General features: G+C 39.8%; 1 protein-coding gene and 1 long non-coding RNA gene across 2 annotated transcripts; both read right to left on the bottom strand.

The window, feature by feature from the left end:
* Positions 1–23,979: 23,979 nt before the first annotated feature.
* Positions 23,980–33,120, bottom strand: LOC146739141 (uncharacterized). The gene is made up of 10 exons (XM_085504062.1): positions 33,097–33,120; positions 32,949–33,047; positions 32,744–32,842; positions 32,565–32,663; positions 32,360–32,458; positions 31,986–32,084; positions 31,203–31,301; positions 30,987–31,082; positions 25,372–25,673; positions 23,980–24,136 (listed from the first exon to the last, which is right to left on the bottom strand). The coding sequence occupies exons 1-10, from the start codon at positions 33,118–33,120 to the stop codon at positions 24,097–24,099; spliced, it is 1,056 nt and encodes a 351-aa protein (XP_085360188.1). The 3' UTR covers positions 23,980–24,096.
* A 1,286-nt stretch (positions 33,121–34,406) lies between these two features.
* On the bottom strand, positions 34,407–35,603 carry LOC146739140 (uncharacterized). The gene is made up of 2 exons (XR_014930621.1): positions 35,450–35,603; positions 34,407–34,492 (listed from the first exon to the last, which is right to left on the bottom strand). It is a non-coding gene; the product is annotated as an uncharacterized LOC146739140 (long non-coding RNA).
* Positions 35,604–72,089: the final 36,486 nt, after the last annotated feature.

The following is a 72,089-nucleotide window of genomic DNA, read 5'->3' as shown; positions in this document are numbered from 1 at the left end:
GCTATTAGACTGATATCACAAGTACTGATATTCCCATTTCAATGAATCCTGGTACATAGATGTTCTAGGACAATGCACAGATCTGATTAGTTTTGGGTTAAAATCAGTGCATATTAATTACCTAATTTACATAATTAGCCAATTTGCAACTACATATATACTCTAACATAATGTGATGATCTAATTAGCTTTAGGTTTATATACATCTATAATAATTACCTAATTTGCATAATAATTTACTTTTCAACTTTCCACTAATTTAGTTAGGATTGATCATCACATTATAGTGAAACTTTGTACATGTGCGCCCTGAAACAATATACAGACCTAAATCTATGCATAATAATTGCTTAATCTGTATAATGATTCATTTGGTTCATTGAGGTAGTCCACAAACGTGATTAGTTTAATGTTGATAAACATGCATATTGTTTATCTATTATTAGCCTATTCTTAAAAAATCAGATTTAAATTGAATTCATCATAGAGATACCCGGTACTCTAATTAATTAATTAGACAAAAAACCATGGATGAAAAATCAAATGTATTTTCTGTATGTATTATAAATTTTGATAATGTAATAAGTTCACATTGTTTTCATGTTGTGCATCGTAAATAGCAGACAAATATTAGTTGCTAAGCTTCTTGTTTGAAATGCAAATCTTGAATTTTGAATTAATTATAATGTGTCTCCAATACTCTCAGCACATGGAAGTTCTTTCTAAGATTTCTTTGATTTAAACATAGTTATGCATTTCTTTTGTGTTTCTATAGCTATTTTACACGATGTCATGACAATTCGACCCTGGTATGTAAAAGACTTTACGGCTCCAAAACAGGTTGGTCATTACATCCCTGCTGTAAATTTTATTCGATATGTGTTCATATCTTGTGTTGATATATTGAACGCACAATGAATATATGGCATTATTATCCATAACTTATTTGTCTTTTGCAGGGCATTTTTCAAGATTTAACACTATGTTTGACACAATGCGGCAGATGTTTATTCATTCACACACCGCCGCCTTTGTACTAAACACTGTAGTTCCCTGGTTGATTAACACCTGTGCACATGGACGATCTGTTCACACAATATTCACATCTAATGCACATCAGTCCCACTGATAATAAAATAGAAACCGTCTCAAGTTACGATGAATACATTTTTTAATGCTATATGTTACAGTTGCTTGACATTGATGTGGTGATGAAGAAATTACTTCACTGCACTTGTCACCATTTCAATGTTCGTGGTGCTTTGACACCTTGTCGCTGGAATTAAAGAACCGGTTCGCTATAGTCCTCAATTGTTGTGTGTGCTTTGACACCGTACCGCCAGAACGAAAAGCGTGCATAACTCTTGCATTATGCTAAATTGTAAGTGTTAATTTGCTGCATTTTTTCCATGAATAAGTTATGAATGATAAAGTCATACATTCGTTGTATATTTAGTATATTAACAATATCGAATAAAATTTATACCAGGGCCGTGACTACCAACATGCTTTGGGGTCGTAACGTCCAAACCAGGGCTGTAACGTGTTTTTTTACAAGGGTCGAAAATGACCAGGACTGAAACGTCTAGTAATCTAGAAGATTTATACTTGTTTGAGCCCACGTGACTTCCGATGTGAGCCATATGATTTTTGTTTATTACTTAGCAGCTGTGTACCCGTGGGTTTATTCTGTGTGTATTTGGATGTTCAAATTTGGTGTTTTTTCAGTGATTTCTCTAAGTGCAATCCAAATACATTAGGTGTGTCTTGTTTACCTGAGATTTGCAAGAGTTTGAGCTGGCCAACATGTTAGTTTTTTTTATGTGGTTGATTACTAGTACTGGCATGTGTTGTGTAGAGCAAATTCTATGTGTGGCCATGGTAAGTTAAACCACTGTTGTGTTTTGGTATATCCAAGGTTGCCCATCACAGGTCTCCGGCCTAAATGCAGATACCGTAGAATTGTTTTTTTTCATTAATTGGAGAAATGATGAGCTGATGAATTGAGACTTTTGATTCAATAGTTTTTTTTTTCATAATTGTAGTGATAAACTACCTTTAATAGTCATAATTCTATATATTATTTTTAAAAAGTAATATAAAATTACCAATCATGCAAAATGTTGGTCTGTACTTGTACGTGGTGAATGATGACATTATACTTTACAGTACTGCATCTATGAATCAAGCTTATATTCATTGCCTACCATTTAATTTGGTGTTTTTCTACCAATTCTACTAATTGTCTGGTTATAGGGCGCCACCAAGTGGTATATTTTGATAATTAACTCCCAGGGTTTAAATTTGGAGGATTTTTTTGCATGGAAAATTACTCGTCTAATGATATTGCATCATATACAAGATCAACAAGAACTTTATTAAACCTTAATTATTCACCTTAAGGTCTCATGCCACTAATCAACCAATGACCGTTCAAAGCCCTCAATATAAATGCCTTGCAAGAACCAATGACATTTTTTTAATATTTTTTTCTCAGATGCGTTCTCGGAGAAACGATGGTTGATTTACTCAATTTTGTTGGCCGGTAATGCGAGGTCGCTTACACTGATGGCAAGTCTGTTGGGATTTTGCGGTCATCCTTCGTAAATTTCAATGGGAGTATACATGTATTATTAAGTGCCCGGGAGTTATATATTCTTAATTGTACGTGAATCAGTAGGTATATTTACCTTTATTAATAACAGCATTAATGGTGCTTTGATCGATCAGTGGAAGGTGAAGAATTGCAGGAGGTATTGATACATCACCAGCAGCAGTTGAATTTGTGCGGTGTGGTAAACAAATCGGACCATTACTGACAGGAACTGTCGTCTGAAGCTAGTGGAGTAAAGCGGAAATGGTTAGGTTGTTTCCTTGCTGCGTGTGGTTGTTTGTTGTTTCTGCTTTTGTTTATGAGCGGCGATCTTGTGAAGTTGACAGTCGGGATTACTGGTGAATCGTGGCTTACAGTTGTAGATGGAGGGAATAGAGACAGTTCGGTCGATGACTATTTGCATTCCTGGACTGAACGTACTGTTGTCGTAATGCATGATTGCCGCTGCCACCCCTTGGATTTCTTTGTTCTTCGCATGTCTGGCCACAGGGAGCCAAGGAACTATGATCAATCAGAAGCTGTATCCCTGGATCAACTATACGCTTTCCCTTTGCTGCAGTTTAGCAGCTCTTATTGGCCGCTTAAGCTATTTTGATATTACGTTGCGGTCTGGTCGCCCCGCAACGTATACCACGACCAAGAGAGCTGCATAAACTGCAGCAAGGGTAAGAAATAGACAAGGGATGAAGGCTCCAGCCAGCTCACATTTTTTAAACTCGAAAAAACAGTCAAAAAGAATGAAAAATAAAATCTAAAAAAATACCAGGTTGAAGAATATTAGTTGCTCTTTCAAATTTCGCTAAAGCCTGCACCTACATTTTACCGATATCTGCAGAATAAATCAAGAAAACTACAAACATTTACTCCATTTATGAATAATTAACGGTTGGCCCGAACGCATGGCACAGTTGGAGGCGCTATTGCGGACTGCGTACCTCCTGCGTACCTGCGTACAGGCATACCTAGAACAAACACAACACAATACTATACAATACAAATGGCTAAATACATACAATATTGAAAGACAATTCACTAAACTTCATAAAAGAAAAAAACACTCACTATCAAACAAAAAAATCAAATTAATAACATTTTAAAAACTTCCCTTGAAAATAAATATTCCAGTTTCTGGAAAGAAATGATTTCCAAAGAAAATAGCAAACTGGGAACATATGCTAAATTTAAAACAGAATACATCTTTGAGCCATATTTAAATAAACTTGACACTCATAAGAGAAAAATGTTGACAAAATTTAGAATTAGTAACCATAACTTGGCAATAGAGAAAGGCAGATATTCATTTCCTAAGAAACCTATAAACAAAAGAATATGCAATAACTGTGACACAAATTCAATTGAAGATGAAGAACATTTTCTATTGATCATAAATTACCTAAAATATAACACACACAGGGAAAACTTCATCCAAAAAATTATGACACTACTTTCATCCAACAATAAAAATATACAGTTCACATATATACTCTCAAGCAAAGATCCTGGCATAATTATAGAACTTGCCAATTATATTTACACACAAAAAAATATTTAAAATTTAAATACTAGTAATAAGTTCTTTTGTTTTGTTTTTTGGACAGTTCTTACATATATCTTGTTATTATTTTAAAACTCTTTTTTTCTGTACTTATCCTATGTAAATCTTTTTACACGGAGGCAATAAAGTTATTATTATTATGACGAGAGTAATGGCAGACTGTGACCATGCCCATGTATATCCCAGTGTAAATGTCTGTTGTGTAGAGTGGCTTAGCGACTGGAATAACATGTACACAGGGCTAGCCCAAGTACTGCTCCTAGTGCATGCCACATAGCCCAGACGTTTTCTTGAAAAAAAAGTAAAAAAAAAATCTGCAGGCTGATTTGATCAGTTCTGATTTGTGTACAATTTTCCATAATTTCTTTGAATTTTTCTAGTTCATTTAATTTGCTAAAATTGTGCATAGTTCCTTACAGTACTTAATTGAATAATTCATTTCGTGTGTATTGTACAGACTGCAGTATCTCATCTTCAATCTGCTTTTTTTCCACACCATTTACATACTCTTTCCTTCCTTGGAGTTTTGCAATGCTTGCCAGTTTCAATATAGAGTTTATGATCAGAGATTCTAAACTGGCATAAGGCTTGTCTCCTACTCGGCTCATGTCAAAATTTACGCCTTCATCCGTCTATTTGTTATTTGACTGAAACGTGGAAAACGATATGCATATGATGATAATAATAATTGCTATATTGAAATTATATCCATTTGTTGTTATGACATTTACTACAAGTCATGTAGAATTGCAAGAAAATACCGGTTGTAGCAGCACATAAATATGAGTCGATGGCGACAATTTTTGTACTGAAAATCATCAATATCAAGCATTTCTCGGCTGTTTAGAGATGGATTTTATTCAAACTTCATATATACATTATACCTTGATGCACGTCATTTTATCTTTTAAGTCTGATTTAAATTTTCATATGTTCAAATTGTATATATTGATTATACATCATGTAATAGATATACAGATATATTGGTTTGACCATCCGATTCAAAATGGACAAATGTTGGCCATTTTTGTGCTAAAAAATCATCAAAAATCAAGCATTTCTTGCATTCTGGAACCGGATTTTGGTCGTTTATGGATGGATTTCGTTCATACTTGGTCCATACATGTACATTAGGCATTTTCTTCTAGTATCATTGTAGTTTTCACCACAGCACTTGAACGATCTCGGCCGATATTTAAATGCCGGATGCGTCGGATTTAACACAAACACCAGATTCAAGTCATGCAGCCATCTTTATTTATCGACTCACGTAGTCTTACAATATGCAAATGAGATGTGACCCAGAGGTCAAGATACGTTTAGTCAATACACTACAATCCCTCTTTTTCCCGGAACACTATATCACTCATTTAAACGAAAGTGTCCTGGAGGACGATATAGTTCCTAGCACCTAATGTCTCTTGATATAATTGCATGTTAACTCGTATAACAACAGTTTACAAACTCAAAATCTGGCATTGTTTCCAAATAACTACTAACTCTAATATAACAATAAACTTAAACTATTCTTGTGGGGCAGGGTGGACTACCAAAACCTACGTACAGCTGGGAGGATTATTCTGCCTCGTTTTCCATGCTGTTACCCTATCTATGTATCTCATTTAACAATTCAATAGTTCAATAACACAAATAGTCCTTTAAATACTTGGGTGCCTGAACTGTACGTTTTGCTCTATCTGGTGGTTCAGGTAAGGTTGCATTACTTTGACATCCAGAAGTTACATTACATGAATTATCAGTCTCTTTATCGTTTTGTTGAGTTTCAGCTTTTTCACTATCAGTCGGCTCAACATACTTTTTCACATGTGACGTGTTACGTTTGTATTTTACACCTGTTGAAGACTGGATAGTCACTTGGCTACCAATTTTGTCTATCACTTTGTATGGCATTTCCTCATACGGTGTCGATAATTTGTTTCTTTGCCTCTGATGTAGTAATACTTTGTCTCCTGGCTGGATTCTACTTTTCTTACATTTCTATGCGCATCCAGATAATCTTTTGATTTCTGTTTTAGTTCAGTGTCTCTATCTCTTATCATTCTGTCATCTTCTCTCAACCTGTTTTCTTCTGTTTCTGGAAGCTTTGTTCTTAACTTTCTTTTGAACATTGCTTCGGCTCGGGACATTCCTGTTGTCATGTGCGGTGTAGACCGATATGCTAGAAGGAACTTGTTTAACTCCTTGTGCAGATTGCGTTTCTGAAGCTGTGCTACCTTCAACACTTTCAAAAGAGATCTATTCTGTCTTTCTACCTCTCCATTTGCCTGAGACCATAAGGGGGTTGTATGTTTATGGCTTATGCCACACTCTTCTAGGTAGTTTTCAAACTCCTCTGAAATGAACTGAGGACCGTTGTCCGATTTCAAACCAATTGGATACCCATGTGAAGAAAAGGGAGAATCGATACATTCTATTATCTTCTCTGATGTTACAGTCTTCATGAAATCCACCTCAAAATATCTACTGTAATAATCAACGACAACAAGTATGTATTCACCATTTGGTAGTGGCCCCAATAAATCTAATGCCACTTCTTGCCAAGGACCTGTAGGTAGTTGGGTAGGTATAATCGGTTCACTAACAGATGACTGTGTCACCAACTGACATTCATGGCAAGACTTGCATCTTAGCTCTGCATCTTGATCAATGCGTGGCCACCAAACTTTTGTGCGCAAGCGTTGCTTCATCTTTACGATTCCTTGGTGCCCCTCATGTCCCAAGTCTATAACTCGCTTTCTCAGACTCTTAGGAATGACTAATCGAGTGTCTCTGAGTACCAGTTTTCCTAACACAGTAAGCTCATTTCTAACTGACTTGTAAGCAGCAGGGCAATTATTCCAATTTCCCAATGCTATGCATTCTCTAAGCTCAGTAATTTCCTCATCCTGTTCAGACGCTCGTTCTATTAATCTTATTGGTATCGCATGTGGTGCCGCATTTTCTGCTACATAACGAATGTATTCCTCCGTGTCATCACTATGTTCGCTCTTATTATTGTCAACTAGTCTAGACAGTGCATCTGCGATGTTCTTCGACCCAGGTATGTATTCCACAGTACAGTTGTAGGGCTGTAAACGTAGAACCCAACGTTCAATTCGCGCAGATGGCTTTGACTTGTGTGAATATATCACCTTTAACGGCTGGTGGTCTGTTAACAGTTTAAATTCAATACCACATAAGTATAAATTGAATCTCTCACAAGCCCAAACTATGGCAAGGGCCTCCCTTTCTGTTTGAGAGTACCTCCTTTCTACATCTGACAGACTTCTACTGGCATAACACACAACTCTATTTTCACCGTTCTGTTTCTGTATCAAGATTGCGCCTAGTCCTACTGGACTAGCATCTGTAATCACTGTGGTTTCAGCATTCTGATCAAAGTAGGCTAAAGTCTGTGCATTAGCTAACTCATCTTTCAAGCGGTCAAATGATTGTTGTTGTTCAGTTTGCCATTCAAATTTGTTTCCTTTGCGTGTTAATTTTCGGAGTGGCTCGGCTACTGTGGCTAAGTTTGGTATATTTCGGGCAGAGAAATTTACTAATCCCAGAAAACTTCTCACTTCTGTTGAATTCTCTGGTGCTCGAGCATTTAAGACTTCTTCTACTTTTTCTGTAGTTGGACGGATATCATGTCTAGTCAGCATACTTCCCATGAATTCTAACTGAGACATTCAAAATACGCATTTCTCTGCATTCAGTGTCAGACCCTTTTCTTCAAAGCATTTCAGAACTTCAATTAATCTTTGGTCATGGGTTTCATTATCAGGAGCATGTATCACCACATCGTCAGATATATTTACGGCTCCATCACATCCAGTCAATACTTGTTGTATGATGTGTTGGTACAGTTCTGGGGCAGAACTAATGCCAAACATCAGCCGTTTATATCGGAACAAACCGTTATGTGTAGCAAATGTTGTGATACTTCTAGACGATTCCTCCAACTCGATCTGATGAAACCCCCACTTGAGGTCTAACTTTGTAAAGACCGTGCTTTGGTTCATGCTTTCTAATATTTCATCTACGGTAGGTATCGGATGTCTCTCCCTGACTACTGCCTGATTTGCCTGACGCATATCTACACATAGTCTGACATCTCCAGATGGTTTTGGTACTACTACAACTGGGCTGACCCATGGTGTGGGCCCATTTACTTTCTCTATCACACCTAATTTAATCAATTCAGTCAGCTTGTCCTCTATTTTGCTTCTGAGGCTGAATGGTGTTCTCCGTGGTTTCTGTGCCACCGGTGGTATGTCTGAATCAATGTGGATCTTCGCCTGGTAATCTTTCAATTTTCCTAACCCATTAAAGCACTTAGGAAATTTATCACGCACATTTTGTGTGTCAATCATGTTTGCCTGCAGTCCAAGCTTCAACACTCCGAGCTCTTGTGCTGTTTTTTGTCCCAACAGTGAACGACCTTTGCCTTTAAACACGATAAATTCAGCATTTGTCATATTATTGGCAACTTGAGCAGTAGCTTGGAATTTCCCAAGGACTTCCAATGGCTTATCTGCTCCATAAGAATACAGCGACTGTGTTGACCTCTCAGCTTTACAGACAATTCCTTTTTGTTTCAAGGTAGACCATGTTGTTTCACAAATCACATTACATGTTGCTCCAGAATCAATGAGCATGTCTGAAATAACTACTCCACCCACCGTGACACTAATCACACCGGTGTCGTTTGAGTTATTTTCTGGATGAACAGCAAACACATAGTCACCATTTGTCTGTACACAATACAGTTTCTCTTTGTCTGAGTTTCCCTGTGTAACAACTTTCTCTGCGTTACCTTTGGTATGTTTCTTAGTCTTGCATACTACTGCAAAATGTCCTGTTAGATGACATTTGTTACAGCTCGCAGATCTTGCTGGGCATTCCCTATCCCTGGCGAAATGTCCACAATGATAACATTTCTTTTCTCTCTCCCTGGCTTCTTTTGTGACCTTTGACCTTTATGGACTTGGTTGACTTCACGTTTAAATTTACCTTCCATAGTCTTTAATTGAACATCAACTACTTCTAAGGCCCGTGCTGTGTCTTGCACCACTTTTAGGGTTAGGGATTTTCCCTTTTCTAGGAGCTTACGGCGCAACAATGACGACTTGCATTTATCTATAACTTGATCTCTGATTTGTTCATCAGTATCTGTGAACTCACAATTTTGTGCTTGGCGTTGCAGTCTTGAAATAAACTGATCTATATTTTCACCCTCCTCTTGTTTCATTTGACGAAACACATGTCTCTCATATATTGCATTTAGCTGAGGTATGAAATACGCGTTCAATGTTCGTAACGCTTTCTCGTAATTACCTGCATCGTCTTGTTGTCCTTCAGGCAAGTTTCCAGGTCCGGGATCAACAAGTGTCTCAAATAAGTCCTGTACGTCCATGCCAGCACAGTGTAACAGCAAGGCTCTCTGTTGGTTGTCATCTTTGACACCCTTTCCGATGATATAGAACTCGAATGCTTTCTTCCACCTTTTCCATCTAGTCGATACGCTAGTGGGGTCACTTTTGCAATCAAACGGTGGAATGCTACCAATATCAATATTTGAAGCCATCTCAAATTAAACTTGTGACTTCAATCCCGTCCTAGTCGCCAATTGAACGATCACGGCCGATATTTAAATGCCGGATGTGTCGGATTTAACACAAACGACAGATTCAACTAAGTCATGCAGCCATCTTTATTTATCGACTCACGTCGTCTTACAATATGCAAATGAGATGTGACCCAGAGGTCAAGATACGTTTAGTCAATACACGACAGCACTTACGGTATTTTAATATTCTTGTCTGGTTTGGTCGCTGGTTTCTCCCCTGCTGTCTACTTTGGTATGTGCTACCACCTGTAGTGCTTATTGGACTGTGCTTATGCATGGTTTTCTTAATATCAGCAACAAATAGGCATTGGTTTAAACATTGGGTGATCATACTATCTCTGTAGAACAAATGCCTTGATGAGGAAAGCTTATGATGGCTATTGAAGTTGCATTTGTCACTGATGTCACACATATCTGATACTTTTACATTCAATGATTGTATCTCCTTGTTAGCTAGAGTATAAGATACGCTCTTGAGTAATATGCTTGACATTGCACTTTCAAATCGTGTGGTGGTTGTCTTGAAGAGGTCATCCATTTGGTTTATGTAGCTCTCTTCGTTGGTACAGTATTAGCAAAGTCATTAGTTCCTACGTGGAAAATAACTTCCTTCACTGTTTGGCTGTGATGATTTTCAATGTATTCTAAGGCAGCATAAATAGTGGCTGCACTAACTTTGGTAATTTTTCTACTTGGATACATTAAATTGGGGATAAGGTTCTAAGGTTCTTGATGACCGAGTCACCAATAATGAGTACATCACAGTAAGTTTTGGGTTCCCTGTATAGCTTCGATGGACGGACCTGTGAAGAAATTAAATATCGAGTGTTATTAAACCTTCACTTCAGAGGTACCAAATTCGGGGAATTCTCCACCTTTCTATCGAACAAAGACACACAGAGAATCGAATCGTGTCACATTTGGTCTCAGCTGCATTGTAACTCTCCTACGGCCGCCTCAAGACTCTCTCAAGACTGCGCCTCATCGAGAGCTTGCCACAACTAACTGAGATCGGTTTATTCACATTCCAACTGTTAACCAATTATAGAGAAGTTTTAGAGCTCGAGGCGTGGCCTCCATACATTCTATTCGCATATAACCAATCACACAAAGTACTCAGCACGCCATAATGTCAGATTAATTGCCCCCCGATGCCAAACATAACTCTCATACTTATCAGTGCCTCGTTGACTTAACCAACTTCCATAGTCGACCATTATATCAGCCAGTTGTTCCAATCACTAATTCCCTAACATACGAATGAACCTTATCATGACAAGTTACGAGCAGGTGTGGATCATCTAGGGGTCACCAGTGAATATTGCTATAACTGCGAAAAGCCGCCTCATCGAAATACATTGAAAATATAAATCATGACAGAACATTTCGACTATGGACGTTTCGGCCACAGACGTTAGGACCTATTAGAGTTCAATGCTAAAATGATCTTAGCCACAGAGTGAAAATATTCTAAATGAAAGTATAACTGTATATCGACATCACGTAATAGACTACATGCATGTATTAAATTCGTCAATCATTTCTGACGATCTCTATACATATATTTTCTTCTGTTTATTCATTTATTTATTAATTTTATATGGACTCTCAAATAATAATAATAATACAGACGTAAAAAAACAGGGCATAAATATTTTGTATTTTTACTTAAATTAAAACAAAGTGAATATATACAATTAAAAAAACCAATGCATATCTAAATGCTCATGTAAAATAGCACGTCACTCGATGTGGTTTGTCCACTGGCCAAAAAATCACTATTTCCCACTCCAGAATAAACCGAATATCTTTAAGCCATAGCTCCGGGTGTCTAAAAGGAAAGATGGCTGCAAGTTTTCAGTATGCAAATCAAACGTGAAACATCTCTTAGAAGTGCTACGCAAAATCATTCTTTTTGACAATCTTGATATCTGTGGTGTGTTATTTTCACGTCGCACACAATCATGAATATATCAATGATACAGTTTCCATGTTAATTGACAAGTTTGGAGCGATGTTCTCTTGTTCAATCTCTCTCTCTCTCTTTCTTGTATGTATGTATGTAAAGAAAGACATTCGGTTTGTAAACTTCATCAATCCATATTTTTCCAGAGTCAACAAAGGTGAACTAGGTCTGAGAGGCGAGACCGTGAATTCAGTTACGAGAAGGGAAAACGAGATGGCTTTCACCACAAAAAATACTCCTCCCAACAATAAGTTTAAGGTTCTCGAATTTGATATATGACGTATCCAACAATTTAAAAGTACATTTTTAATGTATCTTGAAATAACTAAATTTCCAAGACCCCAGAAAAAATATTATGTTCCCTGAAATATATCCGCTCAGTGATATAATTGGTATCCAACAGCATTATGTACATTGTGAAAAAAGGTATGAGTGCCCATGTTTTGTACAAGCAAATACAAATAAGAAACTCCATGATGCAAGGAATTGATATACATGTATGGTAGTTCTGTTTCGGATATTTACGTAATGCATGATGCTCCAGTTGAAATGATAACAGCTGTTGGCTAAGTAAACACCTAAGTGGACCATGCACATTACATTTCCCATGACACACTGGTGCAATCCCTGAAAACACTTATTGTGAGGAAATAACTGAGACATTTTGCATCAACACGTGTAACGATAGGTGTGAATTTCACAATGATAGAAAATCATTATGTCTTCTTATGCCCAGCACATGTATTAACAATAAAAGTGGTAAAATGTTACCTTTTTATATCGGTATGTTACCACTACTGTCTGCTTGATCTGATTGGGAGATATTCCTGTATGGCTTCACTAATGTAAATGGCAACGCTAAATTTAAATTTTACAGAAGAAAGCCACTGGCCGAAAGGTTTGCCCTGGTCGAAACTCTTGGCCATCTCAAGGCGGCTGTAGGGCTCTGATAAAATGTTGTCGTTTGAACTTCGCAAATATCACCTTTACATTTTACCAGCTCTTCTGAAGCAGTAATATATTTGTCAGTAATAATTAATATATTTCACTTGTAATGCATCTAAAGTGTCCTCATACTGAGTGAGCATCTTTCCAGTATGTTGGAAATAGCATTCTATAACTTCCATGGTGATGCTCTTGTTTTTCAAAGGAGTTGCATGACATTTGAGCTTTCCGGTATTATGGCATTCTGTGAGTCAGTTTCACCATGATCTAGTATATCAGAATTGCTTGTTGTTTCGCTTATTACTGCACTTCCCGTCATTGTTTACATTAGCGACTACAACGGGCGTCTTGACTTGTCATGTTTTGTTCTGTTATGGTTATACGTGCAAAGTTCAGGACACTGAAAACTTTCTTCTTCTGTTGGAATACCATCAAAATAGTCATTCATTGTCACGTCAGTGTCAAAGTTCGTCCTGTTGTTTTGATTTTCACACTCCATTTTATCACATGTGAACATGACATTTAAATAACAATAGAACTTATTTTTCCTGATATGTTCATGGACTTAAAACCCAGTGAAACATTCAAATAGTGAAATAAAATGCTAGTGAAAATAAATGGTTTTACAGTACTTTAAATTATGGTTCACTACATCTTCATTGATTTACATTTTCATGATATTGTTCTCACCAAATTATGTGTAAATACAGTATCCTTATTCTATGACATTTGAGTCTATACATTGATGGAATTATTGAATGTTGCATATTATTTTATGAATATTAAATTTGTCTTTGTTTCTAACAGTAATGTGGTACCAGGAAATGATGAGCAACCATTCAGGAGCAAACTAGCAGAGAGAAAAGTGAAATCTGCGCCACCACCACCCACTGTAACAGAGATTATTCCACTATGCTGGTCAGATGAAGTGAATAAACCATTTATAAAAGTAGTTGAGCCAACTATACCAGCACCCAAACCAGTACAGTAAGTCACCATTATTAATAAGCTGACAATATATGTGTCAGTTACAAATATGTTTTGTGGTTTTCCCCAAAAATGTTGCTAGAAAATCTACCAGGAACAAGATTAATTCAAGATTAATATATGCTTATTTTTTCGGAATAAATGTATGCTAGACTAGATGTGTTCTAAGATCGTAAGCAATTGGTCTAAGGTATTGTGGTGGGCCTAACCTACAGATTGTCTGCATATGTATATTCGCATTGCAAGGTACCAAAGTCATGGAGACAGCAAATCAGTGATAACTCAGAATTCTGTGCTGACGACATAGTTACATAGCAGTTCACCAGGCCAGTTTTGTGGGTACTCAGAAAAGCTGAATCCAGACCAAATGTATGCCTGTTAAAGATGTTGACTATTAAAGCAATTAACCTATCACAATCACTGTTTCATTGATGGTGAAATTTATACCTGCAGCTAAGAGCTAACTAACCTATCACAATCACTGATTCCTTCATGTCAAAATTTATAACTGCAGCTGAGAGCTATCCCTTGATTGGCTGTTAAACAGTGCTGCTGTCTTATCAAATCAGATTATTTTTGTTTATAGGATTTATGTAAAAGGCATCTGGTGATATTTGAGAAGTTGATTAAAGATGACGATGTGAAACCGAGAACAGACGTTCGCCCTGTTACATATCGTGTAAGACAACGTGTTAAAACTAAACTAAACATTGATGGTACATCTAGTCTTAGTAATCGAATAACAGTTGTAACTGTTGACCAGTTTGATGATGATCAAGAATCGTCTCGAGACTGCAACAAGATTCTAAATGAAAAGCTACATGCTGAGAGTATACCTGTGCCGGAAACAGAAAAGGAAGTTGAATTATCGGACGTCAAATCGTCCAGCACGAGTGGATCTGTTAAAGAGGATAAGAAAGGGATTGAGAATCTGAGAAGTGCAAGTCGAGAGAGTTTTACATCATCTGTTGGTTTGGACACCCCAGGCAAGCATTGTGTCCATTGTTGTGTCAAATAACACCTTCATGACAACCAGTGTAAACCCTTTAAAATCTCAGTCAAGTGAAAGAAGTAAATTATCAACACCCAGATCAGCTGTTGGGAGTATTACGAAAGTACATTCGCTGTCAAATAAAGCAGGGTTGGCTAAACCAGGGCAGTTACATCGTAGTGGGGTGACGAGTGTGAGTAACAGACATAAAGATGGCAAGACTAGTTTCATTAGAATAGCGCAGGGCATTGGAATCCCAGATGTCAACCCATCCACTGATTTAAACAATGATATGATTTCAGCGTCATCACATCACAATGCAAAAATCATCACAAAGGTCAGCGAAACTAATAAAGTGAATGAAAAGCGGTCACGATATATTGACAATGGAGAAGGTATAAATTTAAAGGGGAAACAAATACAAGTTTTGGGATCAGAAGGAAGCGGAGAGAATGGAAGTAGACGTTCTCCCCCGGGATCATCTGTTGTGTCTAGTAATGGAAATCTTACAGTCCCTCCACATCAGCATAAATCGGCTAATGGCGAGATTCATGTTTGTACGTGTACACCTGAGGCCAAGCGGGTCATGGCACTGTCATGAATTTGTTTTCGCGTATCGTTGGTCGACTTAATTAACTGATTATTAGCGAATTGCTGTGTTATGTCTGTCATCGTTCAGGCCTATTTGAAGTTTTGGACGGAACTTGGCTCAGTGATTTGGAACTAATTACCAGATAACCGCCGCTTTTTAGACTACTCATTTTGACAGTTTATATCCGTAGTTATTAATGTAGTGAACGATTAATCAAAAGATATGACGTATTCAGTACTTAGTGTGATTGGCTTTATGATTGAAGGTTACGCCTTAGAGTCTTTTTACTGCTTTGTAATTGGTTAGAGTTTTGAAAATGAATAAAGAGAGTTTGAGTTGGTCTTGGGGAGCACAGCACGATAGACGCAGTCGAGAGAGAGTGCAGTCCTGGAGAGTCGAGTCGAGTCCAGGGGCGAGCCTTGAGGCAGTCCAGTCTTGGGCGAGTCTTGGTTCAGCCTTGGATAGTCTTGGGGACTTTTCCCCGGGGCGCTGTGTCTGGTAGAGTGCTCGATTGACCGACTAAGACGAGAGCTGAAACGTATTTCGTTGTGTGTGTCTTATTTGACTGTAAAGCTTAAGTGACTTTCCCGATCCCGTACCTCAAGGGGACGAGATAGAGAGACGAGACGAGACGAGTTTCCCCCCTGGCAAGTGTGGAGAACCCCCGAGGAAAAGATTTACCCCTGATAGCACGATTGATTACTCACCCTCCACCCCTTCACCAAATCCTCCTCCAGGAAGTGTACAAGATGATCAAACTGAAGATGATACACGTCAGTATATCCATATTTCTATAACCGAAATGTTAATCGCTGAATCCGATCTACAATCAATGTCAGACCTTGAAATGTACTCGTCGGCAGTTTCTTTTGATGATCAGAATCCCCACATGCCATCCAGATCTCATCTGAAAGACGATGATAATGAAGAGAGTGTTACTTTAGAGAACCTTGCCAAAGCTAATATAAAAATAAAAGACTACTTACAATTGGTTGCTGAGGACACAAAACATGTTGCATCTGAGATTCTTGGCAGTGAAAGTGACCATGCCATCAGTCATGTTGAAGCCGTCAATCAAAATGGCATTGAAACGACAAACCCGGACGACGTTGATTTAACTGAGAATGAAAAATGTCCTGAAGAAATTGTTTTGCAGAAAAGTGTCAGGTTTGCAGATGAAACTAAAAGTGACATAACAGTTTCAAAAGGCACGGCAGCTTTGATAAGTTCTGTCACGTATGTCGATGATGATGTCTCCTTAACATCCAGTAAAAATCCTACAGAAGAGTTAAATGAGTTGGGAAGCCAAATAAAGACAGATTTGCAGCAAACACAGGACACAGTGCAACAAGACATACAAGACTTGTATTTAAAACAACATGGACCAAGAGATTTAATTTTGGAGAGATGCATTTACAGACAAAATAGTAAATGCATTAAATTTATAAAAACAAATTATGTGTTTAGCATAGTGAATAAGAGGACAAGTTATGGCCTTGAGATGCATTTATCATTTTTAATACATCCATTTGTTTGAATGACATGAAAAACAATACTTGATTTGAAAATTATGCAAATACTAGGAAGTTTTCTCATGCAAAATCAAATACGAATAATTCTGCGAGTAACATAATCATTTTTGTTTATGTATTTAACTTTTTTGCTTAATTTGGGAACAAATTGACATAATTTTGTATTGCCTACAGCTCTTAGGAAAATCCTTTTACAAAAGTAATTATGTAAATAATGCTTTTGTATTTTTGTATATAAGATTGTTTCTAAGTAGTGAAGCTTGTAAATAACAATAATTTTCTGTGATTCAGCTATTTGAAAATTAGTGGTTGCATACATGTATAATTTATGAGAATTACAGGTGCAGACTGTGTGAGTGACCTTTAACCTATGCAAATTTTAAATAAAAACCTAATGATTTATTAAATGTTGACTCGTGTAAAGTTTCTTGATGTACAAGTTTTTTTTGTTTAAACAGATATGCATTTACTTCATTTCATGATTTGTGTTTCATTTTGGTTGTATAGCAGTCATTTTTAGTTGAATTTCCAGACTAGATCTTTGTCGTGTTCGGTTGGATTTTGTTTTTCAGTTTTGATTTAAATTACCCATTTGGGTCTCCTGTGTGCATTACACAAGGGAAGATTGTCTGTGGATGGGTTCGTTTTTGTGTGCCAAATATTATGCCACCAATATCTCAAGTACCACCTTATGGATTAGAATGCAGTCGGTACACTTACTATGTGATGAACTTCAGACCTGACTAGATTTCATTTTTAATTAGGCAATTTGCATAATTACTGCTTTCAGCATATTTTGTTCTATAATAAGCTAAAATTTCATTCCTATTATTTGTGTAGTCGAATTTCTAACACTAATTTGAAATTAATCCGCATATGCATACCAATCAAGCATATTCAGTGTGTTGGTATAACAAAAGTTATCTATTTTCATAGTATATATTAATATTTAAGTCAAGTTTGTGGAGCTCAGGGTTAACAAAGAGGGATTTCTAACACTACCTTTGAAATTAATCTGCATATGCATACTAATCAAGCATATTCAGTGTGTTGGTATCCTAACAAAAGTTCTCAAATGAGTTAAAACTTGGTACTTGCATACTGTAATTCTTTAGCTTCAATCTGTGCCTCATTTTCAATTGGCTGCAGTGTTAATTCAGTATGTTCTTTGTGTAACTGTTTGGTCTAATGCATTGAAACGTTGTACATGCTTGCTGTTAATGTAAATGAATTTTGGAAAATATGGTAAAAAATCCATTTTTGGGTTGTGTATAAATCTGCAATGACAAACCAATTGACCAGGAAATTTATTGTAAGATGGTTGTGGATTATAGTGCCACCACAGTTAGTTTACTTATTCTGCTTTTCCTCTTGTTTGGGGTCAACATGGCACATTATGGGATATTTTACCATTTTCTGTAGATGAAGGCATGGTGTATGATGGAGAAAATGTCAGTTTTTGTTGAGCACTTCATCGTAAATTTTTTTTTTCAAACTTTGATATAATATTAACCAGTTTTGGATCTCAGCCAAGATTCTGATATATTTCGCTTAAAATTGACTTCTGGGTACAATAACAATTTTTATTAGGTCATTTTCAAGTCGAGAATCTTTGATGTCTTGAAATGTATTGGAATTGGCAAGTTACCTCAGATTTATTTATCTAGAATGCCCAAAATCCTGACATGCAACACTGTTTTGAATATAAATTGGAAATTTAGGAAGGGACAGGACAATTTGAGAAATGGGTGTTCAAACAACCTCCCTCCCCCCAGAATCTACATAAATATTTGTCTGTACAACACATATATGCCAAATGCTAAACAAAATATATCAGATATTACGGCTTTAATTATACCACAAAAAAAACAATAGATTCAGCAATGCCATTGCACATCACTGAAAATTTGTTTACATACATACAAAACATTTGTACGCTTTGTCATTTGCTCATGAATAATTCAAGACCATTTAATCCCAGTTTTAATTCCCAGAGCCTCCATCGGAAATCATATTAGCTCAGTCAATATGGGTTTGAACCCTTTCCTTGGCCAACCTTGGCTTTTTTTTTCAATAGTTGAGTAAGAACTTGACTGAAGCTGCAGTCTTAGCATTTACAAAATATTTTAGTTATGTAGCCAAGACAATGCTGGTATAAAGCGGTAGAGTTGTCACCTGCTCAGGTGTCAGATGGCCATAGCGTGTCATTGTTTACAAACAAGCATCTACCCATGAGCCTTTGCATTTTTAGCAGGTGTTATCGTCGCCTGGGACTCAATTCCTGCACGTGTGCAGGTGACGACCCTCCCGCTTTAAACATGCCGTTATCTGTAACAATTACTCTTCCACAAATGAACAAGTCATTGAAAATGACACAGTCCCCGTTAAATTATTGAAAGTTCTCTTTGTGCTCGTCATATTAAAGCGGTTGTCGGGAGCGTGTCCTTGAAACTTGAGTTCCAATTGGCGTATACAACAGATTGTTTATTTACATCAAAAACACGTGTTCCGTGTAGTAGTAATATGGCCAAAAATAAAAAAGGTCGTTATTCCGCCATCTTTGATCTGATTATGAAACACACTGATATGTATGATGTATGTACCAAATACGAATGAAAATGGTACATAAATTGTGGAAATATAGTAAGTAAGGCCAAAACGTCAGATGGCTGTCAATCCTTGACCAGATTTTGAAACAAATTGTCATGGACATGCATCCTAACATGTATAAAGTACATGTATGTGCCAAATTGGAATAAAAACTGACAGAGCACATCTATGATACCGCATAAAAACAACAAGATGGCTGCCAGTCGGCCATCTTTGATCCAATTGTGAAATAAATCGTCATGGACATGTATTCTACCATGTATAATCTATGTACTAAGTTTGAATGAAAACTGACAAAGCATGTCCAAAATACAACATTTTCAAAAAACAAGATGGCTGCCAGTCGGCCATCTTTGATCCAATTGAGAAATAAATCGTCATGGACATGTATCCTACCATGTATAATCTATGTACTCAGTTTGAATGAAAACTGACAAAGCATGTCCAAAATACAACATTTTCAAAAAAACAAGATGGCTGCCAGTAAGCCATCTTTGATCCAACTGTGAAATAAATCGTCATGAACATGTATCCTACCATGTATAATCTATGTACTAAGTTTGAATGAAAACTGACAAAGCATGTCCAAAATACAACATTTTCAAAAAAACAAGATGGCTGCCAGTAAGCCATCTTTGATCCAACTGTGAAATAAATCGTCATGAACATGTATCCTAGCATGTATAATCTATGTACTAAGTTTGAATGAAAACTGACAAAGCATGTCCAAAATACAACATTTTCAAAAAACTAAATGGCTGCCAGTCGGCCATCTTTGATCCAATTGTGAAATAAATCGTCATGAACATGTATCCTAACATGTATAATCTATGTACTAAGTTTGAATGAAAACTGACAAAGCATGTCCAAAATACAACATTTTCAAAAAACTAAATGGCTGCCAGTCGGCCATCTTTGATCCAATTGTGAAATAAATCGTCATGGACATGTTTCCTACAATGTATAATCTATGTACTAAGTTTGAATGAAAACTGACAAAGCATGTCCAAAATACAACATTTTCAAAAAACTAAATGGCTGCCAGTCGGCCATCTTTGATCCAATTGTGAAATAAATCGTCATGAACATGTATCCTAACATGTATAATCTATGTACTAAGTTTGAATGAAAACCGACAAAGCATGTCCAAAATACATTTTCAAAAAAACAAGATGGCTGCCAGTCAGCCATCTTTCATCCAACTGTGAAATAAATCGTCATGAACATGTATCCTACCATGTATAATCTATGTACTAAGTTTGAAAACTGACAAAGCATGTCCAAAATACAACATTTTCAAAAAACTAAATGGCTGCCAGTCGGCCATCTTTGATCCAATTGTGAAATAAATCGTCATGGACATGTTTCCTACAATGTATAATCTATGTACCAAGTTTGAATGAAAACTGACAAAGCATGTCCAAAATACAACATTTTCAAAAAACAAGATGGCTGTCAGTCTGCCATTTTGAATCGAATCACTGCATGTGCATATGTCCCACATAAGGTACTATGCACATGCAAAGAATGAACGGAATCGGTCCACAGGATTCTGAATAATGACTCTGGACAGACTGACACATGGACGGACGGACGGTCAGACAGACAGACTCGGGAACTCACGGACGGTCGGAGACATGTATCCTAACATGTATGATCTATATACTAAATTTGAATGTAAACTGACAAAGCATGTCCAAAATACAACATTTTCAAAAAACAAGATGGCTGCCAGTCGGCCATTTTAAATAGAATCGCTAAACCACTGCATGTCCCACATAAAGTACTAGGCACATGCAAAGAATGAACAGAATCGGTCGAAGGGATTCTGAGATACCACTCCGGACGGACGGACGGACGGACGGACGGAGACATAATTATAAGCCCCCGTTTTCGGACTTCGTTCGAACGGGGACTAATAAAACTGACTGTTTACACAAGGACAAAATATTTACAGAACCAAGTGTGGTTTTTCTGCAATTCCAAATGTAGTTTTCTCCGTCTTTGGTGTTTATCCAAATAAATCCTAACAGCAATAGAGTTACGTTTATTTCGCTTTTAACTATACAAATCGAGCAACAAATACCACAGAAAATGGCCAACTGGTTTGAAATTAAATGTTGATATTGCATATTCAAAGACCTGCATGCAACTTCCTAACAATTCCAGCAACTATCAACCAAATGAATACACCACAACTCTATATAGCCCAACACCAATGCTTTATTTCATGAATGTAATGTCACAACTTCTATAAAGATAAGACACTCAAACACAAGTATACATCTGAATATAAATGCTAAAAACTAATCCAAACGCACATTTTGCTTTGTTATTGCTATTTGATTAAACATCTGATGTAGAGGTTTCAGTGGCAATTAATTAGTTGCTGGGTACATCCCCCTCCAATTATATCTGACCAAAAGTGATTATTTCTTCATGGTCCAATTAATGATAGGATTACAGTAGTACAGAAAAGTATTTCAACACAACTTATGTGTGATATGGGAGACTTTAATTGCTAGTCTATTGAGCAAAACTGAAATGTATAATGAAAGATTAATGCACTGTATCAAAGCAATTTGTTGTTATTTTTACGGAATAGTGAGACAATAGTTTCAAAACACCAGTGATTTTGTAATGGTGGTAGATCTTCCAACTCGCCAGTACAAAAAACACTAACACTGGAATCTTGGGGCACATTTTGAACCAATGTAATATGTCAGCATTCCAAATTTAGTTCAGTGCTTTCCCAATACCTATTCCACTCAAACTAATGGTTTAATTACGACACACAACAGGTAATTATTTTCACCAATTCAACAGATTAAGGTTTGAATATCCATAAATTGCAAACCTTAGACCAACATTGTAACATTGCTTATTTGCAACATAACATCAACATTTTAAGAGTAATAATCGCACTAAAATGGCTGTTCCTAACAATATTAACAAAAATAACATACCAAATGTCATTGAAATATAATTAGTGATTCTTAAATATATCTGGATTATATCAAGAAATGTAAGCTAATTAACAAAAGAGATGGATATCACAAATAATATTTGCATAACTGCAATTGTCATAATGCTAAGATGCGACCGTTTAATTGAGTTTGAAATTAAGCAAATGTTTGATCCTTGGCAAGAATTTATGATTTAATGTTTACTAAAATGGAATTAAAATTCATGAAACTAAAGCTATTATCATGGGTTACCGATACACCAATCATCACATCACAGGAATTAATTGGCAGCCAGATCTACACTGACCAAGCTAATACATATACAAACAGTTGTCAAAAAAAAAATACAATGAAAGACAATTACATTTGAAATTCTTGGAAATACAGCTAATAAAAAATATATTTGATATAATTAGTTCTTGGATATAAAAGATTAAATATTGAACAGTGTCAAGAGAATTTTAAAAGCAATTTGTAAAGTTAAATGACAATTTCAAAAACTCGATAAATAACTACATATATTCTATCGCCATACTTTTTGACGAGAATCAATGATTCAGATTCCATCCCTGTACAAGATAAATTAAGTGAATCACAGAAAGTAAGTGTACCTAGTATTGATACGACAATCAGCAAATAAGAGAGAAAATAGATAGTGCAGTGAAGTACAGAAAATACATTTACATTCAAGTCTGTTTAAATTCAAATTCAGTGAAAGCCATCAATAAAACTGAACTGTGAAATAAACTGGGTATATGAAAATAAGGACAAGTATTCCTGCTAGACTATGAGTAGATTGATCAATTAAGTGATGTTATCCACACTTCATAAAAAAAATGAATATTTTTTATTAGGATCAATATTAAAGTCTCAGATTATGACGACACTTGTTCTCCAAAATTATATTAGTCATTAATGTGCACATTTTCCTGATAGTACCCTGGTCTACCCAAATGTGCAGGGACTATCACAAAACATCAGTTGAATACATATTCCAATATACAAAAATACCAGAAGAGGGGGGGGGGGGGTCATATTTTGCCTAAAAAATACTACTGGTACCTACTATTTGTATATTTATTAATTTTAAACTAAACTGCTCAATGCATTTCCATTTACCAGAGAAGAAAGGGAAAAAATTACACCTCTCCCCAGCAAAACCCCTCAACGTGGATTAATCAAGATAAAATCTTCAAATGCACTCGTTGATTACATTGTTTATGCAATAAATTTCATTGAACTGAAGTTGATAGAGTTCACAGACCCTAAATTACATGCTCTTTCGGACTGGGCTAAAAATCCTGGTAAACCAATTGATCCATGCAAACTAATTGAACATAACATCATACTGACTCTTGCAATGTTTCCTAAATTATTAGAAATTATTATGATTTGAATATTTTCAGATTGCATGGGAGTGAAAAAAAAACATGGTTTAAGGATTATGCTACCTATGCAACTCTGATGCCGTAAATATAATGAAGGTTTCAAAACTAAAAAAGAATAAACTAATCAGTTCGAAGAAAGGTAATCTTATAAGAACACACACTTTTAGAAGCTGCAAAAAAGCTCAGAACAAAAAAAACAAATATTAATCGTTACAATCTGTAGAGTTTAACACTATACTCAAAGAACAACAACATATTAGTGGAAATAACAGGAATTTCTTCATCAATAATGTAAAAGTGTTCGTTGTGTATCGCATATCAGGGATAGTTGTCATCTCTTTTGTCGTCAGTTTCTCCTCTGCAAGTAGAACAAATCTTTAGTATACATGTGAACATTATTGCAAATAACTGTTAAATTGATCCAACAAAACATTTACAGCAAATCGCAAAGAAAGTGTGTGAAAGTTTGAGGAATATTTAAAGTAAATTTAAGATTAGCATTTCAAACAATAAGCTGGGCCACTAACATTGGTCTGCTATTTGAGATGCACAACATGAAAACAATAAATTGGATTGTACATCTGGTTTTCAGTCCAATTTATTCCAGAGTACCTACCACAAATTCAAATCGGATTTTTTGAGATTGGATCAATGTGAATGATTTTCAACATTAAAATAATCGCACCATTATTACCCAAGAACATATTTGTAGTAAATTTCAATGAAATGTAACAAGTAGGCAATTAGTATGCTCAAATTTCAAACCAATCAAATCATTAGCACTGTTCCCAGGCACTTGTACACAAAGTCTAATTGAAATGCAATAATTGTGCCCCTCGGTATATTATTTAATTATTAGTATGCAAATTAGGTTGTTAATGTGCATGGTTTCAACCAAAAACTAGTCACGTCTGTGCCTTGTCCTGGGGCACCCATGTAACAAGTTTCATTACAATGTGATGAATTCCGAAATTTGTGGGAAAGCCAAACATTTTTAATTATTATGCACATTAGTTTTTGATAAAATATAAATAGCCTAATCAGGTCTGCACATTATCTCAGTATCTATATATACCAAGTTTCATTGAAATTCGACCAGTGGTTCTTGAGATACTAGTGGAACAGACATGGTAACAGCAAAGACCCCCATTGTGTACCTCGCACACTGGAATCAAAAACTATTTGAGCAGCATGTTAGCTCAGTAATTCGCTGACCTTTTTTAGGTTTTAACTCAGCAGATGAACACCCAGCATATTTATTTGTCCCGTAAATTCTTAAAAACTTGTTTAAAATATCGTTTAGTAACACAGTCACTCTACTAGGACTGTTTCGCTTTAAACAAATCTGAACTGGTCCTAAATGGTATCAGTGTCTTTGGTAAGGTGCAGAAATTAAGGTAAAGTGAAATCCCAGCCCTAGTAGAGTGACTGTGTTGGAAGTAACAAAGATATTCAAATTGGAGGTCACTCGCTTAAGTGAAACTGAAAGTTGTTGGCAAATAGCGAGCTCATTTGATAAATTCTTTCCCATTACAATCAAAATTTGATTTAATTATTGAGGTGTAGATATCAGCAATTATGTAAAAATCTTACATATCAGGCACCAATTTAACTGGTCCACTTGTTGATTCATCCAGATCAGCTAATCCTAGAAATCCCAGCTCTAGTAGACGACCATGTTGATCAAAACTTGGCATGTCATCAAACCCAGGAAATTCTCGCATTGGTAGACGACCAAGTCTATCGAACCTTGGACGATGTGCTGAAGAGAGACTCAATGATTGGAACAGTCGATCTATTTTACTGTTGCCAAATAGTAGAGGACGTGATGGGAGCTGAATGCCCTTACCACCCACAGCCCCGGCAGCTTCCAACTTTGTATACAGAGTATCGTCCTAGGAATAAAAATAGATATTTACCCTTAACAAATTTCAAGTAGCAAACCAGGTACTCGTCAAGCAAAGGCAGACTTATTAAAATAAAAATGAAAGAAAGAATAATATACACAAAAAGAAACAAGTCTTATGGTAAAAATGATTGAAGAGTAAAGGCTCCAGCAAATTTTAATTTGAAGAAAATCCAGTTTGACAAAGACTACAAAGAGCATGATTTGGCCATATTGAATCAGAACGAATTATTCACTGGCAAAGAACGAACCCGACTCAAGCGAATTGGCGGCAAAAGAAAATAAAAAGTTAGTTTAATTCTGTTGAATCTAAAATTACATTTCTGGCATACAGTGAAATACAGCATTAAAAGGCCAAAAATGAAAGCCACCAAAAGCAAATGTTCAAAGTGTCAGATCGACTTGGCCAGACTTGATAGCAGCGCGAATGCATGATGCCGTCCTGAGGCGACGACCAAATGAAGATTCCATGTAGAGCAGGTAAGCTTGTGAGCACCAGTCGCCTTGCGCTTTAATTGCTTCAGGGTCGGCACCTGGCTGAAATGCGAAGGAGGCACCGCCGCAACGAAAGCAGTGAACGGAGTAGCTGTTTGGGTCCAGCCCTGTGGAGCTGAGCAATAATCGCAGATGTCGAACAAGAGACTGGTAGGTCAAAGGATGCAGTCTGCTGGTAGATGACGGCGCGAGGAACAGGGGAGCTTCTGAAGGTGCTGGCAACATGTCCACCATCTGCTTGTAGGCTGATACTGGGCAGAGGGCGGAGCCAGGGATAGCCAGGATGGGAATGTGCAGAACCCGTTCGCCGAACTGTATGGTCTTGGACCATGTGATACGAATGATCAAACCTGTGGTGTTGTATCCGCCGCTGCCCCGCGAGAGATGAATGCGGGCGACATAAGCTGTATCTGAAGGGGGCACCAGGTTGGACTTACACAGGAACGAAAAAAATGCGATGAGGAAAGCGGACCACAGCGTAGCGTGCAGCGCGCGTGTAAAGTCCAAGAGACGATGAATTCGAAGAAGGATATCCGGTGTGATAGACAACTTGCGGCGAGGCTGGTGCGCTGTTATACGTTGTATTCCCCGGAGGACAAGGCGCAGTTCGAATGAGTCGAGTGAAGGTGGGGTCTCGGTGACGAAAAGATGCAGCGGCCGAACACCGTTGAGGTAGTTGCGGATAGATGCCGTGCTTGAAAACGAGCGGGCGAGGAACTGTGTGTAGCGAATAATCGATCGTGTTGTGGCCGGAACTGGCTGGATGCAAAAGAAACGGCAGAAGGGGAAAAATGCACGCCATTGAGTTGTAATGTTGAGCGATGAACCAGAAGCAAAAGCTATATAATCGTCGATATAATTGATCACCTCGTGCCCTTGGTTGTGTAGGATGTGACGCACTGCGTTGGTTGACTGTTCACACATTAAGGCCACTGTGCATAACCCAAAAGGTGGTGAAACGTCAAAGTAGTATTTCCCTTTCCAAGAATAGCCGAGAAGGTGGTAGTCTCTCGGATCCACACGAAGTTGACGGTATGCCCTGCTGAGGTCTCGTTTGTAAAGGAGGCAACCGGAACCAAGTGTACGGATGCGATCTAACGTGGAGTCAATTGTAGGATATCTGAGCTTGTAATCATCCCTGATGTAACTGTCCCCTGGGATGCAGTCGTTGACCGAGTAGCCTTCTGGAAAACTTAAGTCCACGACCACGCAACGGGAAGATGAGCCCTTCTTGGCCACGGTCGTTAATGGTGAGGTAATGAGCGGGTGTGACAATGGCGGAGTGTCGAACGGTCCAACAGATGCGCCAAGAGGTAGCTCTGATTCCAGAAAACTGTCCGCGTGCTCAGCAAACTGTAAAGCCGAGGTGTGATTCGTTGCGTGCGAAGTAGGAAGAAAGTCGCGCGAGTAGTAGATGGGCCAACTAAATTCTAAGAAGTCGCAGATGTCATCGTCGTAATTGCGTAGAAGATGGCGCCAAGACTGAATGTTCAGACCGGAAGAGACCGGGATGCGACAACCTTGAAAGTTATAAAGGCCTGAAGCGGAGATTCTGCGATGTAAATCAATGTAATGTTGTGCAATACTGCCATCAATGTTAGAAATAATGTGATCTGGCGGCACAGAGTTTCTGGGCGACGGTGACGAATGATCAGCGGATGCTGGAGAAGTTGTTGTTGTAGTTGATGATGATGATGATGTCAATGACGAGTGTGTAGCCCTCGACCTGCTTGTGTTGTGATGAGGTGTGGGGTCGAAGTTATGTCGCTGAGGACCGCCTGCATGTTGGCGCTTTGATCATGCTTGATGTCAGTGTGGTTGTTGACTGACCGGCGAGAGCGAGGGATTCGAACTTGTTATTATCGATGAAGACTGTGGTGCTGAGCTTGGGTAATGCCGTGTGCGTAAGTGACAACGGTGATGTAGCTGCTGGTGGCGTAGGTGTGGAGCCCCCTGACACAATTGTGATGACTGAAAGTGTTGGGTCAGACCCGGTGATGTTGTTGCTAACCAAATCGAGCGAGATAACACTCGTCCGGAGATACGTGCAAAGGCGTTGATCTAACGGGGAGGTCACAGGTCGTTGACGTGCTGTCTGAGGGCTGCGTGTGGAGTCACGAGGAAATTGGTTTGTCGCGATGCAGAGGTGACATGGACGTGCCCGACTTCTGTTTGCAGTCCTTTTCGCTGTGATTATTAAAACGATTGCGGGTGACATAGCAATAATTGCAAATGTGTTTAAATTTGCATGGATGAAATGAGCAAGAACCTTTCTCGTTGAAAGCTGTGCACACTAATACGGGCGAATCATCCGGGTTGGGGGTATTTCTGTTGCCGTTGTTTGTCGTCCGTTTCTGGGTGACTGATTTCAACTTGTCGGCTGAGAAATCGAAAAACAGATCTTTCACGTCTGAGTAATCGCTGTCCCATGTACGTCTGTTATCATCGATTAAACGAGCCACTGCCGCGTGATAGCTCCGGACAATGGGCCATTTGTACAATGGTAGTTTAACAAACAAATCGTGCAGGAGACGTAACCAGCCCTTTTGTTCTGCTTTGGGCATGGACGAGTCCTGCAGTAAGAGCGTGTAGCCCTGTAGAAATTGTGATAATTGTGATAATTCGTCGTATTTCAGTTCATGTGAAGAAAAGAATGATGGAACAAACTGTTCTGGAGATTTCAAACCAGGCAACTTTTTCCCGGCGTGACGCCCGTGGGAATTAACGAGACTGTCGCGAATAATGTACTCACCGGCTGGTCCTTTGTTCTCAGCCTCGTGTCCTTTGTTCGCTCCAATGGCGTCTGAGTATGGTGACGAATCGTGATCAACCTGCGATCGGAGATTAGTCATTTTGCGAAGTTCCGCTAGTGAAATGTCAGAGATTTGGTGATCAGAAGACGATGTGCCCTGTTGGCGCGTGGATGATAGGCCTGTGGTTGGTGGATGTGCGTTCAAGGAACAACTTTTGAATTCCGTTTCTAGCTGGGAGATTTCCACCTGTAATTTTTGCTTCGCGATTCTCGCCAACAAGGATTGTTTCCGGCGCTGCAAAATAGCTAACTCTGCTTGGTAGTCTTCATCCCCGTCTGAAAACTCGTCAAAATATCCATGTGGTTCCGCGGGTGAGACTGTGGGCGAGTGACGTTGGTGCGTCGAGGTGGAAGGAGACGGCTTAGGGACGGCAGTTGAGCTGTTCGGTGAACGGCAATTCTCTTCCTCCGGTGGTGGACCGATGCAGAATTTTCCGTGCTTGCCCCAGGTAAGAGCTTCCACATCGAGCTTGCAGCCAGAGCATGTTGAGCGCCGCTTACTTCTTGGCATAGCGAGAAAGTAAATTGAAAATAACCCGAACAGAAATGACTGGGCACGAACAGCGTGCGATGTAAACAGTGCATGTAAACAGAACGAAGCGAATTGGCTACAAGAAACATGCGCAGTGGAGAAATTAAACAAACAAAGTTATGCAAATGAAAAGAATGCAAATGAATAATTAACAATTTTGAACTGCGTACAAAATACAACGATGCATGCCCATATGATGTACAACTTGTAGTGACATTATGCGAACAAGCACATCAGAGGTACAACACAAGCTCAGCAGAATTCATTAAGAAAACTTCTCATCTGTAAACAAAATGACATGCATCAGATTCATTATGTCGTGTACCGATATATGCACCAAGTATTAATATGGTTTGGTTCTGGATGGGTAGAACGTCTTGTGTTTGATCATGCAACAAATGCATTGTGTGACATGATATATGTGAAGGGTGAATGCGATCAGTCCATGCAGGCAAGTCAAAGATTGAATTGAGGAAATTGAACAGCGAGGAAATAGGAAAGACAACATTATACACATCTTAGAATGACAAAACTAATCAAATGGTTCAATCACAAGATTTTTGAAACAAGTGGGGATTTGCGGAGACATTTACATGTAAAATCTATTTTTTTTTAGTTTCAATCATCGTTGTCATTAGCCAACTGGACTTTATCCTGTGGTCAATACCATTCAGTTTTCTTTTTGCCAACAGCATGTAGCATCACGTCAGGGCTCATACCACAAATTGAAACTCCATAGACAATACTGTTAACATACGACAAGATTGCTATATGAAAATGATAAACAAAGTTGAAAACATGGCTCAAAAATGGGAAATCAACCTGCCAGTAATCAACAGTACAAAACATAACTAACATGTTGGCCAGCTCAAAACTCTTACAAATCTCAGGTAAACAAGACACACCTACTGTATTTGGATTGCACCTAGAGAAATCACTTGGAAAACATTAAAATGTCCAAAATACAAACAGAATATACCCACATGTACACAGCTGCTAAGTAATAAACAAAGGACCACATGTTAGTCTCTCCTTTGATTCAGGTGATGCACGCCCTCAAACAGAATTCACCAAAGATAAAAATATTTTAAAAAAACATTGGTTCTTGCTAGACATTTAAATTGGTCATGGGTTGATTAGTGGCACTCAGAATTCACTAAAAGTTCTGCAACACTTGGCTGTTGCCATCTCCATCCTCTCTTTGACACCTCTTGTTGTGTGGCTGAGCCAGCACGACATGGAATTGCAATCCCAATATTTCAGCTCATGTAGGGAATTCTTGATCTCTGCATCTACTGACTGCAGAGCTCCTTTCTCAGCATTCATAGTTTATTATTTTGTAGTTATTGAAAGAAGAACAATCGAATTAAAACAATTGCACTAACGTGTTTTTTTTCTTTGTTACTCATGTTGTGTGTATACATACATGCAAATTAAATATCAATATAGTTAATGATTCTTACTTTTTTATTTGCATCATCTTTTGAGGTTTCTTCTAGAAGTTTCACAATATTGTCATGACCAGCCTCCCTTGCCATATCTTGTGGAATCTTTTTATCCTGTTATTTTCAGTACAAAAATAGTTTAGGCATGCAGGAACAATACATGCATAGTTTTGCTATCACAATTGAATCTCAGCAAGTGCACATTGATATTATACAGTGAAATCTAGTACATACCTCATTCACTGCATACCTTTGTAAACCAGCATCAAGGAGAAGTTTAACAACTTCAGGATGTCCTTTTTCTGCAGCAATATGAAGAGCTGTGTTGCCACCCTAAGAATATAAAATATGTTACTGACCTACGATTAACAGGTACATGCAAAGGGTTTTAGCATAGCAGAATTAGTATCCAGCACTAACTACTATTAGATGATATAGGGTTCTGACGGAGAGGTTTGCCAAAATAATTTGCATTGTCTTACCCATAGCACACATTCCCGTTCTTGTTCAATTGAAAAGTTCAAATGTAAAAATACATTGTGGCTGTGATTGGGCTCGAAGTATAGCCACTGTATTCTATGAGACAGAACATTGACGAAGTCAGAAAGTTTCATATCAGGATTGACATTTATTGAACTATGAAACATCAACATCGGCTTGAAACAACAAAATAATAACGCAAGACACTCAAGTGTCACACGACACGAAACTCAAGTAGTGATAGATTGGTTTAGAACCTATCACTGATCGTGGTAATAACGTCACAAGTCAAATACAATGTTAGATATAATAGAAATATGAATAATTCAAACTAAACATCAAGATATTGCTGCACAGAAATAATACAGCAAATGGAATAATAATTATAGAAAACATTTTGATGTCTAACTAGACAATTCAACTATTCAACTTAATTAACAAACACGCCTATGATTTGCATCTCGCCCCGACATACATATAACTAGGATGTGATATAATTGAGTATGAAGCTCAATACATTATATTACATTAATTTACCTTGGTGCGGGTATCTTTGACAACAGAGGCATCTAATAACAATTTTACTATGTCGACTTGTCCATTGTAACTTGCTACATGTAGTGCATTAATTCCATCCTACAACAAACAGTGAACAAGACTAAATTACTTACTATATAATACTGGTATAAAATATCACCCCCTTCCCCTGTACTACCACGGTAATCAACTCTCGGATTGCAACCCTGTAGGAAAATTTTCTAAAGGACTTTTATTTGAGAGAATCTTCTACATGTCCCTCACCACCCTACAATGTAATCACACATGCATCAGTTATACACATTTATATCATGTACATGTCATACAAATAGGAATACCATCCCAATACAAATACAGCAATATATTTAAATTACCTTGTCTTGGGCATCCGTGTCAACTGATGCATCTAGTAAGATTCTTACTGTATCTACATGTCCCTGATTACTTGCCCAGTGTAGAGCTGTCCAACCATCCTACAATGTAATCACACATGCATCAGTTATATACATTTATATCATGTACATGTCATACAAATAGGAATACCATCCCAATACAAACACAGCAATATATTTAAATTACCTGGTCTTGGGCATCCTTGTCAACTGATGCATCTAGTAAGATTCTTACTGTATCTACATGTCCCTGATTACTTGCATGGTGTAGAGCTGTCCAACCATCCTACAATGTAATTACACATGCATCAGTTATACAAATAGGAATACCATCTCAATACAAATACAGCAATATATTTAAATTACCTGGTCTTGGGCATCCTTGTCAACTGATGCATCCAGTAGGATTCTTACTATATCTACATGTCCCTGATTACTTGCATGGTGTAGAGCTGTCACACCGTCCTACAATGTAATTACACATGCATCAGTTATACACATTTATATCATGTACCTGTCCTACAAATAGGAATACCATCTCAATACAAATACAGCAATATATTTAAATTACCTGGTCTTGGGCATCGTTGTCAACTGATGCATCCAGTAGGATTCTTACTATATCTACATGTCCCTGATTACTTGCATGGTGTAGAGCTGTCACACCATCCTACAATGTAATTACACATGCATCAGTTATACACATTTATATCATGTACCTGTCCTACAAATAGGAATACCATCTCAATACAAATACAGCAATATATTTAAATTACCTGGTCTTGGGCATCCTTGTCAATTGATGCATCTAGTAAGATTCTTACTGTATCTACATGTCCCTGATTACTTGCCCAGTGTAGAGCTGTCCAACCATCCTACAATGTAATTACACATGCATCAGTTACACACATTTATATCATGCATCTGTCATACAAATAGGAATACCATCTCAATACAAATACAGCAATATATTTAAATTACCTGGTCTCGGGCATCCTTGTCAACTGATGCATCTAGTAAGATTCTTACTGTATCTACATGCCCATTATTACTTGCATGGTGTAGAGCTGTCCAACCATCCTACATTGTAATTACACATGCATCAGTTATACACATTTATATCATGTACATGTCATACAAATAGGAATACCATCTCAATACAAATACAGCAATATATTTAAATTACCTGGTCTTGGGCATCCTTGTCAACTGATGCATCTAGTAAGATTCTTACTGTATCTACATGCCCATTATTACTTGCATGGTGTAGAGCTGTCCAACCATCCTACAATGTAATTACACATGCATCAGTTATACACATTTATATCATGTACCTGTCAAACAAATAGGAATACAGCAATATATTTAAATTACCTTGTCTTGGGCATCCTTGTCAACTGATGCATCTAGTAAGATTCTTACTATATCTACATGTACCTGATTACTTGCATGGTGTAGAGCTGTCCAACCATTCTACAATGTAATTACACATGCATCAGTTATACACATTTATATCATGTACATTTGATTGGTGTAGAAAGTCCAGGCAGATAAAAAAAATGTTACCCACATAGTTGTATTATGTGGAGGCCAGAAATAAGCACATTACATAATCCCACAAAAGCAGACTTTTTAACAAGGATTGTAAAAAGAAATACAGAGAATTATTTTCAGAGGGAACTAAAATAGATTTATCAAATAATAAACTGGTAGTACTGGTACTCTTGTAGTGAAACAGTGTTATTGAGGTCATTAATTATATTTGAGGTTTTGTATTTCAAAAGAATGAAGAAGCAAATAACGACCACCACCATTCATGCATTACATATAAAGTAACACTGCGAGATTTAATGTGCATTCTTGAAAAGTTTATACATTTGTTCAGCAAATAGATTGCAACATATCTTGAAATAAATTCTACAAATCACCATATAAACAACCCCTTGAAATGGTCAGAAATGACTACTTTCAGTGTTCAGCAATGTTTGCGAATGGAATGCTAAAAATAATGAGTACCTGGTCAATTAAGCTTTTGTTTATTCCTTGACTAAGTAGCAAATTTATAACATTGACAGATCCAGCTTCAACAGCAACATGCAGTGCAGACCTACCATCCTAAAAACATAATGTGTGGGTTCCAATAATACTATTGTTAAAAGCAATTTATTATTATTGGTATCAATTTGGAAATTCAGTTGATGGAAAGAAATATTACAATATGCTAATAACTATAGGCAACGTAACTTGGTTGAATTGGTTGTTGGTGAATAATATGTCAAATTATTGCAATGACTAGTTTTCAGAAACTTTCTAAAACACACTCCAATCATACTGATGTTCAGACATGTACAATACAACTGGAGACAATATAAAGTGTTCATTTCATGTACAAAAAAGAAAAAAAAAATCACATTTATTGTGGGTTTTATTTAGGCAAAATATATGGAAAGAAGGGAATCTACAATATAGATATATCTTCACCAAATTCTAAATCAATTAATATAAAACTATAAATTTCTGGAGACAAAATATAAAAAGAAAATTCAAAGTTTGAACCTTAACTGCCATCAAAAACCAAACAAAGAATTACACTTTTTACTATTTTGCCTGACAAAATATCCTTTCAGATATTGCATTCCCTGCTAAAAATCATCAATTCATTCAAGAAAAACCATTGGAAATTTTGTAAACAGATGCATCACAACACAAAATGAAATTGTACAATTTCACTTTTGATGCACTTGCATTACTTTTTTTAGTTTGAATTACCTAGTAAACAAAACATTATTGCTAACAACTAATAGAAATGTTCTTTTCCTACTAAATATGTAAAAACATTTTAAATTATTACTTGTATGCGAGGACTTGCAGGAATATGCTGCATGGCCTTTCTTGTACATTGTAGACTAGAAAATGCTCACTCATGATCACCAATGCAGAAGTACTAGACTGTTTGTGCCAGCATAAACGGTGATTGACTCTGCCTTGTCGTTCTTTGAAATGCATGAAATAAGCAAGTAATGGCCAGAGAGCAGACAGACCAGGAAAAGAAACAGTCATAAAGAAACTCACAAATCCATATAATGGCAAATACACCTTTGTCTGTCAGTCAGACCACACCATCATTTCATGCCAGGACAAATTCATCAAAATCCAAAAAAACTATAACTGCCTGCTCTTCAAACTGCATGTTCCACTACACACAGCAGTGGAACTTTGAACTTTGTACTTCGTACTTCAGTCTCAGTCTCATGGCTATTAAATACAGTCAAGACAAAATCCAAACATTTTCATCCACCAATCACAGGTACAAATAGCCAGGTGGGACAGGCATCCACCAATCACATGCATGAACCCTGAAGTGAGTGTAGACAAAACACTGCATATCCAGATGTCATTGCTCTGAGTTGCAAGCACAAATATGTGAATAACACATAACTTTGAATAATTTGAGGGATGGTGAATAAAGTAGCCCATCTGAAGTTCCAATTTTTCCTGTTTATAATAATATGCACAAATCTAATCCTTTGACCTAGATTTGACTGGGACTGAATATTTTATTGTCTGCAATATTATGACTTAATGTAGTGTCTCAAAAGTACAGTATGATTGTCTGGTTTGTAGAGTACATCAGTGCAATTTATTTCCAGCAACTTAGGGATGGACCATTACAAACTTTACAATCGAAAGGTATGGCATGGTCACTGTGCAGGATATTTAGTCCTAGCAACTTAGGGATGGACCATTAAAAAGTCTAAGGGAGCTATGGCATGGTCACTGTGCAGGATATTTAGTTCTAGCAACTTAGGAATGAACCATTACAAAGTCTAGGGGAGCTATGGTATAGTCACTGTGCAGGATATTTAGTCCTAGCAACTTAGGAATAAACCATTACAAAGACTAAGGGACCTATGGTATAGTCACTGTGCAGGATATTTAGTTCTAGCAACTTAGGGATGGACCATTACAAAGTCTAAGGGAGCCATGGTATAGCCACTGTGCAGGATGTTTAGTCCTAGCAACTTAGGGATGGACCATTACAAAGTCTAAGGGAGCTATGGTATAGTCACTGTGCAGGATATTTAGTTCTGGCAACTTAGGGATGGACCATTACATAGTCTAAGGCAACTATGGTATAGTCACTGTGCAGGATATTTAGTTCTAGCAACTTAGGGATGGACCATTACAAAGTCTAGGGGAGCTATGGTATGGTCACTGTGCAGGATATTTAGTCTTAGAAACTTAGGGATGGACCATTACAAAGTCTAAGGCAGCTATGGTATAGTCACTGTACAGGATATTTAGTTCTAGCAACTTAGGGATGGACCATTACAAAGTCTAGGGAAGCTATGGTATGGTCACTGTGCAGGATATTTAGTTCTAGCAACCTAGGAAAGACCATTACAAAATCTAAGGGAGCTATGGTATAGCCACTGTGCAGGATATTTAGTCCTAGCAACTTAGGGATGAACCATTACAAAGTCTAGGGAAGCTATGGTATGGTCACTGTGCATGATATTTAGTTCTAGCAACTTAGGGATGGACCATTACAAAGTCTAAGGGAGCTATGGTATGGTCACTGTGCAGGATATGTAGTCCTAGCAACTTAGGGATGGACCATTACAAAGTCTAGGGAAGCTATTGTATGGTCACTGTGCATGATATTTAGTTCTAGCAACTTAGGGATGGACCATTACAAAGTCTAAGGGAGCTATGGTATGGTCACTGTGCAGGATATTTAGTCCTAGCAACTTAGGGATGGACCATTACAAAGTCTAGGGGAGCTATGGTATAGTCGCTGTGCAGAATATTTTGTCCTAGCAACTTAGGAATGGACCATTACAAAGTCTAGGGGAGCTATGGTATAGTCGCTGTGCAGGATATTTAGTCCTAGCAACTTAGGAATAAACCATTACAAAGTCTAAGGGACCTATGGTATAGTCACTGTGCAGGATATTTAGTTCTAGCAATTTAGGGATGGACCATTACAAAGTCTAGGGAAGCTATGTTATGGTCACTGTGCAGGATATTTAGTCCTAGCAACTTAGGGATGGACCATTACAAAGTCTAAGGGAGCTATGGTATGGTCACTGTGCAGGATATTTAGTCCTAGCAACTTAGGGATGGACCATTACAAAGTCTAGGGAAGCTATTGTATGGTCACTGTGCATGATATTTAGTTCTAGCAACTTAGGGATGGACCATTACAAAGTCTAAGGGAGCCATGGTATAGCCACTGTGCAGGATGTTTAGTCCTAGCCACTTAGGGATGGACAATTACAAAGTCTAAGGGAGCTATGTTATGGTCACTGTGCAGGATATTTAGTCCTAGCAACTTAGGGATGGACCATTACAAAGTCTAAGGCAGCTATGGTATAGTCACTGTGCAGGATATTTAGTTCTAGCAACTTAGGGATGGACCATTACAAAGTCTAAGAGAGCTATGGTATAGTCACTGTGCAGGATATTTAGTTCTAGCAACTTAGGGATGGACCATTACAAAGTCTAAGAGAGCTATGGTATGGTCACTGTGCAGGATATTTAGTTCCAGCAACTTAGGGATGGACCATTACAAAGTCTAGGGAAGCTATGCTATGGTCACTGTGCAGGATATTTAGTCCTAGCAACTTAGGGATGGACCATAACAAAGTCTAAGGGAGCTATGGTATGGTCACTGTGCAGGATATTTAGTCCTAGCAACTTAGGAATAAACCATTACAAAGACTAAGGGACCTATGGTATAGTCACTGTGCAGGATATTTAGCTCTAGCAACTTAGGGATGGACCATTACAAAGTCTAAGGGAGCCATGGTATAGCCACTGTGCAGGATGTTTAGTCCTAGCAACTTAGGGATGGACCATTACAAAGTCTAAGGGAGCTATGGCATAGTCACTGTGCAGGATATTTAGTTCTGGCAACTTAGGGATGGACCATTACATAGTCTAAGGCAACTATGGTATAGTCACTGTGCAGGATATTTAGTTCTAGCAACTTAGGGATGGACCATTACAAAGTCTAGGGGAGCTATGGTATGGTCACTGTGCAGGATATTTAGTCTTAGAAACTTAGGGATGGACCATTACAAAGTCTATGGAAGCTATGGTATGGTCACTGTGCAGGATATTTAGTTCTAGCAACCTAGGAAAGACCATTACAAAATCTAAGGGAGCTATGGTATAGCCACTGTGCAGGATATTTAGTCCTAGCTACTTAGGGATGGACCATTACAAAGTCTAGGGGAGCTATGGTATAGTCACTGTGCAGGATATTTAGTTCTAGCAACTTAGGGATGGACCATTACAAAGTCTAAGGGAGCTATGGTATGGTCACTGTGCAGGATATGTAGTCCTAGCAACTTAGGGATGGACCATTACAAAGTCTAGGGAAGCTATTGTATGGTCACTGTGCATGATATTTAGTTCTAGCAACTTAGGGATGGACCATTACAAAGTCTAAGGGAGCTATGGTATGGTCACTGTGCAGGATATTTAGTTCTAGCAACTTAGGGATGGACCATTACAAAGTCTAGGGAAGCTATTGTATGGTCACTGTGCATGATATTTAGTTCCAGCAACTTAGGGATGGACCATTACAAAGTCTAAGGGAGCCATGGTATAGCCACTGTGCAGGATGTTTAGTTCTAGCCACTTAGGGATGGACCATTACAAAGTCTAAGGGAGCTATGGTATGGTCACTGTGCAGGATATTTAGTCCTAGCAACTTAGGGATGGACCATTACAAAGTCTAAGGCAGCTATGGTATAGTCACTGTGCAGGATATTTAGTTCTAGCAACTTAGGGATGGACCATTACAAAGTCTAAGAGAGTTATGGTATAGTCACTGTGCAGGATATTTAGTTCTAGCAACTTAGGGATGGACCATTACAAAGTCTAAGAGAGCTATGGTATAGTCACTGTGCAGGATATTTAGTTCTAGCAACTTAGGGATGGACCATAACAAAGTCTAGGGAAGCTATGGTATGGTCACTGTGCAGGATATTTAGTTCTAGCAACCTAGGGAGGACCATTACAAAATCTAAGGGAGCTATGGTACAGCCACTGTGCAGGATATTTAGTCCTAGCAACTTAGGGATGGACCATTACAAAGTCTAGGGGAGCTATGGTATAGTCACTGTGCAGGATATTTATAGTTTATAGTGACTATAGTTCTAGCAACTTAGGGATGGACCATTACAAAGTCTAGGGAAGCTATGGTATGGTCACTGTGCAGGATATTTAGTCCTAGCAACTTAGGGATGGACCATTACAAAGTCTAAGGGAGCTATGGTATGGTCACTGTGAAGGATATTTAGTCCTAGCAACTTAGGGATGGACCATTACAAAGTCTAGGGAAGATATGGTATGGTCACTGTGCATGATATTTAGTTCTAGCAACTTAGGGATGGACAATTACAAAATCTAAGGGAGCTATGGTATAGCCACTGTCCAGGATATTTAGCCCTAGCAACTTAGGGATAGACCATTACAAAGTCTAAGGGAGCTATGGTATGGTCACTGTGCAGGATATTTAGTCCTAGCAACTTAGGGATGGACCATTACAAAGTCTAGGGAAGCTATGGTATAGTCGCTGTGCAGAATATTTAGTTCTAGCAACTTAGGGATGGACCATTGCAAAGTCTAGGGGAGCTATGGTATAGTCGGTGTGCAGGATATTTAGTCCTAGCAACTTAGGGATGGACCATTACAAAGTCTAGGGGAGCTATGGTATAGTCGCTGTGCAGGATATCTAGTCCTAGCAACTTAGGGATGGAGCATTACAAAGTCTAGGGAAGCTATGGTATGGTCACTGTGCAGAATATTTAGTCCTAACAACTTAGGAATGGATCATTACAAAGTCTATGGGAGCTATGGTATAGTCGCTGTGCAGAATATTTAGTTCTAGCAACTTAGGGATGGACCATTACAAAGTCTAGAGGAGCTATGGTATAGTCGCTGTGCAGGATATTTAGTCCTAGTAACTTAAGGATGGACCATTACAAAGTCTAGGGAAGCTATGGTATGGTCACTGTGCAGAATATTCAGTTCTAGCAACTTAGGAATGAACCATTACAAAGTCTAGGGGAGCTATGGTATAGTCGCTGTGCAGAATATTTAGTTCTAGCAACTTAGGGAGGACCATTACAAAGTCTAGGGGAGTTATGGTATAGTCACTGTGCAGGATATTTAGTTCTAGCAACTTAGTAATGGACCATTACAAAGTCTAGGGAAGCTATGGTATGGTCACTGTGCAGGATATTTAGTTCTAGCAACCTAGGGAGGACCATTACAAACTCTAGGGGAGCTATGGTATAGTCACTGTGCAGGATATTTAGTTCTGGCAACTTAGGGATGGACCATTACATAGTCTAAGGCAGCTATGGTATAGTCACTGTGCAGGGTATTTAGTTCTAGCAACTTAGGGATGGACCATTACAAAGTCTAAGGCAGCTATGGTATAGTCACTGTGCAGGATATTTAGTTCTAGCAACTTAGGGATGGACCATTACAAAGTCTAGGGGAGCTATGGTATGGTCACTGTGCAGGATATTTAGTCCTAGAAACTTAGGGTTGGACCATTACAAAGTCTAAGGCAGCTATGGTATAGTCACTGTGCAGGATATTTAGTTCTAGCAACTTAGGGATGGACCATTACAAAGTCTAAGAGAGCTATGGTATAGTCACTGTGCAGGATATTTAGTTCTAGCAACTTAGGGATGGACCATTACAAAGTCTAGGGAAGCTATGGTATGGTCACTGTGCAGGATATTTAGTTCTAGCAACCTAGGAAAGACCATTACAAAATCTAAGGGAGCTATGGTATAGCCACTGTGCAGGATATTTAGTCCTAGCAACTTAGGGATGGACCATTACAAAGTCTAAGGGAGCTATGGTATGGTCACTGTGCAGGATATGTAGTCCTAGCAACTCAAGGATGGACCATTACAAAGTCTAGGGAAGCTATTGTATGGTCACTGTGCATGATATTTAGTTCTAGCAACTTAGGGATGGACCATTACAAAGTCTAAGGGAGCTATGGTATGGTCACTGTGCAGGATATTTAGTTCTAGCAACTTAGGGAGGACCATTACAAAATCTGAGGGAGCTATGGTTTAGCCACTGTCCAGGATATTTAGTCCTAGCAACTTAGGGATAGACCATTACAAAGTCTAAGGGCGCTATGGTATGGTCACAGTGCAGGATATTTAGTCCTAGCAACTTAGGGATGGACCATTACAAAGTCTAGGGGAGCTATGGTATAGTCGCTGTGCAGAATATTTAGTTCTAGCAACTTAGAGATGGACCATTACAAAGTCTCGGGGAGCTATGGTATAGTCACTGTGCAGGATATTTAGTTCTAGCAACTTAGGGATGGACCATTACAAAGTCTAAGAGAGCTATGGTATGGTCACTGTGCAGGATATTTAGTTCCAGCAACTTAGGGATGGACCATTACAAAGTCTAGGGAAGCTATGCTATGGTCACTGTGCAGGATATTTAGTCCTAGCAACTTAGGGATGGACCATTACAAAGTCTAAGGGAGCTATGGTATGGTCACTGTGCAGGATATTTAGTCCTAGCAACTTAGGAATAAACCATTACAAAAACTAAGGGACCTATGGTATAGTCACTGTGCAGGATATTTAGCTCTAGCAACTTAGGGATGGACCATTACAAAGTCTAAGGGAGCCATGGTATAGCCACTGTGCAGGATGTTTAGTCCTAGCAACTTAGGGATGGACCATTACAAAGTCTAAGGGAGCTATGGCATAGTCACTGTGCAGGATATTTAGTTCTGGCAACTTAGGGATGGACCATTACATAGTCTAAGGCAACTATGGTATAGTCACTGTGCAGGATATTTAGTTCTAGCAACTTAGGGATGGACCATTACAAAGTCTAGGGGAGCTATGGTATGGTCACTGTGCAGGATATTTAGTCTTAGAAACTTAGGGATGGACCATTACAAAGTCTATGGAAGCTATGGTATGGTCACTGTGCAGGATATTTAGTTCTAGCAACCTAGGAAAGACCATTACAAAATCTAAGGGAGCTATGGTATAGCCACTGTGCAGGATATTTAGTCCTAGCAACTTAGGGATGGACCATTACAAAGTCTAGGGGAGCTATGGTATAGTCACTGTGCAGGATATTTAGTTCTAGCAACATAGGGATGGACCATTACAAAGTCTAAGGGAGCTATGGTATGGTCACTGTGCAGGATATGTAGTCCTAGCAACTTAGGGATGGACCATTACAAAGTCTAGGGAAGCTATTGTATGGTCACTGTGCAGGATATTTAGTTCTAGCAACTTAGGGAGGACCATTACAAAATCTGAGGGAGCTATGGTTTAGCCACTGTCCAGGATATTTAGTCCTAGCAACTTAGGGATAGACCATTACAAAGTCTAAGGGCGCTATGGTATGGTCACAGTGCAGGATATTTAGTCCTAGCAACTTAGGGATGGACCATTACAAAGTCTAGGGGAGCTATGGTATAGTCGCTGTGCAGAATATTTAGTTCTAGCAACTTAGAGATGGACCATTACAAAGTCTCGGGGAGCTATGGTATAGTCACTGTGCAGGATATTTAGTTCTAGCAACTTAGGGATGGACCATTACAAAGTCTAAGAGAGCTATGGTATGGTCACTGTGCAGGATATTTAGTTCCAGCAACTTAGGGATGGACCATTACAAAGTCTAGGGAAGCTATGCTATGGTCACTGTGCAGGATATTTAGTCCTAGCAACTTAGGGATGGACCATTACAAAGTCTAAGGGAGCTATGGTATGGTCACTGTGCAGGATATTTAGTCCTAGCAACTTAGGAATAAACCATTACAAAAACTAAGGGACCTATGGTATAGTCACTGTGCAGGATATTTAGCTCTAGCAACTTAGGGATGGACCATTACAAAGTCTAAGGGAGCCATGGTATAGCCACTGTGCAGGATGTTTAGTCCTAGCAACTTAGGGATGGACCATTACAAAGTCTAAGGGAGCTATGGCATAGTCACTGTGCAGGATATTTAGTTCTGGCAACTTAGGGATGGACCATTACATAGTCTAAGGCAACTATGGTATAGTCACTGTGCAGGATATTTAGTTCTAGCAACTTAGGGATGGACCATTACAAAGTCTAGGGGAGCTATGGTATGGTCACTGTGCAGGATATTTAGTCTTAGAAACTTAGGGATGGACCATTACAAAGTCTATGGAAGCTATGGTATGGTCACTGTGCAGGATATTTAGTTCTAGCAACCTAGGAAAGACCATTACAAAATCTAAGGGAGCTATGGTATAGCCACTGTGCAGGATATTTAGTCCTAGCAACTTAGGGATGGACCATTACAAAGTCTAGGGGAGCTATGGTATAGTCACTGTGCAGGATATTTAGTTCTAGCAACTTAGGGATGGACCATTACAAAGTCTAAGGGAGCTATGGTATGGTCACTGTGCAGGATATGTAGTCCTAGCAACTTAGGGATGGACCATTACAAAGTCTAGGGAAGCTATTGTATGGTCACTGTGCATGATATTTAGTTCTAGCAACTTAGGGATGGACCATTACAAAGTCTAAGGGAGCTATGGTATGGTCACTGTGCAGGATATTTAGTTCTAGCAACTTAGGGATGGACCATTACAAAGTCTAGGGAAGCTATTGTATGGTCACTGTGCATGATATTTAGTTCCAGCAACTTAGGGATGGACCATTACAAAGTCTAAGGGAGCCATGGTATAGCCACTGTGCAGGATGTTTAGTTCTAGCCACTTAGGGCTGGACCATTACAAAGTCTAAGGGAGCTATGGTATGGTCACTGTGCAGGATATTTAGTCCTAGCAACTTAGGGATGGACCATTACAAAGTCTAAGGCAGCTATGGTATAGTCACTGTGCAGGATATTTAGTTCTAGCAACTTAGGGATGGACCATTACAAAGTCTAAGAGAGCTATGGTATAGTCACTGTGCAGGATATTTAGTTCTAGCAACTTAGGGATGGACCATTACAAAGTCTAAGAGAGCTATGGTATGGTCACTGTGCAGGATATTTAGTTCCAGCAACTTAGGGATGGACCATTACAAAGTCTAGGGAAGCTATGCTATGGTCACTGTGCATGATATTTAGTTCTAGCAACCTAGGGAGGACCATTACAAAATCTAAGGGAGCTATGGTATAGCCACTGTGCAGGATATTTAGTCCTAGCAACTTAGGGATGGACCATTACAAAGTCTAAGGGAGCTATGGTATGGTCACTGTGCAGGATATTTAGTTCTAGCAACTTAGGGACGGACCATTACAAAGTCTAAGAGAGCTATGGTATAGTCACTGTGCAGGATATTTAGTTATAGCAACTTAGGGATGGACCATAACAAAGTCTAGGGAAGCTATGGTATGGTCACTGTGCAGGATATTTAGTTCTAGCAACCTAGGGAGGACCATTACAAAATCTAAGGGAGCTATGGTACAGCCACTGTGCAGGATATTTAGTCCTAGCAACATAGGGATGGACCATTACAAAGTCTAGGGGAGCTATGGTATAGTCACTGTGCAGGATATTTATAGTTTATAGTGACTATAGTTCTAGCAACTTAGGGATGGACCATTACAAAGTCTAGGGAAGCTATGGTATGGTCACTGTGCAGGATATTTAGTCCTAGCAACTTAGGGATGGACCATTACAAAGTCTAAGGGAGCTATGGTATGGTCACTGTGAAGGATATTTAGTCCTAGCAACTTAGGGATGGACCATTACAAAGTCTAGGGAAGATATGGTATGGTCACTGTGCATGATATTTAGTTCTAGCAACTTAGGGATGGACAATTACAAAATCTAAGGGAGCTATGGTATAGCCACTGTCCAGGATATTTAGCCCTAGCAACTTAGGGATAGACCATTACAAAGTCTAAGGGAGCTATGGTATGGTCACTGTGCAGGATATTTAGTCCTAGCAACTTAGGGATGGACCATTACAAAGTCTAGGGAAGCTATGGTATAGTCGCTGTGCAGAATATTTAGTTCTAACAACTTAGGGATGGACCATTGCAAAGTCTAGGGGAGCTATGGTATAGTCGGTGTGCAGGATATTTAGTCCTAGCAACTTAGGGATGGACCATTACAAAGTCTAGGGGAGCTATGGTATAGTCGCTGTGCAGGATATCTAGTCCTAGCAACTTAGGGATGGAGCATTACAAAGTCTAGGGAAGCTATGGTATGGTCACTGTGCAGAATATTTAGTCCTAACAACTTAGGAATGGATCATTACAAAGTCTATGGGAGCTATGGTATAGTCGCTGTGCAGAATATTTAGTTCTAGCAACTTAGGGATGGACCATTACAAAGTCTAGAGGAGCTATGGTATAGTCGCTGTGCAGGATATTTAGTCCTAGTAACTTAAGGATGGACCATTACAAAGTCTAGGGAAGCTATGGTATGGTCACTGTGCAGAATATTCAGTTCTAGCAACTTAGGAATGAACCATTACAAAGTCTAGGGGAGCTATGGTATAGTCGCTGTGCAGAATATTTAGTTCTAGCAACTTAGGGAGGACCATTACAAAGTCTAGGGGAGTTATGGTATAGTCACTGTGCAGGATATTTAGTTCTAGCAACTTAGGGAGAACCATTACAAAATCTGAGGGAGCTATGGTATGGTCACTGTGCAGGATATATAGTTCTAGCAACTTAGTAATGGACCATTACAAAGTCTAGGGAAGCTATTGTATGGTCACTGTGCAGGATATTTAGTTCTAGCAACCTAGGGAGGACCATTACAAACTCTAGGGGAGCTATGGTATAGTCACTGTGCAGGATATTTAGTTCTGGCAACTTAGGGATGGACCATTACATAGTCTAAGGCAGCTATGGTATAGTCACTGTGCAGGATATTTAGTTCTAGCAACTTAGGGATGGACCATTACAAAGTCTAGGGGAGCTATGGTATGGTCACTGTGCAGGATATTTAGTCCTAGAAACTTAGGGTTGGACCATTACAAAGTCTAAGGCAGCTATGGTATAGTCACTGTGCAGGATATTTAGTTCTAGCAACTTAGGGATGGACCATTACAAAGTCTAAGAGAGCTATGGTATAGTCACTGTGCAGGATATTTAGTTCTAGCAACTTAGGGATGGACCATTACAAAGTCTAGGGAAGCTATGGTATGGTCACTGTGCAGGATATTTAGTTCTAGCAACCTAGGAAAGACCATTACAAAATCTAAGGGAGCTATGGTATAGCCACTGTGCAGGATATTTAGTCCTAGCAACTTAGGGATGAACCATTACAAAGTCTAGGGAAGCTATGGTATGGTCACTGTGCAGGATATTTAGACCTAGCAACTTAGGGATGGACCATTACAAAGTCTAAGGGAGCTATGGTATGGTCACTGTGCAGGATATGTAGTCCTAGCAACTTAGGGATGGACCATTACAAAGTCTAGGGAAGCTATTGTATGGTCACTGTGCATGATATTTAGTTCTAGCAACTTAGGGATGGACCATTACAAAGTCTAAGGGAGCTATGGTATGGTCACTGTGCAGGATATTTAGTTCTAGCAACTTAGGGAGGACCATTACAAAATCTGAGGGAGCTATGGTATAGCCACTGTCCAGGATATTTAGTCCTAGCAACTTAGGGATAGACCATTACAAAGTCTAAGGGCGCTATGGTATGGTCACAGTGCAGGATATTTAGTCCTAGCAACTTAGGGATGGACCATTACATAGTCTCGGGGAGCTATGGTATAGTCGCTGTGCAGGATATTTTGTCCTAGCAACTTAGGAATGGACCATTACAAAGTCTAGGGGAGCTATGGTATAGTCGCTGTGCAGGATATTTAGTCCTAGCAACTTAGGAATAAACCATTACAAAGTCTAAGGGAGCTATGGTATGGTCACTGTGCAGGATATTTAGTCCTAGCAACTTAGGGATGGACCATTACAAAGTCTAGGGAAGCTATGGTATAGTCGCTGTGCAGAATATTTAGTTCTAGCAACTTAGGGATGGACCATTGCAAAGTCTAGGGGAGCTATGGTATAGTCGCTGTGCAGGATATTTAGTCCTAGCAACTTAGGGATGGACCATTACAAAGTCTAGGGGAGCTATGGTATAGTCGCTGTGCAGGATATCTAGTCCTAGCAACTTAGGGATGGAGCATTACAAAGTCTAGGGAAGCTATGGTATGGTCACTGTGCAGAATATTTAGTCCTAACAACTTAGGAATGGATCATTACAAAGTCTATGGGAGCTATGGTATAGTCGCTGTGCAGAATATTTAGTTTTAGCAACTTAGGGATGGACCATTACAAAGTCTAGAGGAGCTATGGTATAGTCGCTGTGCAGGATATTTAGTCCTAGTAACTTAAGGATGGAAAATTACAAAGTCTAGGGAAGCTATGGTATGGTCACTGTGCAGAATATTCAGTTCTAGCAACTTAGGAATGAACCATTACAAAGTCTAGGGGAGCTATGGTATAGTCGCTGTGCAGAATATTTAGTTCTAGCAACTTAGGGAGGACCATTACAAAGTCTAGGGGAGTTATGGTATAGTCACTGTGCAGGATATTTAGTTCTAGCAACTTAGTAATGGACCATTACAAAGTCTAGGGAAGCTATGGTATGGTCACTGTGCAGGATATTTAGTTCTAGCAACCTAGGGAGGACCATTACAAACTCTAGGGGAGCTATGGTATAGTCACTGTGCAGGATATTTAGTTCTGGCAACTTAGGGATGGACCATTACATAGTCTAAGGCAGCTATGGTATAGTCACTGTGCAGGATACTTAGTTCTAGCAACTTAGGGATGGACCATTACAAAGTCTAGGGGAGCTATGGTATGCTCACTGTGCAGGATATTTAGTCCTAGAAACTTAGGGTTGGACCATTACAAAGTCTAAGGCAGCTATGGTATAGTCACTGTGCAGGATATTTAGTTCTAGCAACTTAGGGATGGACCATTACAAAGTCTAAGAGAGCTATGGTATAGTCACTGTGCAGGATATTTAGTTCTAGCAACTTAGGGATGGACCATTACAAAGTCTAAGAGAGCTATGGTATGGTCACTGTGCAGAATATTTAGTTCTAGCAACTTAGGGATGGACCATTGCAAAGTCTAGGGGAGCTATGGTATAGTCGCTGTGCAGGATATTTAGTCCTAGCAACTTAGGGATGGACCATTACAAAGTCTAGGGGAGCTATGGTATAGTCGCTGTGCAGGATATCTAGTCCTAGCAACTTAGGGATGGAGCATTACAAAGTCTAGGGAAGCTATGGTATGGTCACTGTGCAGAATATTTAGTCCTAACAACTTAGGAATGGATCATTACAAAGTCTATGGGAGCTATGGTATAGTCGCTGTGCAGAATATTTAGTTCTAGCAACTTAGGGATGGACCATTACAAAGTCTAGAGGAGCTATGGTATAGTCGCTGTGCAGGATATTTAGTCCTAGTAACTTAAGGATGGAAAATTACAAAGTCTAGGGAAGCTATGGTATGGTCACTGTGCAGAATATTCAGTTCTAGCAACTTAGGAATGAACCATTACAAAGTCTAGGGGAGCTATGGTATAGTCGCTGTGCAGAATATTTAGTTCTAGCAACTTAGGGAGGACCATTACAAAGTCTAGGGGAGTTATGGTATAGTCACTGTGCAGGATATTTAGTTCTAGCAACTTAGTAATGGACCATTACAAAGTCTAGGGAAGCTATGGTATGGTCACTGTGCAGGATATTTAGTTCTAGCAACCTAGGGAGGACCATTACAAACTCTAGGGGAGCTATGGTATAGTCACTGTGCAGGATATTTAGTTCTGGCAACTTAGGGATGGACCATTACATAGTCTAAGGCAGCTATGGTATAGTCACTGTGCAGGATACTTAGTTCTAGCAACTTAGGGATGGACCATTACAAAGTCTAGGGGAGCTATGGTATGCTCACTGTGCAGGATATTTAGTCCTAGAAACTTAGGGTTGGACCATTACAAAGTCTAAGGCAGCTATGGTATAGTCACTGTGCAGGATATTTAGTTCTAGCAACTTAGGGATGGACCATTACAAAGTCTAAGAGAGCTATGGTATAGTCACTGTGCAGGATATTTAGTTCTAGCAACTTAGGGATGGACCATTACAAAGTCTAAGAGAGCTATGGTATGGTCACTGTGCAGGATATTTAGTTCTAGCAACTTAGGGATGGACCATTACAAAATCTAGGGAAGCTATGGTATGGTCACTGTGCAAGATATTTAGTTCTAGCAACCTAGGGAGGACCATTACAAAATCTAAGGGAGCTATGGTATAGCCACTGTGCAGGATATTTAGTCCTAGCAACTTAGGGATGGACCATTACAAAGTCTAGGGGAGCTATGGTATAGTCACTGTGCAGGATATTTAGTTCTAGCAATTTAGGGATGGACCATTACAAAGTCTAGGGAAGCTATGGTATGGTCACTGTGCAGGATATTTAGTCCTAGCAACTTAGGGATGGACCATTACAAAGTCTAAGGGAGCTATGGTTTGGTCACTGTGCAGGATATTTAGTCCTAGCAACTTAGGGATGGACCATTACAAAGTCTAGGGAAGCTATTGTATGGTCAATGTGCATGATATTTAGTTCTAGCAACCTAGGGAGGATCATTACAAACTCTAGGGGAGCTATGGTATAGTCACTGTGCAGGATATTTAGTTCTAGCAACTTAGGGATGGACCATTACAAAGTCTAAGGGAGCTATGGTATGGTCACTGTGCAGGATATTTAGTCCTAGCAACTTAGGGATGGACCATTACAAAGTCTAGGGAAGCTATTGTATGGTCACTGTGCAGGATATTTAGTCCTAGCAACTTAGGGATGGACCATTACAAAGTCTAAGGGAGCCATGGTATAGCCACTGTGCAGGATGTTTAGTTCTAGCCACTTAGGGATGGACCATTACAAAGTCAAAGGGAGCTATGGTATGGTCACTGTGCAGGATATTTAGTCCTAGCAACTTAGGGATGGACCATTACAAAGTCTAAGGCAGCTATGGTATAGTCACTGTGCAGGATATTTAGTTCTAGCAACTTAGGGATGGACCATTACAAAGTCTAAGAGAGCTATGGTATAGTCACTGTGCAGGATATTTAGTTCTAGCAACTTAGGGATGGACCATTACAAAGTCTAAGAGAGCTATGGTATGGTCACTGTGCAGGATATTTAGTTCCAGCAACTTAGGGATGGACCATTACAAAGTCTAGGGAAGCTATGCTATGGTCACTGTGCATGATATTTAGTTCTAGCAACCTAGGGAGGACCATTACAAAATCTAAGGGAGCTATGGTATAGCCACTGTGCAGGATATTTAGTCCTAGCAACTTAGGGATGGACCATTACAAAGTCTAAGGGAGCTATGGTATGGTCACTGTGCAGGATATTTAGTTCTAGCAACTTAGGGACGGACCATTACAAAGTCTAAGAGAGCTATGGTATAGTCACTGTGCAGGATATTTAGTTCTAGCAACTTAGGGATGGACCATAACAAAGTCTAGGGAAGCTATGGTATGGTCACTGTGCAGGATATTTAGTTCTAGCAACCTAGGGAGGACCATTACAAAATCTAAGGGAGCTATGGTACAGCCACTGTGCAGGATATTTAGTCCTAGCAACTTAGGGATGGACCATTACAAAGTCTAGGGGAGCTATGGTATAGTCACTGTGCAGGATATTTAGTTCTAGCAACTTAGGGATGGACCATTACAAAGTCTAGGGAAGCTATGGTATGGTCACTGTGCAGGATATTTAGTCCTAGCAACTTAGGGATGGACCATTACAAAGTCTAAGGGAGCTATGGTATGGTCACTGTGCAGGATATTTAGTCCTAGCAACGTAGGGATGGACCATTACAAAGTCTAGGGAAGCTATGATATGGTCACTGTGCATGATATTTAGTTCTAGCAACTTAGGGATGGACAATTACAAAATCTAAGAGAGCTATGGTATAGCCACTATCCAGGATATTTAGCCCTTGCAACTTAGGGATAGACCATTACAAAGTCTAAGGGAGCTATGGTATGGTCAATGTGCAGGATATTTAGTCCTAGCAACTTAGGGATGGACCATTACAAAGTCTAGGGAAGCTATGGTATAGTCGCTGTGCAGAATATTTAGTTCTACCAACTTAGGGATGGACCATTACAAAGTCTAGGGGAGCTATGGTATAGTCGCTGTGCAGGATATTTAGCCCTAGCAACTTAGGGATGGACCATTACAAAGTCTAGGGGAGCTATGGTATAGTCGCTGTGCAGGATATCTAGTCCTAGCAACTTAGGGATGGAGCATTACAAAGTCTAGGGAAGCTATGGTATGGTCACTGTGCAGGATATTTAGTTCTAGCAATTTAGGGATGGACCATTACAAAGTCTAGGGAAGCTATGGTATGGTCACTGTGCAGGATATTTAGTCCTAGCAACTTAGGGATGGACCATTACAAAGTCTAAGGGAGCTATGGTTTGGTCACTGTGCAGGATATTTAGTCCTAGCAACTTAGGGATGGACCATTACAAAGTCTAGGGAAGCTATTGTATGGTCAATGTGCATGATATTTAGTTCTAGCAACCTAGGGAGGATCATTACAAACTCTAGGGGAGCTATGGTATAGTCACTGTGCAGGATATTTAGTTCTAGCAACTTAGGGATGGACCATTACAAAGTCTAAGGGAGCTATGGTATGGTCACTGTGCAGGATATTTAGTCCTAGCAACTTAGGGATGGACCATTACAAAGTCTAGGGAAGCTATTGTATGGTCACTGTGCAGGATATTTAGTCCTAGCAACTTAGGGATGGACCATTACAAAGTCTAAGGGAGCCATGGTATAGCCACTGTGCAGGATGTTTAGTTCTAGCCACTTAGGGATGGACCATTACAAAGTCAAAGGGAGCTATGGTATGGTCACTGTGCAGGATATTTAGTCCTAGCAACTTAGGGATGGACCATTACAAAGTCTAAGGCAGCTATGGTATAGTCACTGTGCAGGATATTTAGTTCTAGCAACTTAGGGATGGACCATTACAAAGTCTAAGAGAGCTATGGTATAGTCACTGTGCAGGATATTTAGTTCTAGCAACTTAGGGATGGACCATTACAAAGTCTAAGAGAGCTATGGTATGGTCACTGTGCAGGATATTTAGTTCCAGCAACTTAGGGATGGACCATTACAAAGTCTAGGGAAGCTATGCTATGGTCACTGTGCATGATATTTAGTTCTAGCAACCTAGGGAGGACCATTACAAAATCTAAGGGAGCTATGGTATAGCCACTGTGCAGGATATTTAGTCCTAGCAACTTAGGGATGGACCATTACAAAGTCTAAGGGAGCTATGGTATGGTCACTGTGCAGGATATTTAGTTCTAGCAACTTAGGGACGGACCATTACAAAGTCTAAGAGAGCTATGGTATAGTCACTGTGCAGGATATTTAGTTCTAGCAACTTAGGGATGGACCATAACAAAGTCTAGGGAAGCTATGGTATGGTCACTGTGCAGGATATTTAGTTCTAGCAACCTAGGGAGGACCATTACAAAATCTAAGGGAGCTATGGTACAGCCACTGTGCAGGATATTTAGTCCTAGCAACTTAGGGATGGACCATTACAAAGTCTAGGGGAGCTATGGTATAGTCACTGTGCAGGATATTTAGTTCTAGCAACTTAGGGATGGACCATTACAAAGTCTAGGGAAGCTATGGTATGGTCACTGTGCAGGATATTTAGTCCTAGCAACTTAGGGATGGACCATTACAAAGTCTAAGGGAGCTATGGTATGGTCACTGTGCAGGATATTTAGTCCTAGCAACGTAGGGATGGACCATTACAAAGTCTAGGGAAGCTATGATATGGTCACTGTGCATGATATTTAGTTCTAGCAACTTAGGGATGGACAATTACAAAATCTAAGAGAGCTATGGTATAGCCACTATCCAGGATATTTAGCCCTTGCAACTTAGGGATAGACCATTACAAAGTCTAAGGGAGCTATGGTATGGTCAATGTGCAGGATATTTAGTCCTAGCAACTTAGGGATGGACCATTACAAAGTCTAGGGAAGCTATGGTATAGTCGCTGTGCAGAATATTTAGTTCTACCAACTTAGGGATGGACCATTACAAAGTCTAGGGGAGCTATGGTATAGTCGCTGTGCAGGATATTTAGCCCTAGCAACTTAGGGATGGACCATTACAAAGTCTAGGGGAGCTATGGTATAGTCGCTGTGCAGGATATCTAGTCCTAGCAACTTAGGGATGGAGCATTACAAAGTCTAGGGAAGCTATGGTATGGTCACTGTGCAGAATATTTAGTCCTAACAACTTAGGAATGGATCATTACAAAGTCTATGGGAGCTATGGTATAGTCGCTGTGCAGAATATTTAGTTCTAGCAACTTAGGGATGGACCATTACAAAGTCTAGAGGAGCTATGGTATAGTCGCTGTGCAGGATATTTAGTCCTAGTAACTTAAGGATGGACCATTACAAAGTCTAGGGAAGCTATGGTATGGTCACTGTGCAGAATATTCAGTTCTAGCAACTTAGGAATGAACCATTACAAAGTCTAGGGGAGCTATGGTATAGTCGCTGTGCAGAATATTTAGTTCTAGCAACTTAGGGAGGACCATTACAAAGTCTAGGGGAGTTATGGTATAGTCACTGTGCAGGATATTTAGTTCTAGCAACCTAGGGAGGACCATTACAAACTCTAGGGGAGCTATGGTATAGTCACTGTGCAGGATATTTAGTTCTGGCAACTTAGGGATGGACCATTACAAAGTCTAGGGGAGCTATGGTATAGTCGCTGTGCAGAATATTTAGTTCTAGCAACTTAGGGATGGACCATTACAAAGTCTAGGGGAGCTATGGTATAGTCGCAGTGCAGGATATTTAGTCCTAGCAACTTAGGGATGGACCATTACAAAGTCTAGGGGAGCTATGGTATAGTCGCTGTGCAGGATATTTAGTCCTAGCAACTTAGGAATAAACCATTACAAAGTCTAAGGGACCTATGGTATAGTCACTGTGCAGGATATTTAGTTCTAGCAACTTAGGGATGGACCATTACAAAGTCTAAGGGAGCTATGGTATGGTCACTGTGCAGGATATTTAGTCCTAGCAACTTAGGGATGGACTATTACAAAGTCTAGGGAAGCTATGATATGGTCACTGTGCATGATATTTAGTTCTAGCAACTTAGGGATGGACAATTACAAAATCTAAGAGAGCTATGGTATAGCCACTATCCAGGATATTTAGCCCTAGCAACTTAGGGATAGACCATTACAAAGTCTAAGGGAGCTATGGTATGGTCACTGTGCAGGATATTTAGTCCTAGCAACTTAGGGATGGACCATTACAAAGTCTAGGGAAGCTATGGTATAGTCGCTGTGCAGAATATTTAGTTCTACCAACTTAGGGATGGATCATTACAAAGTCTATGGGAGCTATGGTATAGTCGCTGTGCAGAATATTTAGTTCTAGCAACTTAGGGATGGACCATTACAAAGTCTAGAGGAGCTATGGTATAGTCGCTGTGCAGGATATTTAGTCCTAGTAACTTAAGGATGGACCATTACAAAGTCTAGGGAAGCTATGGTATGGTCACTGTGCAGAATATTCAGTTCTAGCAACTTAGGAATGAACCATTACAAAGTCTAGGGGAGCTATGGTATAGTCGCTGTGCAGAATATTTAGTTCTAGCAACTTAGGGAGGACCATTACAAAGTCTAGGGGAGTTATGGTATAGTCACTGTGCAGGATATTTAGTTCTAGCAACTTAGGAATGGACCATTACAAAGTCTAGGGAAGCTATGGTATAGTCACTGTGCAGGATATTTAGTTCTAGCAACTTAGGGATGGACCATTACAAAGTCTAAGAGAGCTATGGTATAGTCACTGTGCAGGATATTTAGTTCTAGCAACTTAGGGATGGACCATTACAAAGTCTAAGAGAGCTATGGTATGGTCACTGTGCAGGATATTTAGTTCTAGCAACTTAGGGATGGACCATTACAAAATCTAGGGAAGCTATGGTATGGTCACTGTGCAGGATATTTAGTTCTAGCAACCTAGGGAGGACCATTACAAAATCTAAGGGAGCTATGGTATAGCCACTGTGCAGGATATTTAGTCCTAGCAACTTAGGGATGGACCATTACAAAGTCTAGGGGAGCTATGGTATAGTCACTGTGCAGGATATTTAGTTCTAGCAATTTAGGGATGGACCATTACAAAGTCTAGGGAAGCAATGCTATGGTCACTGTGCAGGATATTTAGTCCTAGCAACTTAGGGATGGACCATTACATAGTCTAAGGCAACTATGGTATAGTCACTGTGCAGGATATTTAGTTCTAGCAACTTAGGGATGGACCATTACAAAGTCTAGGGAAGCTATGCTATGGTCACTGTGCAGGATATTTAGTCCTAGCAACTTAGGGATGGACCATTACAAAGTCTAAGGGAGCTATGGTTTGGTCACTGTGCAGGATATTTAGTCCTAGCAACTTAGGGATGGACCATTACAAAGTCTAGGGAAGCTATTGTATGGTCATTGTGCATGATATTTAGTTCTAGCAACCTAGGGAGGATCATTACAAACTCTAGGGGAGCTATGGTATAGTCACTGTGCAGGATATTTAGTTCTAGCAACTTAGGGATGGACCATTACAAAGTCTAAGGGAGCTATGGTATAGCAACTGTCCAGGATATTTAGCCCTAGCAACTTAGAGATAGACCATTACAAAGTCTAAGGGAGCTATGGTAGGGTCACTGTGCAGGATATTTAGTCCTAGCAACTTAGGGATGGACCATTACAAAGTCTAAGGGAGCTATGGTATGGTCACTGTGCAGGATATTTAGCCCTAGCAACTTAGGAATGAACCATTACAAAGTCAAGGGGAGCTATGGTATGGTCACTGTGCAGGATATTTAGTTCTAGCAACTTAGGGATGGACCATTACAAAGTCTAGGGAAGCTATGGTACAGTCGCTGTGCAGAATATTTAGTTCTAGCAACTTAGGGATGGACCATTACAAAGTCTAGGGAAGCTATGGTATAGTCGCTGTGCAGAATATTTAGTTCTAGCAACTTAGGGATGGACCATTACAAAGTCTAGGGGAGCTATGGTATAGTCGCTGTGCAGGATATTTAGTCCTAGCAACTTAGGGATGGACCATTACAAAGTCTAGGGGAGCTATGGTATAGTCGCTGTGCAGGATATTTAGTTCTAGCAACCTAGGGAGGACCATTACAAACTCTAGGGGAGCTATGGTATAGTCACTGTGCAGGATATTTAGTTCTGGCAACTTAGGGATGGACCATTACAAAGTCTAGGGGAGCTATGGTATAGTCGCTGTGCAGAATATTTAGTTCTAGCAACATAGGGATGGACCATTACAAAGTCTAGGGGAGCTATGGTATAGTCGCTGTGCAGGATATTTAGTCCTAGCAACTTAGGGATGGACCATTACAAAGTCTAGGGGAGCTATGGTATAGTCGCTGTGCAGGATATTTAGTCCTAGCAACTTAGGAATAAACCATTACAAAGTCTAAGGGACCTATGGTATAGTCACTGTGCAGGATATTTAGTTCTAGCAATTTAGGGATGGACCATTACAAAGTCTAGGAAAGCTATGTTATGGTCACTGTGCAGGATATTTAGTCCTAGCAACTTAGGGATGGACCATTACAAAGTCTAAGGGAGCAATGGTATGGTCACTGTGCAGGATATTTAGTCCTAGCAACTTAGGGATGGACCATTACAAAGTCTAGGGAAGCTATTGTATGGTCACTGTGCATGATATTTAGTTCTAGCAACTTAGGGATGGACCATTACAAAGTCTAAGGGAGCCACGGTATAGCCACTGTGCAGGATGTTTAGTTCTAGCAACTTAGGGATGGACCATTACAAAGTCTAAGAGAGCTATGGTATGGTCACTGTGCAGGATATTTAGTTCCAGCAACTTAGGGATGGACCATTACAAAGTCTAGGGAAGGTACTGTATGGTCACTGTGCATGATATTTAGTTCTAGCAACCTAGGGAGGACCATTACAAACTCTAGGGGAGCTATGGTATAGTCACTGTGCAGGATATTTAGTTCTAGCAACTTAGGGATGGACCATCACAAAGTCTAAGGGATCTATGGTATAGCAACTGTCCAGGATATTTAGCCCTAGCAACTTAGGGATAGACCATTACCATGTCTAAGGGAGCTATGTTATGGTCACTGTGCAGGATATTTAGTCCTAGCAACTCAGGGATGGACCATTACAAAGTCTAGGGAAGCTATGGTATAGTCGCTGTGCAGAATATTTAGTTCTAGCAACTTAGGGATGGACCATTACAAAGTCTAGGGGAGCTATGGTATGGTCGCTGTGCAGGATATTTAGTCCTAGCAACTTAGGGATGGACTATTACAAAGTCTAGGGGAGCTATGGTATAGTCGCTGTGCAGGATATTTAGTCCTAGCAACTTAGGGATGGACCATTACAAAGTCTAGGGGAGCTATGGTATAGTCGCTGTGCAGGATATTTAGTTCTAGCAACCTAGGGAGGACCATTACAAACTCTAGGGGAGCTATGGTATAGTCACTGTGCAGGATATTTAGTTCTGGCAACTTAGGGATGGACCATTACAAAGTCTAGGGGAGCTATGGTATAGTCGCTGTGCAGAATATTTAGTTCTAGCAACTTAGGGATGGACCATTACAAAGTCTAGGGGAGCTATGGTATAGTCGCTGTGCAGGATATTTAGTCCTAGCAACTTAGGGATGGACCATTACAAAGTCTAAGGGAGCTATGGTATGGTCACTGTGCAGGATATTTAGTCCTAGAAACTTAGGGTTGGACCATTACAAAGTCTAAGGCAGCTATGGTATAGTCACTGTGCAGGATATTTAGTTCTAGCAACTTAGGGATGGACCATTACAAAGTCTAAGAGAGCTATGGTATAGTCACTGTGCAGGATATTTAGTTCTAGCAACTTAGGGATGGACCATTACAAAGTCTAGGGAAGCTATGGTATGGTCACTGTGCAGGATATTTAGTTCTAGCAACCTAGGAAAGACCATTACAAAATCTAAGGGAGCTATGGTATAGCCACTGTGCAGGATATTTAGTCCTAGCAACTTAGGGATGAACCATTACAAAGTCTAGGGAAGCTATGGTATGGTCACTGTGCAGGATATTTAGACCTAGCAACTTAGGGATGGACCATTACAAAGTCTAAGGGAGCTATGGTATGGTCACTGTGCAGGATATGTAGTCCTAGCAACTTAGGGATGGACCATTACAAAGTCTAGGGAAGCTATTGTATGGTCACTGTGCATGATATTTAGTTCTAGCAACTTAGGGATGGACCATTACAAAGTCTAAGGGAGCTATGGTATGGTCACTGTGCAGGATATTTAGTTCTAGCAACTTAGGGAGGACCATTACAAAATCTGAGGGAGCTATGGTATAGCCACTGTCCAGGATATTTAGTCCTAGCAACTTAGGGATAGACCATTACAAAGTCTAAGGGCGCTATGGTATGGTCACAGTGCAGGATATTTAGTCCTAGCAACTTAGGGATGGACCATTACATAGTCTCGGGGAGCTATGGTATAGTCGCTGTGCAGGATATTTTGTCCTAGCAACTTAGGAATGGACCATTACAAAGTCTAGGGGAGCTATGGTATAGTCGCTGTGCAGGATATTTAGTCCTAGCAACTTAGGAATAAACCATTACAAAGTCTAAGGGAGCTATGGTATGGTCACTGTGCAGGATATTTAGTCCTAGCAACTTAGGGATGGACCATTACAAAGTCTAGGGAAGCTATGGTATAGTCGCTGTGCAGAATATTTAGTTCTAGCAACTTAGGGATGGACCATTGCAAAGTCTAGGGGAGCTATGGTATAGTCGCTGTGCAGGATATTTAGTCCTAGCAACTTAGGGATGGACCATTACAAAGTCTAGGGGAGCTATGGTATAGTCGCTGTGCAGGATATCTAGTCCTAGCAACTTAGGGATGGAGCATTACAAAGTCTAGGGAAGCTATGGTATGGTCACTGTGCAGAATATTTAGTCCTAACAACTTAGGAATGGATCATTACAAAGTCTATGGGAGCTATGGTATAGTCGCTGTGCAGAATATTTAGTTTTAGCAACTTAGGGATGGACCATTACAAAGTCTAGAGGAGCTATGGTATAGTCGCTGTGCAGGATATTTAGTCCTAGTAACTTAAGGATGGAAAATTACAAAGTCTAGGGAAGCTATGGTATGGTCACTGTGCAGAATATTCAGTTCTAGCAACTTAGGAATGAACCATTACAAAGTCTAGGGGAGCTATGGTATAGTCGCTGTGCAGAATATTTAGTTCTAGCAACTTAGGGAGGACCATTACAAAGTCTAGGGGAGTTATGGTATAGTCACTGTGCAGGATATTTAGTTCTAGCAACTTAGTAATGGACCATTACAAAGTCTAGGGAAGCTATGGTATGGTCACTGTGCAGGATATTTAGTTCTAGCAACCTAGGGAGGACCATTACAAACTCTAGGGGAGCTATGGTATAGTCACTGTGCAGGATATTTAGTTCTGGCAACTTAGGGATGGACCATTACATAGTCTAAGGCAGCTATGGTATAGTCACTGTGCAGGATACTTAGTTCTAGCAACTTAGGGATGGACCATTACAAAGTCTAGGGGAGCTATGGTATGCTCACTGTGCAGGATATTTAGTCCTAGAAACTTAGGGTTGGACCATTACAAAGTCTAAGGCAGCTATGGTATAGTCACTGTGCAGGATATTTAGTTCTAGCAACTTAGGGATGGACCATTACAAAGTCTAAGAGAGCTATGGTATAGTCACTGTGCAGGATATTTAGTTCTAGCAACTTAGGGATGGACCATTACAAAGTCTAAGAGAGCTATGGTATGGTCACTGTGCAGAATATTTAGTTCTAGCAACTTAGGGATGGACCATTGCAAAGTCTAGGGGAGCTATGGTATAGTCGCTGTGCAGGATATTTAGTCCTAGCAACTTAGGGATGGACCATTACAAAGTCTAGGGGAGCTATGGTATAGTCGCTGTGCAGGATATCTAGTCCTAGCAACTTAGGGATGGAGCATTACAAAGTCTAGGGAAGCTATGGTATGGTCACTGTGCAGAATATTTAGTCCTAACAACTTAGGAATGGATCATTACAAAGTCTATGGGAGCTATGGTATAGTCGCTGTGCAGAATATTTAGTTCTAGCAACTTAGGGATGGACCATTACAAAGTCTAGAGGAGCTATGGTATAGTCGCTGTGCAGGATATTTAGTCCTAGTAACTTAAGGATGGAAAATTACAAAGTCTAGGGAAGCTATGGTATGGTCACTGTGCAGAATATTCAGTTCTAGCAACTTAGGAATGAACCATTACAAAGTCTAGGGGAGCTATGGTATAGTCGCTGTGCAGAATATTTAGTTCTAGCAACTTAGGGAGGACCATTACAAAGTCTAGGGGAGTTATGGTATAGTCACTGTGCAGGATATTTAGTTCTAGCAACTTAGTAATGGACCATTACAAAGTCTAGGGAAGCTATGGTATGGTCACTGTGCAGGATATTTAGTTCTAGCAACCTAGGGAGGACCATTACAAACTCTAGGGGAGCTATGGTATAGTCACTGTGCAGGATATTTAGTTCTGGCAACTTAGGGATGGACCATTACATAGTCTAAGGCAGCTATGGTATAGTCACTGTGCAGGATACTTAGTTCTAGCAACTTAGGGATGGACCATTACAAAGTCTAGGGGAGCTATGGTATGCTCACTGTGCAGGATATTTAGTCCTAGAAACTTAGGGTTGGACCATTACAAAGTCTAAGGCAGCTATGGTATAGTCACTGTGCAGGATATTTAGTTCTAGCAACTTAGGGATGGACCATTACAAAGTCTAAGAGAGCTATGGTATAGTCACTGTGCAGGATATTTAGTTCTAGCAACTTAGGGATGGACCATTACAAAGTCTAAGAGAGCTATGGTATGGTCACTGTGCAGGATATTTAGTTCTAGCAACTTAGGGATGGACCATTACAAAATCTAGGGAAGCTATGGTATGGTCACAGTGCAAGATATTTAGTTCTAGCAACCTAGGGAGGACCATTACAAAATCTAAGGGAGCTATGGTATAGCCACTGTGCAGGATATTTAGTCCTAGCAACTTAGGGATGGACCATTACAAAGTCTAGGGGAGCTATGGTATAGTCACTGTGCAGGATATTTAGTTCTAGCAATTTAGGGATGGACCATTACAAAGTCTAGGGAAGCTATGGTATGGTCACTGTGCAGGATATTTAGTCCTAGCAACTTAGGGATGGACCATTACAAAGTCTAAGGGAGCTATGGTTTGGTCACTGTGCAGGATATTTAGTCCTAGCAACTTAGGGATGGACCATTACAAAGTCTAGGGAAGCTATTGTATGGTCAATGTGCATGATATTTAGTTCTAGCAACCTAGGGAGGATCATTACAAACTCTAGGGGAGCTATGGTATAGTCACTGTGCAGGATATTTAGTTCTAGCAACTTAGGGATGGACCATTACAAAGTCTAAGGGAGCTATGGTATGGTCACTGTGCAGGATATTTAGTCCTAGCAACTTAGGGATGGACCATTACAAAGTCTAGGGAAGCTATTGTATGGTCACTGTGCAGGATATTTAGTCCTAGCAACTTAGGGATGGACCATTACAAAGTCTAAGGGAGCCATGGTATAGCCACTGTGCAGGATGTTTAGTTCTAGCCACTTAGGGATGGACCATTACAAAGTCAAAGGGAGCTATGGTATGGTCACTGTGCAGGATATTTAGTCCTAGCAACTTAGGGATGGACCATTACAAAGTCTAAGGCAGCTATGGTATAGTCACTGTGCAGGATATTTAGTTCTAGCAACTTAGGGATGGACCATTACAAAGTCTAAGAGAGCTATGGTATAGTCACTGTGCAGGATATTTAGTTCTAGCAACTTAGGGATGGACCATTACAAAGTCTAAGAGAGCTATGGTATGGTCACTGTGCAGGATATTTAGTTCCAGCAACTTAGGGATGGACCATTACAAAGTCTAGGGAAGCTATGCTATGGTCACTGTGCATGATATTTAGTTCTAGCAACCTAGGGAGGACCATTACAAAATCTAAGGGAGCTATGGTATAGCCACTGTGCAGGATATTTAGTCCTAGCAACTTAGGGATGGACCATTACAAAGTCTAAGGGAGCTATGGTATGGTCACTGTGCAGGATATTTAGTTCTAGCAACTTAGGGACGGACCATTACAAAGTCTAAGAGAGCTATGGTATAGTCACTGTGCAGGATATTTAGTTCTAGCAACTTAGGGATGGACCATAACAAAGTCTAGGGAAGCTATGGTATGGTCACTGTGCAGGATATTTAGTTCTAGCAACCTAGGGAGGACCATTACAAAATCTAAGGGAGCTATGGTACAGCCACTGTGCAGGATATTTAGTCCTAGCAACTTAGGGATGGACCATTACAAAGTCTAGGGGAGCTATGGTATAGTCACTGTGCAGGATATTTAGTTCTAGCAACTTAGGGATGGACCATTACAAAGTCTAGGGAAGCTATGGTATGGTCACTGTGCAGGATATTTAGTCCTAGCAACTTAGGGATGGACCATTACAAAGTCTAAGGGAGCTATGGTATGGTCACTGTGCAGGATATTTAGTCCTAGCAACGTAGGGATGGACCATTACAAAGTCTAGGGAAGCTATGATATGGTCACTGTGCATGATATTTAGTTCTAGCAACTTAGGGATGGACAATTACAAAATCTAAGAGAGCTATGGTATAGCCACTATCCAGGATATTTAGCCCTTGCAACTTAGGGATAGACCATTACAAAGTCTAAGGGAGCTATGGTATGGTCAATGTGCAGGATATTTAGTCCTAGCAACTTAGGGATGGACCATTACAAAGTCTAGGGAAGCTATGGTATAGTCGCTGTGCAGAATATTTAGTTCTACCAACTTAGGGATGGACCATTACAAAGTCTAGGGGAGCTATGGTATAGTCGCTGTGCAGGATATTTAGCCCTAGCAACTTAGGGATGGACCATTACAAAGTCTAGGGGAGCTATGGTATAGTCGCTGTGCAGGATATCTAGTCCTAGCAACTTAGGGATGGAGCATTACAAAGTCTAGGGAAGCTATGGTATGGTCACTGTGCAGAATATTTAGTCCTAACAACTTAGGAATGGATCATTACAAAGTCTATGGGAGCTATGGTATAGTCGCTGTGCAGAATATTTAGTTCTAGCAACTTAGGGATGGACCATTACAAAGTCTAGAGGAGCTATGGTATAGTCGCTGTGCAGGATATTTAGTCCTAGTAACTTAAGGATGGACCATTACAAAGTCTAGGGAAGCTATGGTATGGTCACTGTGCAGAATATTCAGTTCTAGCAACTTAGGAATGAACCATTACAAAGTCTAGGGGAGCTATGGTATAGTCGCTGTGCAGAATATTTAGTTCTAGCAACTTAGGGAGGACCATTACAAAGTCTAGGGGAGTTATGGTATAGTCACTGTGCAGGATATTTAGTTCTAGCAACCTAGGGAGGACCATTACAAACTCTAGGGGAGCTATGGTATAGTCACTGTGCAGGATATTTAGTTCTGGCAACTTAGGGATGGACCATTACAAAGTCTAGGGGAGCTATGGTATAGTCGCTGTGCAGAATATTTAGTTCTAGCAACTTAGGGATGGACCATTACAAAGTCTAGGGGAGCTATGGTATAGTCGCTGTGCAGGATATTTAGTCCTAGCAACTTAGGGATGGACCATTACAAAGTCTAGGGGAGCTATGGTATAGTCGCTGTGCAGGATATTTAGTCCTAGCAACTTAGGAATAAACCATTACAAAGTCTAAGGGACCTATGGTATAGTCACTGTGCAGGATATTTAGTTCTAGCAACTTAGGGATGGACCATTACAAAGTCTAAGGGAGCTATGGTATGGTCACTGTGCAGGATATTTAGTCCTAGCAACTTAGGGATGGACTATTACAAAGTCTAGGGAAGCTATGATATGGTCACTGTGCATGATATTTAGTTCTAGCAACTTAGGGATGGACAATTACAAAATCTAAGAGAGTTATGGTATAGCCACTATCCAGGATATTTAGCCCTAGCAACTTAGGGATAGACCATTACAAAGTCTAAGGGAGCTATGGTATGGTCACTGTGCAGGATATTTAGTCCTAGCAACTTAGGGATGGACCATTACAAAGTCTAGGGAAGCTATGGTATAGTCGCTGTGCAGAATATTTAGTTCTACCAACTTAGGGATGGATCATTACAAAGTCTATGGGAGCTATGGTATAGTCGCTGTGCAGAATATTTAGTTCTAGCAACTTAGGGATGGACCATTACAAAGTCTAGAGGAGCTATGGTATAGTCGCTGTGCAGGATATTTAGTCCTAGTAACTTAAGGATGGACCATTACAAAGTCTAGGGAAGCTATGGTATGGTCACTGTGCAGAATATTCAGTTCTAGCAACTTAGGAATGAACCATTACAAAGTCTAGGGGAGCTATGGTATAGTCGCTGTGCAGAATATTTAGTTCTAGCAACTTAGGGAGGACCATTACAAAGTCTAGGGGAGTTATGGTATAGTCACTGTGCAGGATATTTAGTTCTAGCAACTTAGGAATGGACCATTACAAAGTCTAGGGAAGCTATGGTATAGTCACTGTGCAGGATATTTAGTTCTAGCAACTTAGGGATGGACCATTACAAAGTCTAAGAGAGCTATGGTATAGTCACTGTGCAGGATATTTAGTTCTAGCAACTTAGGGATGGACCATTACAAAGTCTAAGAGAGCTATGGTATGGTCACTGTGCAGGATATTTAGTTCTAGCAACTTAGGGATGGACCATTACAAAATCTAGGGAAGCTATGGTATGGTCACTGTGCAGGATATTTAGTTCTAGCAACCTAGGGAGGACCATTACAAAATCTAAGGGAGCTATGGTATAGCCACTGTGCAGGATATTTAGTCCTAGCAACTTAGGGATGGACCATTACAAAGTCTAGGGGAGCTATGGTATAGTCACTGTGCAGGATATTTAGTTCTAGCAATTTAGGGATGGACCATTACAAAGTCTAGGGAAGCAATGCTATGGTCACTGTGCAGGATATTTAGTCCTAGCAACTTAGGGATGGACCATTACATAGTCTAAGGCAACTATGGTATAGTCACTGTGCAGGATATTTAGTTCTAGCAACTTAGGGATGGACCATTACAAAGTCTAGGGAAGCTATGCTATGGTCACTGTGCAGGATATTTAGTCCTAGCAACTTAGGGATGGACCATTACAAAGTCTAAGGGAGCTATGGTTTGGTCACTGTGCAGGATATTTAGTCCTAGCAACTTAGGGATGGACCATTACAAAGTCTAGGGAAGCTATTGTATGGTCATTGTGCATGATATTTAGTTCTAGCAACCTAGGGAGGATCATTACAAACTCTAGGGGAGCTATGGTATAGTCACTGTGCAGGATATTTAGTTCTAGCAACTTAGGGATGGACCATTACAAAGTCTAAGGGAGCTATGGTATAGCAACTGTCCAGGATATTTAGCCCTAGCAACTTAGAGATAGACCATTACAAAGTCTAAGGGAGCTATGGTAGGGTCACTGTGCAGGATATTTAGTCCTAGCAACTTAGGGATGGACCATTACAAAGTCTAAGGGAGCTATGGTATGGTCACTGTGCAGGATATTTAGCCCTAGCAACTTAGGAATGAACCATTACAAAGTCAAGGGAAGCTATGGTATGGTCACTGTGCAGGATATTTAGTTCTAGCAACTTAGGGATGGACCATTACAAAGTCTAGGGAAGCTATGGTACAGTCGCTGTGCAGAATATTTAGTTCTAGCAACTTAGGGATGGACCATTACAAAGTCTAGGGAAGCTATGGTATAGTCGCTGTGCAGAATATTTAGTTCTAGCAACTTAGGGATGGACCATTACAAAGTCTAGGGGAGCTATGGTATAGTCGCTGTGCAGGATATTTAGTCCTAGCAACTTAGGGATGGACCATTACAAAGTCTAGGGGAGCTATGGTATAGTCGCTGTGCAGGATATTTAGTTCTAGCAACCTAGGGAGGACCATTACAAACTCTAGGGGAGCTATGGTATAGTCACTGTGCAGGATATTTAGTTCTGGCAACTTAGGGATGGACCATTACAAAGTCTAGGGGAGCTATGGTATAGTCGCTGTGCAGAATATTTAGTTCTAGCAACATAGGGATGGACCATTACAAAGTCTAGGGGAGCTATGGTATAGTCGCTGTGCAGGATATTTAGTCCTAGCAACTTAGGGATGGACCATTACAAAGTCTAGGGGAGCTATGGTATAGTCGCTGTGCAGGATATTTAGTCCTAGCAACTTAGGAATAAACCATTACAAAGTCTAAGGGACCTATGGTATAGTCACTGTGCAGGATATTTAGTTCTAGCAATTTAGGGATGGACCATTACAAAGTCTAGGAAAGCTATGTTATGGTCACTGTGCAGGATATTTAGTCCTAGCAACTTAGGGATGGACCATTACAAAGTCTAAGGGAGCTATGGTATGGTCACTGTGCAGGATATTTAGTCCTAGCAACTTAGGGATGGACCATTACAAAGTCTAGGGAAGCTATTGTATGGTCACTGTGCATGATATTTAGTTCTAGCAACTTAGGGATGGACCATTACAAAGTCTAAGGGAGCCACGGTATAGCCACTGTGCAGGATGTTTAGTTCTAGCAACTTAGGGATGGACCATTACAAAGTCTAAGAGAGCTATGGTATGGTCACTGTGCAGGATATTTAGTTCCAGCAACTTAGGGATGGACCATTACAAAGTCTAGGGAAGGTACTGTATGGTCACTGTGCATGATATTTAGTTCTAGCAACCTAGGGAGGACCATTACAAACTCTAGGGGAGCTATGGTATAGTCACTGTGCAGGATATTTAGTTCTAGCAACTTAGGGATGGACCATCACAAAGTCTAAGGGATCTATGGTATAGCAACTGTCCAGGATATTTAGCCCTAGCAACTTAGGGATAGACCATTACCATGTCTAAGGGAGCTATGTTATGGTCACTGTGCAGGATATTTAGTCCTAGCAACTCAGGGATGGACCATTACAAAGTCTAGGGAAGCTATGGTATAGTCGCTGTGCAGAATATTTAGTTCTAGCAACTTAGGGATGGACCATTACAAAGTCTAGGGGAGCTATGGTATGGTCGCTGTGCAGGATATTTAGTCCTAGCAACTTAGGGATGGACTATTACAAAGTCTAGGGGAGCTATGGTATAGTCGCTGTGCAGGATATTTAGTCCTAGCAACTTAGGGATGGACCATTACAAAGTCTAGGGGAGCTATGGTATAGTCGCTGTGCAGGATATTTAGTTCTAGCAACCTAGGGAGGACCATTACAAACTCTAGGGGAGCTATGGTATAGTCACTGTGCAGGATATTTAGTTCTGGCAACTTAGGGATGGACCATTACAAAGTCTAGGGGAGCTATGGTATAGTCGCTGTGCAGAATATTTAGTTCTAGCAACTTAGGGATGGACCATTACAAAGTCTAGGGGAGCTATGGTATAGTCGCTGTGCAGGATATTTAGTCCTAGCAACTTAGGGATGGACCATTACAAAGTCTAAGGGAGCTATGGTATGGTCACTGTGCAGGATATTTAGTCCTAGCAACTTAGGGATGGACCATTACAAAGTCTAGGGAAGCTATTGTATGGTCACTGTGCATGATATTTAGTTCTAGCAACTTAGGGATGGACCATTACAAAGTCTAAGGGAGCCACGGTATAGCCACTGTGCAGGATGTTTAGTCCTAGCAACTTAGGGATGGACCATTACAAAGTCTAAGGGAGCTATGGTATGGTCACTGTGCAGGATATTTAGTCCTAGCAACTTAGGGATGGACCATTACAAAGTCTAAGGCAGCTATGGTATAGTCACTGTGCAGGATATTTAGTTCTAGCAACTTAGCGATGGACCATTACAAAGTCTAAGAGAGCTATGGTATAGTCACTGTGCAGGATATTTAGTTCTAGCAACTTAGGGATGGACCATTACAAAGTCTAAGAGAGCTATGGTATGGTCATTGTGCAGGATATTTAGTTCCAGCAACTTAGGGATGGACCATTACAAAGTCTAGGGAAGCTATTGTATGGTCACTGTGCATGATATTTAGTTCTAGCAACTTAGGGATGGACCATTACAAACTCTAGGGGAGCTATGGTATAGTCACTGTGCAGGATATTTAGTTCTAGCAACTTAGGGATGGACCATTACAAAGTCTAAGGGAAGCTATTGTATGGTCACTGTGCATGATATTTAGTTCTAGCAACCTAGAGAGGACCATTACAAAGTCTAGGGAAGCTATGGTATGGTCAATGTGCATGATATTTAGTTCTAGCAACCTAGGGAGGACCATTACAAACTCTAGGGGAGCTATGGCATGGTCACTGTGCAGGATATTTAGTTCTAGCAACTTAGGGATGGACCATCACAAAGTCTAAGGGAGCTATGGTATAGCAACTGTCCAGGATATTTAGCCCTAGCAACTTAGGGATAGACCATTACAAAGTCTAAGGGAGCTATGTTATGGTCACTGTGCAGGATATTTAGTCCTAGCAACTCAGGGATGGACCATTACAAAGTCTAGGGAAGCTATGGTATAGTCGCTGTGCAGAATATTTAGTTCTAGCAACTTAGGGATGGACCATTACAAAGTCTAGGGGAGCTATGGTATGGTCACTGTGCAGGATATTTAGTTCTAGCAACTTAGGGAGGACCATTACAAAATCTGAGGGAGCTATGGTATAGCCACTGTCCAGGATATTTAGTCCTAGCAACTTAGGGATGGACCATTACAAAGTCTAGGGGAGCTATGGTATGGTCACTGTGCAGGATATTTAGTTCTAGCAACTTAGGGAGGACCATTACAAAATCTGAGGGAGCTATGGTATAGCCACTGTCCAGGATATTTAGTCCTAGCAACTTAGGGATAGACCATTACAAAGTCTAAGGGCGCTATGGTATGGTCACTGTGCAGGATATTTAGTCCTAGCAACTTAGGGATGGACCATTACAAAGTCTAGGGGAGCTATGGTATAGTCGCTGTGCAGAATATTTAGTTCTAGCAACTTAGGGATGGACCATTACAAAGTCTAGGGGAGCTATGGTATAGTCGCTGTGCAGGATATTTAGTCCTAGCAACTTAGGGATGGACCATTACAAAGTCTAGGGGAGCTATGGTATAGTCGCTGTGCAGGATATTTAGTCCTAGCAACTTAGGATTAAACCATTACAAAGTCTAAGGGACCTATGGTATAGTCACTGTGCAGGATATTTAGTTCTAGCAATTTAGGGATGGACCATTACAAAGTCTAGGAAAGCTATGTTATGGTCACTGTGCAGGATATTTAGTCCTAGCAACTTAGGGATGGACCATTACAAAGTCTAAGGGAGCTATGGTATGGTCACTGTGCAGGATATTTAGTCCTAGCAACTTAGGGATGGACCATTACAAAGTCAAGGGAAGCTATTGTATGGTCACTGTGCATGATATTTAGTTCTAGCAACTTAGGGATGGACCATTACAAAGTCTAAGGGAGCCATGGTATAGCCACTGTGCAGGATGTTTAGTCCTAGCAACATAGGGATGGACCATTACAAAGTCTAAGGGAGCTATGGTATGGTCACTGTGCAGGATATTTAGTCCTAGCAACTTAGGGATGGACCATTACAAAGTCTAAGGCAGCTATGGTATAGTCACTGTGCAGGATATTTAGTTCTAGCAACTTAGGGATGGACCATTACAAAGTCTAAGAGAGCTATGGTATAGTCACTGTGCAGGATATTTAGTTCTAGCAACTTAGGGATGGACCATTACAAAGTCTAAGAGAGCTATGGTATGGTCATTGTGCAGGATATTTAGTTCCAGCAACTTAGGGATGGACCATTACAAAGTCTAGGGAAGCTATTGTATGGTCACTGTGCATGATATTTAGTTCTAGCAACCTAGGGAGGACCATTACAAAGTCTAGGGGAGCGATGGTATAGTCACTGTGCAGGATATTTAGTTCTAGCAACCTAGGGAGGACCATTACAAACTCTAGGGGAGCTATGGTATAGTCACTGTGCAGGATATTTAGTTCTAGCAACTTAGGGATGGATCATCACAAAGTCTAAGGGAGCTATGGTATAGCAACTGTCCAGGATATTTAGCCCTAGCAACTTAGGGATAGACCATTACAAAGTCTAAGGGAGCAATGTTATGGTCACTGTGCAGGATATTTAGTCCTAGCAACTTAGGGATGGACCATTACAAAGTCTAGGGAAGCTATGGTATAGTCGCTGTGCAGAATATTTAGTTCTAGCAACTTAGGGATGGACCATTACAAAGTCTAGGGGAGCTATGGTATAGTCGCTGTGCAGGATATTTAGTCCTAGCAACTTAGGGATGGACCATTACAAACTCTAGGGGAGCTATGGCATGGTCACTGTGCAGGATATTTAGTTCTAGCAACCTAGGGAGGACCATTACAAACTCTAGGGGAGCTATGGTATAGTCACTGTGCAGGATATTTAGTTCTAGCAACTTAGGGATGGATCATCACAAAGTCTAAGGGAGCTATGGTATAGCAACTGTCCAGGATATTTAGCCCTAGCAACTTAGGGATAGACCATTACAAAGTCTAAGGGAGCAATGTTATGGTCACTGTGCAGGATATTTAGTCCTAGCAACTTAGGGATGGACCATTACAAAGTCTAGGGAAGCTATGGTATAGTCGCTGTGCAGAATATTTAGTTCTAGCAACTTAGGGATGGACCATTACAAAGTCTAGGGGAGCTATGGTATAGTCGCTGTGCAGGATATTTAGTCCTAGCAACTTAGGGATGGACCATTACAAAGTCTAAGGGAGCCATGGTATAGCCACTGTGCAGGATGTTTAGTCCTAGCAACATAGGGATGGACCATTACAAAGTCTAAGGGAGCTATGGTATGGTCACTGTGCAGGATATTTAGTCCTAGCAACTTAGGGATGGACCATTACAAAGTCTAAGGCAGCTATGGTATAGTCACTGTGCAGGATATTTAGTTCTAGCAACTTAGGGATGGACCATTACAAAGTCTAAGAGAGCTATGGTATAGTCACTGTGCAGGATATTTAGTTCTAGCAACTTAGGGATGGACCATTACAAAGTCTAAGAGAGCTATGGTATGGTCATTGTGCAGGATATTTAGTTCCAGCAACTTAGGGATGGACCATTACAAAGTCTAGGGAAGCTATTGTATGGTCACTGTGCATGATATTTAGTTCTAGCAACCTAGGGAGGACCATTACAAACTCTAGGGGAGCTATGGTATAGTCACTGTGCAGGATATTTAGTTCTAGCAACTTAGGGATGGACCATTACAAAGTCTAAGGGAGCTATGGTATAGTCGCTGTGCAGGATATTTAGTTCTAGCAACCTAGGGAGGATCATCACAAAGTCTAAGGGAGCTATGGTATAGCAACTGTCCAGGATATTTAGCCCTAGCAACTTAGGGATAGACCATTACAAAGTCTAAGGGAGCAATGTTATGGTCACTGTGCAGGATATTTAGTCCTAGCAACTTAGGGATGGACCATTAC

This window comes from Saccoglossus kowalevskii, chromosome 9 (assembly GCF_978046115.1).
Source record: "Saccoglossus kowalevskii chromosome 9, keSacKowa6.1, whole genome shotgun sequence".
Lineage (NCBI taxonomy): Eukaryota > Metazoa > Hemichordata > Enteropneusta > Harrimaniidae > Saccoglossus > Saccoglossus kowalevskii.
Note: the sequence above shows the minus strand (reverse complement) of the source record. Positions and strands in the feature narration are given on the sequence as shown.

Bases quoted from the DNA above. Each gene is read 5' to 3' on its own strand.
- LOC146739141 (XM_085504062.1), bottom strand. From the start codon at position 33,120: ATGGTATTCCTATTTGTAGGACAG. The intron at 32,843-32,948 runs GTAATTTAAATA...ATTACATTGTAG, and splicing joins ACAACGATGCCCAAGACCAG to GACGGTGTGACAGCTCTACA. The intron at 32,459-32,564 runs GTAATTTAAATA...ATTACATTGTAG, and splicing joins ACAAGGATGCCCAAGACCAG to GATGGTTGGACAGCTCTACA.